The sequence below is a fragment of the Apium graveolens genome, chromosome 5 (assembly GCF_009905375.1).
Source record: "Apium graveolens cultivar Ventura chromosome 5, ASM990537v1, whole genome shotgun sequence".
In the NCBI taxonomy this organism is placed as follows: domain Eukaryota; kingdom Viridiplantae; phylum Streptophyta; class Magnoliopsida; order Apiales; family Apiaceae; genus Apium; species Apium graveolens.
Genome location: NC_133651.1, coordinates 269308705 through 269380793, shown reverse-complemented (window position 1 = coordinate 269380793; position 72089 = coordinate 269308705). Strand labels below are relative to the sequence as shown.

Genomic DNA, 72089 nt, shown 5'->3' with positions numbered 1-72089 from the left:
TTATCAATGTTCTACAGATTAAAATTTTGTGATATTGTGTTCCTGACAGGCCATGTGACTGCTAACCAAAACACAGGCCCCTACTCGAATTCAGTGGAATACAGAAAAATAAGGTTTACACTCGGTATCTCGTCCAATATTCATTTGTCAACGTCTGCTCCACCTTAATCATGTCTTTTGGGAGTAAAAGAACATCATAGATGTTTATGTATGTACAGGTACCAGCAGTGAGGAGTGATTACTAGGAATCTAGGACCATGGGCTTATTGCCAATTTATATATATATATATATATATATATATATATATATATATATTAAAACAGCAATACCAGGCACAACTGGCCTTGATAATTGAAACTACACAGTTTCTGCAATATACCCTCGTCTAAATAAGAGTTGGCTGCAATACTAAATACAAGGAGTATTGCTTATAAATAAGAGTTGGCTGCAACACAAAATATAAGGAGCTCTACATAAAAAGCATAGGAGACCGGGAGACCATAAATTACTGAAACCTCAGTTCAGGTTCAGGAAATTCAGTTAAAAGATTCAAGAACTTGTGAGAGGCCACCCTAAAAGATTCTCAAAAATCAGCAACACAACTTCACCAAAAACAGACTTGATGTAATAACCTCTACAAGCAAAAGTCACTGGATTCTAAAACAAATTCAACATAGTACTAAAGTTCAATTGTTTGAGCTAGGACATTCTCGTGCAAAGTGTCCGTCCTGTCCACATTTATAGCAGCCATTTCCACCACCGCGGCCACCGGACCTTCCGCCGCCGTGGCCGCCCCCACCACCCTGACTACATTCCCTGGCAAAGTGCCCAGTCTCTCCACACTTGTAGCAAGCATTTCCACCGCTACCACGACCACCAAGCCCCTGACTGCCACTAAATCCCCCTTCACTGTTGTTACTAGCACCACTCCATCCCCCGCTTTGTTTATCACCAGATGTGTTCCAACTACCGGCTTCTTTTCCTGCCGATGTGTTCCAAGTAAACACGCTTCCACTACGATTTTCTTTACTGTTCCACTTGTCTGCAGTACCTCCCCATGAATCTGCTGGATTCTTCACTTCTGTAGAGTTCCAGCTGCTTGCAGGCTTCTCGGTTTCAGAACCACTACCCCAGCCACTAGTCACTTTCTCACTACCCGAGCTTTCTTTATTGTTCCATTTGTCTGCAGCAGTTCCCCATGAATTTGAAGCTTCCAATTTTCCTTTTGAATTACCCCAGCCATCAACAACAGTGCTATCATTAGCAACAGTAGTAGGTTGGTTCCTTCCACTATCAGTATTCCCCCAGCTTCCGACATGTTCACTAGCAAGAGCAGAGTCATCAGCTTTTCCTGCACCCCATGATGATTTTGAAGCCACTTCACTCCCCCAACCAGACCCTACACCTTGATTGTATAGATGACTACTTAATGAACATGAGCACTCAAATAAAAAAAAATTAATTCATATTGTACAGAAGTACTTAAACAAATATTGCATATAGATACACCATACCTTTCTCAATGTTAACAGGATTGGTTTCTGGCTGTGTCTGTAATTAAAAAAACAAAAATATGTTAAATAAATAAGTACCTACGTGCTGCTTTATATAAGTGCAGTAGATTTTTAGCTAACCAGTACATTTTTGGCAGACCATGAACTTGTACTATAACCCCCACCACCTCCAGCGCCACCCTGAATACAATCCCTAGCCCGGTGACCACTCTCACCACACTTGAAACAATTACTTCCACCGCCACCAGCACCACCCTTGCTACATTCCCTAGACATGTGACCAATCTCCCCACATTTATAACAAGAGCTCCCACCCCCCTGACTACATTCTCTTGCCATGTGACCCGTCTCCCCACACTTGTAGCAAGCATTTCCTCCTCTACTTCCACCCTGAGGACACTCCCGAGCCATGTGACCCATCTCACCACACTTGTAACAAGCACTGCCTCCTCTGCTGCCACCCTGAGGACACTCCCTAGCCATGTGTCCACTCTCCCCGCACTTGTAGCAGGCATTACCAGGAGCACCACCACCTCGCCCACCAGAATGACCATCATTACCTGCATTATTCCAACTGCCGATTTCTTTATCCGGTGTTGCTGTAGACCTGTTCCAAGTTGCTTTACTAGACCAACCCCCGGTTTCTTTTTCCGAAGCAGCAGCTGTTCCCCAGCTAGACTCAACATCTTTAGAGGTATCAGAAGTTTTATTCCAAGCACTACTCCACCCGCCACCACCAGTTTCTGTAACAGGAGCGTCATTAGATGTATTCTGAACAGCTTTGCTTGACCATCCCCCAATTTCTTTCTCTGGTGCAGATGCACCCCAGCTTCCCGTTGCATCATCAGCTACATTTGCACCCCAAGAGGAATTCTGATTGGTAGCAAATTTCGTCGACCACGAAGTCTCTTCCACGTCTTGCATAAACAAAATAAAAATCGGAACTTGTGTCAATCTTCCACTATTAATTGTTTTTTACAAGAAAAACAGAACAAAAGCTCTTGGATTCTTTTAAGTGTGATCATTGATGTGATAAATGTCGAATGTCCAAAGGATTAAAATACACAATGTCAACTATTTTGTTTACTGGTCATTCTTCAGAAGCAACAAAACTATTGCACTTGCTCAATACTGTAATATAATAAAATCATAAAATAATGCAATCATGTTTTTTAAGGATGGTTATTTACTTGTTACTTGAAATATCATTCTCATCGACTTATATATTATATATATAAGTAAAATGAACCTCTGAAGCACAAAAAAACCCTCAGCAATTTTACATAGCTAACCTGAGGCAGTTGGATGCACTGTCATCTAGAAGCATTTGCTATGGCAATATGAACACATAAACTACAAAAAACATTCCACAAACACTGAAGTGCATGCAGTTGGCATACCTTTGCTAGAATGATTCCAAGAGCTTCTTCCATTGCTACCAGCACCATTGCCACCACCCTGACTACACTCCCTAGCCATGTGTCCAGTCTCTCCACACTTGTAACAAGCATTTCCACCACCTCCGCCACCTTGGCTACATTCCCTAGCCATGTGTCCAGTTTCTCCACACTTGTAACATGCATTTCCACCTTTATTGCCACCCTGAGTGCACTCCCTAGCCATATGACCAGTCTCCCCACACTTGTAACAGGCATTTCCACCTCTGCTTCCGCCACCGCCTCCCTGAGTACACTCTCTAGCCATGTGCCCAGTTTCCCCGCACTTGTAGCAAGCATTACTACCCCCGCCGCCTCCCTGAGTACACTCACGAGCCATGTGCCCAGTTTCCCCACACTTGTAGCAAGCATTACCGCCACCGCCGCCCTGACTACACTCCCTTGCCATATGCCCGGACTCCCCACACTTGTAACAGGAATTTCCACCACCACCCCTTCCACCGTACCCGCAGCGTCCACCGCCACGTCCACCACTTCTTCCATCGCCACTGCCATCAAATCCACCTCCACTACCATTAGACCAACCCCCGTTTTCTTTATCTGCTACAGTGGAAGATGTATTCCAACAAGATTTGCTTTCACTAGAACCGTCTTTACCTTTACCCCAGGAATCCACTCGAGTGTTCACATTTGCACTACCCCATGTGCTAGTTATATTATCATTACCATTAGACTTGCCCCATCCAGCATCCTGGTTACTTGTAGGATCAATATTCTTTCCCCAAGAAGCTGCAGGGGCATCAGAAGAATCAAAAGTAGATTTATTATTTGCTGCACCCCAAGCATCGGTTGAAGAGCCACCCTGATCATCACCTGATACCTTTGCTCTACCCCAGCTATCAGAAGTATTGCTGCCACCAACAGTATCAGAAGCAGCTTTACTCCAGCCACCATCATTTCCTCCCCAACCACCAACTTGCTCAGTACTAGCAAGAGCTGCTTCATTAGTTGACGGCGCTCCCCATGATGAATTCTGAGTTGCCTCCAATTTAGTTTCCCATGTAGAGCCTCCCTCATCTGTATTGCACAGAGTATGTGTAACAAAAAAATCTGATTAAAGACGCAAACATCGTTGAACAAAATATTTACCTTTTTTTGTATCAATATCCATAGAGTTTAAAGGACCCCAAGCTTCAGTTTCAGGATTAGGCTGTAAAAGTTAAAAGATGACATTCAAAACCAATGTTTGCGTGTACAAATACAATAATAAAACCTATTAGAGCAATTCCTAGACTAACCGCGATGCTTGAAGAAGGGAAAGCACCCCAAGAGTCCCTGCAGAAGTAGAACAGATTCAAAACATGTTGAATAGCTATTAGTCATAATAGAGTCCCAAAAAAACAAACGAACTCATTACTACGAGTAATAACGTTTATCACTAAATTCAAAACATACATTATTAGTGAAAGACCAACAAAATTCCATATAAGTACAATTTTATACATTACTAGCTTACTACTCATGCGGTGCACGAGTCTCTATTAATATTTAATAATTTTATACATATATTACAATAAATAAAACTTAATAAAATCCTAGTAAATATGATAAATCATAATTTAAGTCATGTCATTATATCAACCAACAAATTATCTTTTAGTTTAATATTTTTTAGCTCGTTTCAATAGTATAATTGTTTTGACAGCGTTAGTAGTATTTATTATTCTGTTTTAGCCCGAACACCGTCAATATCTACCAAAACACCATCTCCTATTCGCCTAATATGCCCAATTATATATAACTTTTTTTCAGGGGTTTTATAATTTTTAACAATAATATATAAGATAATTATGTCAAAATAATAAATTAATTAAGTGAGGGCAATGAAGTACGACAACCAAATTTTTAATGTTTCTTCTAATATATAGTATAGATAGATAGTATAAATATATAGCTTAAAACACGTGCGATGCACAAGATTTTTTTAAATATTATATTAAAAAAAATATTAATTTGAATTGAATTCTTAAATTTATTCATATAAAACTTTTAAATGATATGGTTTGAGGATAAATATATTAATACACATATATGTTGATGAAATTTTTAATAATAAGAGGTATTTGGAAAAACAATATTAATTATTGAACGATATAGTTTTATTAATGAAGTTTTTATGTATATTTACAAAAAAATAGAATTATGTTTCAATTAAAAGGTAAGTTGTAGTTCCGATCAATAATATACGAAATATGTTTAGTCTGATATTAATAATTTTGTTTTATCCTGAATCAATAGTTTACATTCTTGGGTTTTAACGTGAGACTCGTCACATCTACGAAGTCCAACTAATTATTTTTAGTTTAATTTAAATTTTTTTAATTCCACATAAATAGGATAATTTGGTTTTAGCGCAAATAACACATCTACCGAGTCCAACTAATTATTTTTAGTTTAATTTTAATTTTTTTAATTCCAGATAAATATAAATAAGATCTATGATATTGTTTTCGTTTGTCAAATTATTTTTTTATTTTAATTTTATTTTAGTTTGGATCAATTATATAATATTTTTTAGCATTGATGTATTGCCTATATTATTTTATTTTAGCCTGATTCAGTAATATCATATTTCTAGCCAGATCAATAGTGTTTATTATTTTATATTAGTCTGAGACACATTACACGATCCAAATCCAACTTATTATAATTAGTTTACTTTAAATTTTATTTTAGCCCAGATCAATAGTATAATTTTGGTTTAGTCCGAAGTTGTTGAATGGTGGCTATGTTGAGTACTTGAGTGAAATATATAGAGAAGATCTCAAGAAGATGGATCCAAACGAAAGAATGTAAGTAATAAAAGTTCGAATATATAGTTCAAATTTATGAAATGAGTTGTCTACTTTGGGCGCCCGTCGACATATTTCTCGGAGAGGCAATATGTGTCTAGGTGCTAGAAGTCTATGACTTTAATTAATTGATAAATCTTAATAAAATGTTAAGGTTAATTCTATTAAATCATCGTGTATTAAAAAAATAGGCACCTTACCAAAATTTTCAACGTTTCCTCTATTACTTTACTATAATATATAATAGAGATAGAATAGTACAGATTGATAGATTGTTTTATAATTTAATTAAATAAAAATTAATTACAATATAATTTAATTAGTAGAATAAGTTGCCTGTAGTATTAATCAATTAAAATAATAATACTATAGACCTCAATATGAATTAGAATTTGAATTGGTATAAGAAGTTGACTTTAATATCAGTTAGAATAATATTAAATTTGTTATGAATTAAAATTCAATTGATAGACGAAACTTACTTCAATACCAATTGAAATTAGAATTGGTATTGACCAACCAAACATAAAAAGTCATTGAAAGGTAGTTGTGTTGTACTTGAGTTTGAGTTGTGGAGAAGAGGGTCAAATCCGTGGAGAAGATGGATTCCAAATGATTGAACGATAAGTAATTATAAAAGTTTGAACATATTGTTGAAATTTATGTAATTATGTTAAGAGAAAGAGTTGCATCCATATATCTCGGAGAGGCAATCCGTGTCCACATGCTATAAGTGTATTATTATAATTGTAAGGTAGTTATCAAAGAACCAACCTACAAACAACTATAATACTACAAACAATTATACTCATTTTTGCTTATTATAGTTTAGCATAGATAAGTATAGATAACATAACAATCCATAGTGATTAAAATCACTATTTAAAAATAAATAGATAGAAGGCAGCAATTATTTAACCAATAAATAAAGTATTGTAACTAAAACAACCAAATAATTTGGCTGTTTCTAGTTTCATAATTCTACATATATACAACTAGCTTAAAACCCATGCATCGCATGAATTGTTTTTCATATTATATAATTTGACCAATAAATAAAGTATTGTAACTAAAACAACCAAATAATTTGGCTGTTTCTAGTTTCATAATTCTACCTATATACAAGTAACTAGCTTAAAACCCGTGCAACGCATGAATTGTTTTTCATATTATATAATTTTTTGAATTTAATTTGAATTGAAAATTTTAAGCTATGAAATTTATTTATTTTAACTTTTAATAATATGATATGATAATAATTATAAACATACACATATAAGTTAGTGATATTTCAGTTTTAAAAAGATAAGATAACGTAATGATTGAAATGTATAGTTTTATTGATATTTATACGTGTGTTTAAAATGATAATTATGTTTTAATTAAAAGGTAATTTTTAGCTCAGATCAATAGTTTACGAATTATCTTTAGTATACGAATTATCACCAAATCCAACTACCTATATTCAAATTTATGGCAGTTTAATTTGTTTAAAACTAGATCAATAATAAAATTTTATGTATCGATGGTACACATTATTTTATTTTAGTTGCTCTAATTATTTTCTTATTTTAATACCGAAACACTGTACACACAAATCAACTATCAAACTTTAATATTTCGGCCACTCTTCTGAGCCTACATTATACCTATTAACGAATTAGGTAGACTTGAATTTTATTTTTACCCGGATCAATAATATAATAATTATCTTTAGTATGATTTTAATTTTGGTTTTGGAGTAGATCAATAATATACATTTTTACATTTACTTTTTTTTTTTAATTTTATGTTAGCTTTAGATGAATATCATTATCTTTTAAACCGAATAAATAATATATATGATTTTGTTCTATCATAATTGCATTTTTTAGTCGGATCGGTATTTATTATTTTACTTTAGCATGATGCATCACTGTATTTTTAGCTTCACGCCCATTATATCACCCATTATATCACCCATTATATCACCCATTATATCACCCATTATATCACCCATTATATCACCCAAACGAATTTTCTTTCAAATTTTTATTTTGTTATAGCCCAATCAAATAAAATAATATTTTTAGAGGGATCAATAGTCTTTTGTTTTAGTCTTTATTATTTTTTTTAGCCTGAGCCTGCAAATCCAACTAACTATATGTACTTTATTTTTATTTTTTATTTAAGTTTGGATCAATAAAATAATCTTGTTTAGCCCGACGGGTTGAATATTATATATTATTTTGTTTAAACCAAAATCATTAGACATATTTGTGAATATTCATCTTTATATGAGAGTGTTTCATTCTAAATATTACTATAATTGCGGTGACGAAACCGACTACAACCAAACTTTCTTTATTTCGTGTTTAATATAATAATATATATGAATTTAATTTTAGTTTTGGAGTAGAACAATAATATACAATTTTTAGCCCCAGTGCCCGTTATATCTAACACGTGCCCATTATATGTTATATCTAACAGATTCACAAATTCAGCTAATAACATTTAGTTTTTTTTAGCTCTAGATGAATATTATTATGTTTTAAACCGAATAAATGATATATATTATTTTTTTCTATCATCATTGCATTTTTTAGTCAGATCAGTTGTATCTATTATTTTGTTTTATCATGATCAGTTGTATTTATTATTTTGTTTTAGCAAACCGAATAAATGATATATATTGTTTTTTTCTATCATAATTGCATTTTTTAGTCAGATCAGTTGTATCTATTATTTTGTTTTAGCATGATGCATCAATGTATTTTTAGCTTCAGGCCCATTATATCAACCAAAAGAATTTCTTTTCAAATTTTTATTTTATTATGGCCCGATCAAATAATATAATATTTTTAGGGGGATCAATAGTCTTTATTATTTTGTTTTATGCCGACCCTGCAAATCCAACTAACTATATGTACTTTATTTTTATTTTTTATTTAAGTTTGTATCAATAAAATAATCTTGTTTAGCCCGACGAGATGAATATTATATATTATTTTGTTTAAACCAAAATCATTAGACATATTATAATTCTATTATGAATATATTTATCTATTTATGAGAGTGTTCCATTTTAAATATTATTCTAATTGCTTGTGACCAAACTGACTATCAACCAAACTTTCATTATTTCGTCTTTAATATAATAGTATAGATTTGTAGAAAAGGAATAGATGTGATACCAGGTTTTCATGTTAATATTTTACATCCAGCCTTACCATTACAAAACTACATCCACAAAATGCTTAAATGTGAACAGGTAATTATGGCGACTAAAATTTGCAGAACAGTTTATAAGAATATCAACCAGGGGAGTCCAGAAGTCTAACCTCTCGGTAGTCTGGCCTCCAGTGCCCCAAGCCTGAGCTTCTGTAGATGTCCCTGCTCCATCCATCCAACCTTTAAAATAAATACATACCAAACAACACAAGTCAGCACAGATAGGTAAAACCAGAAGCTACATTAAAGGAGTTCATAAAATTATGAAATAAAAATAAAAAATTGCCATATTTAATTTTGCAACTGCAACATTTAAGCGACAATTTTTAATGCCCGGCCAACATGAAGACTGACATGGTTATTTACAGAGATTAAACTGAATAATTTTTCTTAAATGTATTTAATCTGATGCTTCTAAAATATATTTTACTTGCAATCACAGCTTCCAATTGCAGTAAGGATAGACTAACAGAGAGACATTACCGCACTGTCTCTCTGTCTGTCGAAGTTACAATTAACAACTTATACCTCCAGAGCCATCTTCGTGAGTTCCAAGCAAATCAAAAGGCTTAGACTCCAAACCATCACTATAGAAAGAAGTAAACAGCACATCAGAAACTATAGAAATTATAAAAGACAACACAAAATAGCTCATGAATGTTAGTAGCTGTAATTTAGTATATAATATTACCCAGTCGGAACACTCTTTCCACGAACTGCAACAAGGTGCTCAGCTTTAACTGGCAAATGTAACACATTACAACTTTGTACAAAACATATATCCATAACTAAAAAAACAGGCATCGGATGTGTCACTAAACCTGTTAGTATCTTGTGCTGAGAATCAAGCTTCACCGTAACATCTGACCGCCGTAGCGCCAAAACACGACAGAGATATCCCTTCAGAGGACCTATCCGGATTCTTAATGACTGACCAACAGAGAATAATTCATCTTTGTCCCCCTGGTTTACTGCATTAGTATAACTATCTTATTAGGAAAGATGCGCCATAAGTTTAGAGTTAGAATTTGAGGTTTGACTGGTTAAGGGTCAGAACATACAGGAAGAATCCCTTTCTTGCCATGGCTTTTTAGGGGAGAGAGGTGACTTTGGGGATGATGGAAAATCATCAAAGCCAGCAGATGCCTGTTCACTACCCTGTACATAGGCGAATGAAAATGTTTTAGCAAAGGCTTCCAATTTCTTAAAATATTTCTCTTGTTTATATAAATTTTGTGCGTTGAAAGTGGGGATAAATTAAATAATCATATGATACAAACCTTCTCTTTGCCTGCATCACCAAGAAGTTTAAATTTCTCACAGTTTTGAGATTTACAACAGAAATAGCCACTATTTTCCTGTTCAGCTTCATTATATATAAAGACAGTTCCCCTGTAAATTTGCTTAACTACGCCTTCCCTGCCCTGAAAATGTGGCAGACCAGCGTTAGATAACATTTAATTCGGCAACATAGATCATACTACAATAAAGAAGGGAGGGGAGAACGATGTCAAACCTCTAGTTGACCTTCCAAAATTCGGACGGAGTCATTAACTGATATAATCTTCTTGTGACGATCCCATGTGGTAAATTTATTGTCAAAAGATGCCTTCTTCAGTTCCCGACGTTTAACATTCACTATTACTTGCCCTTCTGAACCCTCCTTCAGAACCTGGGAAGATTAAAAATAAACATACAGCTAGGTTATACTACAAGGATAGTGATTTAAGATATTAACCCCAGAAAATATAAGATTGTATACCTTAAAACTGTCATCCTTCTCCATGCCTACAATAACACCGAAACCTGTCCGGCTATGATGACAAAAAATAACAACATTTTCAGTACTGATGAACCATGCAATGCACCGGAAATGCATAGGAAGAAGCAAAAGGAAGAATAAGACAAACTACAAAATCGGCATCAATAGGTACTAATTACCTGAAAAACACCATATCGTGTACTTCAAAATCATTTTCCAAGTTGGAGGACGATGAACCCTCTCCTTTTCCACCACCTTTGTCATTCTTTTTGGTGATATTCTTCTTTTGTTCACCATAAAGCTCAGAGAGCCACTCCACATCATTAGATTCCTCATTCCTAGAAGACTCAAATTTTAGAAGCTCATCCTCGGACGGCAATACACCATACAGGCTCAAAGAATCAATACGGACTTTTTTGTATAAATAGCCATCTTTTAGCAACATCCCATCCAGAACCTCATAGAATGTATTGCTATCTCGGTCACGCCTAGACTGCATTAGAGGCCGAAACTCCCTACAAAAATTGTTTAAATTGTTTTGCGCACCATAAGTATACATGTACTGGAGCCAATATATATATATGATAGATTGGGCGGTTCATATTACTCAAGTTCACTAGAGCTTATCAATCTTGGAGCTGGAGCTGGGCCAGCAGTTTTCTTGGAGGCGACCCCTCCACCCTGTAATGTGTATATTAAAGGACGGCATCTTAGAATGATAAAATTACTTGCACATATTAAAGTAAATTAAAATTCAACAGAGGAAATCAGATAATAAATTCCACAGCCAAACTTATCTAGACAGAAGAAAACATTATTTCACAAAGACTGGTAACTATGAATTAAAGTGTGATGTATAGAAAGCATAAACATGCAGATTTTCATTACAGTATACCCTTGTCAATGATAACTTACATGCAAATACTCAATAGTACAAATCATGCATACATATTTATAAAAGTCTTTTCTAACAATACAAACATTTTATGAAATATAAAGTATGCATTTTATTTAAAACACTATTAATGCAGTTTCTAGATAGTTAGAGCTATTACAAATTTTGCCGCCAAAGCTTGTAGATCTATCCTTGGGATCAGCTTCACTGTAGCTTTTTTCTTCAATTCATTCACAGCCACGACCTACAGATTAAATACGATATTGTACTGATGAAAGGTGCAAAACTACAGTACATTCATGTGTATAACATCTACATATAAAGGAAATGAAATGAGAATATATCAGCAAGTAACTATTATGACATGACAGGCACAAAGTACCTGCGCAAGGTCCCCCTTGTATGTCCCACTCTTCACACGAGCAAATGTGCCCACAACAATGGTGCAGGACTTGCTTCTGACAGAAAGCAAATTAGAAATTTCACTTGGTTTGACAGCTGCAACTCGACTTGGGTAGATGCTACAAAGTCCATTACAGGCCTATACAAGAAAAAAACCACATTAGTTTGTATTACTTCTGTAAGGAAACTTAAAGCGATGGCAAGTCAGTAACAAAAACTCATACCTCATATATATCATTTTTCTTGTAAGCTTCAATAAATATAGCACCCTTAACATGCTCAGCTGCAAATGCAGAAACTACCTGCGGTTTCTTTCCCATTGACAAAAGATCAACATGCTTCTGCATAATGCAGAAGGTGGAATGCCTCTCTCGCCCAACCTGCGGCAAAGGAAATAATTAAAGAAAATACACAACAGGTATTTGTAAGGCTCCAAATTGTTTAAAACATAAATTCGAGTTCCAATGAACACACCATGCATTTAACTTTCCACATTATAGGATCCCCGGTAGTAACTGTACTCCGTTCAGTAGGTCTTTGGGAGTTAACTCTATCTTCTGCATATGTAACATAACTGGAACCTGGTTTGTAACGCTCTTGGACCATTTTTTCCAACATCTTTTCATGTTCTTCCTCAGTCATCTCTTCTTCCTTGGGTACGCGAAATGAAACACTTTTTTGTGATTCAGCATTGACATTAGCATCTCCATCAAAGATATCTTCCAGAAAATCTGTTTTCAGTAAACATATATAAAAATGCTCAAATTAAAAAATAATAATAACATAAACCAAAAGCAAATGTACGGCTGTAGTATCCCAGTAAGCAAATGGACATATTAGAGTATTGCTTGAAAAAATCTTATTCCATAACTGATTACCAATCAAAATGTAGAAAAAACATCCTGTCTGTACTAAGTTTTAGAAAGGTACACAGGTAGAAGGAAAATCTCTACACATATATTGGTAAAGAGAATTAGAAAAACTTCAAGCAATATCAAGATGAACAAAAAAATGAAAAATCAAATAATTTCGAGAACACGATTTACCCTGGTGAAGATAACAACAATGAGATTACATATGTCATATTACGAAATCAATTAAACCAAAACTAGCATATTTCAACATAAGGCAAAACCTCCAACCAAACGCAAAATAAACACACAAACTTATTTACAAAAACATAAAATTTATAAATAAAAAAAATCACGCAAAAGATACGAAAGAACATCCCCAGATACATTCCCTTTAAAAGCAACCACAGTAACCTTGCTAATCATCAAATAAAAAAAATCATAAACAAACCGAACCACAAGAAACCCCAACACAACCTACACATTTCCGAAACTAAAAAAAGCTCAAAACTCCGATTCCAGCACAAATTTCACACTACCTTTCTCCGAAACCCTAACTTCAAAACACACCTAAATTCAAACCACACAAACACGTGATTTCAAATCTCATATAAACAGATCCATTCAAACTCAACATCCACAAAACCCTAATTTACCAAAATAAGAATTCACAAAAAACAACATGCAAATGACAAAATGAACACTACAAATAAACACATAAACATATATAAATAGATGGAAACACAGTATTTACCACCATCGTCGTCACCGAAGAGGCTATCCATGCTATCGTCATCGCTATAGTCAGCTTCGCGAGCAGAGTCATCGAAGAACTGAAGCACGCCGGAGGGTTTCTTATTCCGGCGACCGGTTTTGTCGTCGTCGGCGATCTTTCGCTTGCCTTTGTGGTCGGCGATTGCTTTGCCTTTGGATGACATTTTAGTGTTTGTTCAGAGAGAGAGTGAGGAGCATGTGAAGAGTGTTTGGTTGTGTGTGTGACTGTGTGCGTTTATATTAGCATCATCACTCTAGGACCTTCTCTATAAGGAATTATTTGCATTTAGGTCCCTTCACTTTCTTCTCATTATTGCTTTTCCCCCTCTCTCTCTTTTTTATTTTTTTCGACAAAAAGAAAAGTCTCTTTCGTATAGTTAAAATAAGGATGAAAGCCAAAAGTACCATTTTTTATGACCAAAATACCAAATTTGAGAAATGCGGTCAAAAATATCGACAGAATACCCTTTCTCAGATTGGGTATTTGAAATACGTTTTCTTAGATTGGGTATATGCCCGATTACTCATTCTCAGATTGGGTAATATGCCCGATTACCCATTCTCAGACTGAGTATTTCAACCAATTTTTTTTTTAAAGTTGAAATACGTTTTCTGAGATTGGATATATGAAATACGTTTTCTGAGATTGGGTATATGAAATACGTTTTCTTAAATTGGGTATATACCCGAATACCCATTCTCATATTGGGTATTTCAACTATTTTTTTTGTTTTTTTTTGAAAAATATTTTTTTACGAAAATAAAAATAAATTTTTTTTTGAGATACCCAGTCTGAGAATGGGTATTTGATTGGTAAAAATGGTCAGGATATTGAAAATAGGTATTCTTGTCATTTAGTTCCAAAAAAATGTTATTTTTATCATTATTTCAATAAAATTCAGAATAATGAAATAAATAAATAGATTTAAAGAACATAAAATCATATCATAGCTATGATTGTAGTATAAAAGCTAGGTTTGACGAGTGTTGTAAAATCGGGAATCGGACCTGGTTGAACTACCAATTTAGCATTAACCTTAAATTGTGGATTATTTGGAGTGAAAATGGTATGTATTTACAGACCGTGATCATCATTATGACTAATATTTAAGTTTAAATGTTTAATCATTCAATGTGTATACATAAACTCTGGTGATCTCTGCAGGCAGTTAAGCGTGAGCAAAATTCAAAGGTAAAGCATTGTTTACATTTCAGTAAAAAATAGTGAAGTATTTTCTTGCATATAAGATGTTCGATAAATTGTCTCAGCTAGTTGTGAACATCAATCCTATTTTGTGCACTTAGTTCTTTATGTAGCTTAAAAGTTGTTAACTTAGTCACGTCAGCTCATTTATAAACAAACAAATGTATCTGTCATGTTGATAATTTGATATATATGATTGCAGGACTGAACTTTCCGAAATCATACACTTACTTGGAAACCTTACATTATGTTCTATAAAAACATCTCGAAAGCAAACGTTAACTTTCTTGCCTCTACCAAATCGTCTCGTTGGAATCTTATCTTTTATAGGCTGTCGTTGTTAGGATATTCTTGCTTGGCAGAGTCTAGGATTGTTGGTAAAGAAAAACGATGTGAAGATTTAAACGGTGAGTGTGATGTTGACATTCTTATAGCCAAGGTTAGAGCTGGAAACAGTGTGGGCGAAAGATTGCAGTCTCTTTTGCATGACCGAGCATGTAGTGCTATAGTGGTCTCTGATAATCTTGTTGCTCAGCTGCTTTATCGATTTAAGGATGATTGGAAGTCTGCGTTGGCGGTGTTTAGATGGGCAGAATCAAATCCAAAATATAAGCCATTAGCGCAAATTTATGATATGATGGTTGATATACTAGGAAAAATGAAGCAAATGGAAGAGATGAAAGCCTTGGTCGAGGAAATGCGTGTAACTCAGATGGTCAGTCTCAGTACCATAGCTAAGGTCATGAGAAGATTTTCTGGTGCAGGTCAGTGGAAAGAAGCTGTACGGACTTTTGATGAGTTAGAAAGTTTTGGTTTGGAGAAGGATACTGAGTCGATGAATCTGCTTCTCGATACACTTTGCAAAGCAAACAAGGTTGAGCAGGCTCGTGATATCTTCTTGAAGCTTAAATCACATATCATCCCTAATGCTCACACCTTTAACATCTTCATTCATGGTTGGTGCAAAGTTAAGAGGGTCGATGAAGCTCACTGGACAGTTCAGGAGATGAAGGGGCATGGTTGTCGCCCTTGTGCCATTAGCTATTCAACAATAATTCAGTCGTACTGCCATCAGCACATCTTCCACAAGGTCAATGAGATTCTTGATGAAATGCAAGATCAAAGTTGCCCACCAAATGTTGTTACCTACACCACTATAATGTGTTCACTTACAAATGCTGAGAAATTTGATGAAGCCTTCAAAATAGTTGATAGAATGAAATCTGCTGGATGCCAAGCTGATACACTTTTTTACAATGCCTATATTCATACACTAGGAAGGGCTGGCCGGGTGAGAGAGGCCATTCACATTTTCAGAGCTGAAATGCCTAACATTGGTATTACCCCGAACACGTCTACATACAACTCCGTGATTGCAATGCTGTGTCATCATGCTCAAGAACAAGATGCTTTGAATGTCCTGAAGGATTTGGAGAGTTCCCTTTGTACTAAGCCTGATGTTCAAACATATTATCCTTTGCTTAAGCTCTGCTTCAAGATTGGAAAGACTGAAAACTTAAAAATGTTATTAGATGACATGATTAATACACATCATCTAAGCCTTGATCTATCAACTTACACACTTTTGATACATGGACTTTGTCGAACAAGAAAATGTGAATGGGCATACCTCCTCTTTGAAGAGATGATAGGAAATGAAATTACACCAAGATATGTGACATGCCGTTTGCTGTTAGATGAGATAAAACAAAAGAATATGTATGATGCTGCTGAAAAGGTGGAAGAGTACATGAGGAATATGAAATCTAAATCAATAGCAAGGTGATCTTATACATGACTGTCATTTGTAGCGACACAATTAACTTGGTATGTAACAATTCTGGGCAAGCATTGGCTATAAGTAGTATCTGTTGTATATTACTATAGTCTTCATGCTCAAATATTCAATTTTTTTAAATATTTTATTTGCTTTGGTTGAATAGCTAGATTACTCATGGCCGCATAGTCCATAAGACCTATGACTACTTTGTTTGGTGGTTTCATATCTGTTGTGTACCACAGCTTCCGTACCAGGCTCAATCGTATTTTCTAATGGTTGGCCTGCTGTCAAATGTCATTTTTGCATTTGGTCCTGGAAGTCCTCAAGTCACGTGATCCCAGTAATAATTTCCTTGAGTAGACAGCAGTATCCATTTCGAAGTGAATCTAGATGTCCTCCATTTTTTCCCAGAGGCTCCTACAGTAATGGCAGCTGAACAATAAACATTCTCCAAGGTGAAGTGAATAGAGCAGCATAAAGTTGGTAAGTTGAAGATTATAGTAGCAAAGTTTACACTGATATCTTAGTTACTAGCAACTTGTGAAGCACTCTGTGGATTTTGACACACACACACAAATTTGAGCACCCCCTTTATGAACATTAATGTTAGTGTCTACTTATCTGATTCCCGTTGTCCACAAAAAATTGAATTTAAAAAGTGAAAACTGAAAGTTATATGTCTGCAATGCCTTGGAGCTTGACTCAACTGGAATTGTTTTGTCAAGTCAGCTTGTTTGTGTCAAAAAGAATTGAACCTACATATATTGATATATACCTTTCAGCTACAGTATTATTTGCACAACTTTTATGCACCTAATTTTCCTGTTAGAAACATTTTCTGCTGTGTATTTGGTTTCGTTTATAACATTTTTTTGGTGTAACTAACACAACTGAAATCTAGAGAAAACAGTCCTACAACAGAAAATTCAAGTGTATGGCGCATGTGGGTTAAAAATATGATTTTGGCTTTGTGTTTTAGGCAATTGCTATGTTCATTATAAACTAGTCTTCACCACAAGGCCTTGGTATAGGACCAGCAACAAGAAACATACTAGGAATATTGTTCTGAAGCTTAAAAAATATAAATTTATCCATTTAGCCGAAAAGTATTGAGACAGCTGGCAGCCCCCATCAAGCCAAACTAAGCAACCCCAATGTCTCCACAAATGGAAGAAACAAGGCCATTTAGGTAAGTTTGGTAGCTTTTTAATTGCTAGCTCTTAACGCTATATCATTCAAAAAGTTAAGTATTACATGAAAAACCAAACCAATTGTCTTGTTGCCTTTTATATGTGGGTGTTGTATTGACAAAGGATGGCTGCATTTGATTATTACGGGAGGTTTCATCATTCATAGAACGAAAAAACAATCAGCTTAGCAGTACTTTTAGTTTAGTGCAGTCCTTGTTTCAGTTATCCATCTTTGAATATTTTGATTTACCTATAGATGTGTTTATATATTAATCTTGGAAAGAAAGTTTGAAAAAGAAAAAATGGTCAATGACAATATTAAGAATGATGAAATAACAGCGGAAGAGAAGGCTATTGATGACTGGCTTCCAATAACCGCAGAAAGGAGTGCAACGTGGTACCATTCAGCTTTTCACAATGTCACCGCAATGGTCGGAGCTGCTGTTCTTAGCCTCCCCTATGCTTTGTCTGAAGTAGGATGGTGACTTCTTAATCATTTATCCTCCATATACCCTAATTTTAATAAATAGTTCAGAGTTCACAATCTTTCTTAACTATATTTACATTGGTGGTATAATTAATGTGTTTTTTAATTCTTATTTTTTTGCTAAGCGATTAATGTCTTTCTGTATACTATTTACTGATATTTCTTTCTGAATCATCATTTTATTGCATTTGAATTTTGTTGTCACTTCTTTATATTTCGTTTTCAATATTATAGTAAACCAGGATCATTTTAGCATAGAGATGTGGATAGGTTTCCCTTCTACTGGAGTGATAGCAGGTATTTTATATACCATATTTCTGGCATGTTTGTTTTAGGGGACCTGGTATCGCCATACTTGTTCTGTCATGGATAATAACGTTGTACACTCTATGGCAAATGGTAGAGATGCACGAAATCATTCCGGGAAAACGATTAGATAGATACCATGAGCTAGGCCAGGTGGCTTTTGGCGAAAAGCTTGGTCTTTGGATTGTTGTTCCCCAACAGCTTACTGTGGAAGTTAGTACATGTATTGTTTATATGGTCACCGGAGGCAAATCATTGAAGAAGTTCCAAGAATCCGCTGTTCCAAATTCAAAACCTATCAGAACTACATACTTTATTCTAATATTTGGCTCGTGCCACTTTATTCTTAGTTTGCTTCCCAACCTGAATTCCATCTCTGGGGTTTCCTTGGCTGCTGCTTTCATGTCCTTGAGGTAATCATATGCTCTTGATAAGATATATGCTCAGTTCAACAATTGTAAAACGGTTACTGTATGTCGCTAACCTCAGAAGTAGTTGTATGCACAACTATCTATCACTTTGTGAGAAGAGAATCGTTGGTTTAACTAATGGCTTACTCGGGAAATCGAAGCCAGAAATTACTAAGTAGTATTAAATCTTACTTGTATTAAATGGTTGGGTCAGGAAGTTTTGATAAAGTTTAATATCAAAAGAAGAGTATAAATATTGTAATATTAATAAGATTTAATGTAAATAATGAGTTGCAGTTTTGAATGTATTCTGTTATAAATGTAAAAACTAAAATATAGGAGCTTTAGCGGTGATGAAACTCATATTTGTAAGTGCATGGTATTAGATTGAAGTATGTTATGTAATATTAGACTGTCTGTAAGAGTACTATATAATTGTCTGTAAGAGTACTATATAATATTTAGAGTGTAACATAAATTTGATCTAATATTAAGAACAATTGAGTCAATCGAAGAAAATTAGGATAAAAAATATTTGGGTTAAACAACATTGGATAACCAACTACAACTGATTTTATAACTGTACAGGGATAAATTATTGCATGTTATGTTATATAATATTAGAATGTAAGTAGGGTTGCTATATATTATTTAGAATATAATATAGATATCTAACCCTAATATAATATTATACTAATACTACACATAATTGGGTTAACCAAAAGTCCAAAACTAAGTGACGGACTACAAAATTTCAAGTTCATTATGATACTATTATAATAATATAGTATATATTTACCAAAACTCTTAGGTTTCTTCTAATAGTAAACTGATTTGTTTTGATTTTTTTCCTATGTAGTTACTCAATGATTGCTTGGATAGCTTCTCTTAAGAAGGGCATTTATCAGGAAAATGTGGACTATAGCTACAGGGACAAAACTACTAGTGGGAGTGTCTTGAACTTCTTTAGTGCAATGGGTGATGTAGCGTTTGCCTTTGCTGGTCATAATGTAGTACTCGAAATCCAAGCTACAATTCCTTCAACTCCTGAACAACCTTCAAAAAAACCAATGTGGAAAGGCGTTAAAGTCGCATATTTCATTGTTGCTCTTAGCTACTTCCCTGTTGCCCTTGTTGGATACTTCATTTTCGGCAATAGTGTAGATGGCAATATCTTAATTACACTAGAAAAACCAAATTGGCTTATCGCGCTTGCCAATTTGTTAGTTGTTTTTCATGTAATTGGAGGCTATCAGGTACTGTCTCTGAATCTTCTTCTAGCTACTTTAGTATAATTTGTTGCTCAATTTAGTTACTGTATAACTGCTTGCAGATATATGCAATGTCTGTATTTGACATGATAGAGACCTATCTGGTGAAGCAAAAGAAATTTAGACCTTCTACACCTCTTCGCATAGCTGTCAGATTTACATATGTTGGTAAGCATATTGTGGTCGTACAGATTTCTTAAACGTGTCTATCTAAATTTGAAGTTTCAAAGTATATCGTTCTGTTCTGTTTTGCAGTGATCACAATGTTTATTGGTATGGCAATTCCTTTCTTTGGTGGACTGCTTGGATTCTTTGGTGGACTTGCATTGTCCCCTACATCATATTTTGTATGTAATTATTAATCTGTGTCTATGCTTGTGTTTACTGTTAAAAAAATCTTAACACAATGCTAAATGATAGTATTACTTTTGCTACTGTAGCTCCCATGCATCATCTGGCTTGTCCTCGTTAAACCTCGGAGGTTTAGCATATCTTGGTTGATGAATTGGGTATGCAACATATCTGATTTTGTATACAGTATTTAATCACAATACTTTTGTGGTGTCTTTAACTAACCATTTCAAATTCTTCTTTATTCAGACTTTCGTAGTACTGGGAGTTGTGTTGATGATGTTAGCAGCTACTGGTGGTCTCTATACATTGATTGCTTCGTACAAAACCTACAAGTTCTTCAGCTAGATGTTACATACTCCCTTTTTGGAAAATATCATCAACTCCTAAAAGGGTTTAAGGTCAAAACTAGGAGATGAGGATGAAGAAAGAAAAATAAAGATATTTATATTACATTTTGTTTCCTTCAATTATTATACATTTATAAATTATAGCTGCTTACATTGTTTGAAAAAAAATGACGGAATACTGCAATTTTAAAATCATTGTTTTAAATCAAAATTTCAATATACAGTATAATCATGCAATATGAACATGTCTATAATTTTTTTTTAAATAAATGTGTCCTGATATCATACAATTTAAACTAGCTTTATTACCCGTGTAAGGCACGGGCTAGCTTTATTTGTAAAAAATATTATTATTTTTTTGTGTATTTTTACGGTATTTGCGTGTTATTTCATATGTGTGGTTCATGTTAGAAGCACTAATGTAACGACGAACATACTTAAATTTTAAATTTATAGAGTGACCATCGAAAATAATGGTTTTCTATCAAATGCCGTTGATTTTTTCAATTGAAGATACAAAAAATACTATAATACTTAGGTGTCATATTTATCAAAATATGGGGGCAAAAAAATTTTTTTTTTTTGTACAGGGTCAACCTTCAAATTACTCGGCTCATAAGGTTCACGAGTCTTATCGAGCTGATACTATGTTTTTAATATAAATATATTTGTATATAAATATTTAATATTTTATTTATATGTTATATATTTAATAGAATCGATTTACAGCATAACCTATCATATTCCGACTTTTTGTCAATATTTGGTGAAACTGATTCAAGCTTTCGAGCCGAACTTGAGGCTATCGGACTATTTACAGCCCGAGTTTCAAGCTTGATTTAAGATTCGGTTGAAACCGAGCTCGTGCTCGAGCCCGAAATTTTTTATCGAGTTCGAGTCTGAAAGTTTTCGACTCAGCTCAGTTTTATTATACCCTTAGTTATTGTACACAAGTATAAAGTTAGTATTTCGAAATGAGTTAAATACCCAGGTCTCGATAATTAATAAATTATTATTAGATGGTAATATATTATCAATAAGTTAATATGGTAATATAACATCAACAAGTTATTTATTTAATGTTTATAAATTTTTATAAATAAAATAAATAATTATAATCACGTGGTTGTACGTGAGTATAAATTAAGTTAGTATATTGTAGCGAGCTAATTATCCAAGTCTTAGAATAATTTTATTCTATTTCAATATTAAATTACATCGGTTTAGCCTTCCAATATAAAGAAACAAATATATAACTCGGTACTTGATGTTATCAAAATATAATAAAATGGGCCTCTAGTTCAATTGATTGAAGTCACATGTTCGGACATAAGTGTCACGGGTTCAATTCTACAAGCCAATATTTTTTCATATATATTCAAATTCGGGCGCAAAATAGTAATTTTGAATTATATATTTTCCCTAAAAAATTGAGCCTATCAAACTTTTTACGACCCGAGTTTTGAGTTTGAAGTTTAAGGTTCGGTGAGCCTATCGAACTTTTTGCGACCAGAGTTTCGAGTGTGAAGTTTAAGGTTCGATTGAACTCGAGTTCGTGCTCGAACCCGAACATTTTTAATCGAGTTTGAGCCTGACAGTTATCAACTCGACTCAGATTAATTATACCCTTAGTTGTTACACGAGTATAAAGTTAGTATCTCGAAGTGAGTTAATTACCTGAGTCTCGATAATTAATAAATTATTATTATATGGTAAGATATTATCAACAAGTTAATATGATAATATATTATCAACAAAAAGTTATTTATTTAATTTATAAATTAAAAATATAATTATATCCCGTTGCTGCACATGAGTATAAAGTTATTATTTTGTAACCAGCTAATTACCCAAGTCTTAGAATAATTTTATTAGATATAAATATTGAATTATATAGGTTTAGTCACCCAAAATAAAGAATAAAATATGTAACTCAATAGTTGATGTTATCAAGATATAATCAAATGAGACTCTAACTCAATTGGTTGAAGTATATGTTTGTTATAAGTGTGTCATGGTTCAATTCTTCATGCCAATGATATTTTTCCATATTTATTCAAATATGAGGGCAAAATAGTAATTTTGAATTAAAAGTTTCCACACAAAAGAATTGTAATCCCGTTGTTACACATGAGTATGCAATTATTATATTGTAATCAGTTAATTACCCAATTCTTATAATAGTTTTATTCTATATAAACTAGGGATTTTTGCCCGCGCTACGTGCGATCCCTATTTTTTAATTTTTGAAAAATAATCTATTAATATGAATTAACATAATAATATTATAATTTATTTATAAATTAATGTCAGGTATTTCAATTTGTTTGTAATAAAAGCAGTGCACGTTTCACGGTTTTTTATACCCCAACGATTTCTTTGCAATGTCCACACTTTTAATAACTGAAAATTTTAAATAATTATCCTATATGTAACTTGTCGGGTAATATAGCTTTGTAATTATTATATAACCCGAAAAACTGAAATATCAATGATCTTCATTTTCTCTTTAACTTCATGAATATAAATATAAGCAGATGCAAGAACTACAATCTGGAAAAAAAATTGGGCTATTTTCTCACAATACTGTAAGGAGCAATCCTGATTTAAATATTCCTTCTTCCTCGGTCTCCACATTCGCAGAAATAAAGGTAGCAAATGATTTCCGACCATGACCTATAATTAATTTAAGACATCAGCTTCATTATCAATAAATATGCTCACTCTAATTGAAAAGATTAATATTGAATGATGATTACCCATGTCCCATTCTACGCCATATGAAAGGAATTTTTTCATAATTTTCTGCAAGTCAAATTAATATATCTTTAGTAGTAAGTGACAATTGTGCGTAGGTAACATAACACAAAAACCTAATTGGAGTATATATCTAAATAAAATCAAAGATTTGAGATTAATCTACGTGTTTATAAGTTTCCTAATAAGAATTGCGAGAAACATGTAACATTCATTTGTCCAAAATTCTACTTCAAAATTTTATATAACATGTTTTCATCAATAATCTTAAGATGTCCAAACAAATTACTCATGATACATTATATAGATTAAATTCAGTCCGAAAAAATTCATGATGTTTGTGTATAAACTTAAACACAATCAAACATTCTATATACTTAAACAATCATAAAATAAGTTACAATCATACATTCTATATAACTCAACTCAAAGTAATTCCCCATATAAATATGTATTAGCTTGTTGGACATGCATGTTACAAATGACTTAAAAAATCTAAAATTATTTTGAATCACAAGCAAAGATGTGCCTATTGGAAACTTTCCATTATATAAACCCTAAGTAAAAAACAAATTGTAATTGGACACCAGGATATTCAACCTACCTCCATCTGCATCTGATCCATCTTTCAACTTTACCGGGATTGAGAGTTTTATCCTCACATTCAAGACAAATCCTGGATGATTCTATCGAAGTAGTACTTTGTTCCCCCGTTCATAACCTTTAAACCTCAATTAAATAATACTCGATAAATTTTTATCCTCGATTAATTGAAAATATTTAATAGTCCCGTCTCAGACCCTTTACTGTAAACTAATAATTTGGTAAATTTATAAAATAATAATTTTTTATTAAATGTATAAGTTTCATATCATATATAAATTACTAATTTTCCCCAAATTACTAATTCAAAATCTACTCCAAAATTTTCGAAAAGTAAGGACGGACTAAAAATATTTTATTAATAATATGTATATTTTAGTTTTCCAGTCTAATCGTATAAATGCATATGAAAATTTTATATAAAATTTAGTTCAATGTTACTCGGCGTCTGCGTCGCCTCACGGCGCCACCTCACAGTTTAAAAATCATAAAATTGAAATATGTAACTACAAAATATAAGTTATTTTAAATATTATTAAATCATAAACCACATCTTCACAAAAAAATTGAAATTATAATACAAAAATATACAACAAAAATTTCATAACAGTAAGAGAGGAGTTATATCAAATATATAGTTAATAATCTATATGATTTTTGTTTTCTAGTATAATCACGTAAATGATCATAAAATTTTTATATAAAAATTTAATTTAATATTACTCTGCGTCACCTCACGGTGACGCCTCGCCGTTTAAGCATCATAAAATTGAAAATTATAATTATAAAATATAAGTTATTTCAGTCATTGGTAAACTAAAAATCGCATCTCACCAAAAAAATTCGAAACTATTAATGAAAATCTAGTCAAAAAAATACATAAAAGTAATTATGTAAAAAAATATAATTTTTATTAATGTTTTTATTTTTATTAAAGTTAGATTTTTCTATGTATTTACGTATATAATTAGAATATAAACATATTTGATAAAAAAATTATATACGAAAAAGTTCCTTTATACCGTCGACCGGTTATAAATGTAATAATTTGTTTTTTAATATAATGTATATATTTATATGATTATAAATAACTTAAAAAAATTGTTAAATTTTATCCTGTCATAACTTTTTGTAGCACCCAATCTCATTTTTGAATATACAATAATTGAAAGAGTAAATAAATCATATGATATCAAATTATCATATCAAAGATGAATCGAGGGAGCCAACATCTTAAGAAGCCAACATTCAAAGCGGATGCTGGATGCGACGATTACAGGATTTTGGGCTCACATACTTGGCTGGATTCTCCCAATACTTTGTTGATTGAAATGTGAACCTAAGAGTTTGTTCCTTGAAGGAATTTGACAGGCTGAGACTTAAGCATCTATTTTAAATCAACTTCATGTCCTGGTTTGTGCAAATAAAACTTAACCAATTAATGTGGAACTTCAGTATTAGAAGACAACAATTTATTTGTCAAATTGATACATTCAAGATTTACCACTTACAAATACCTCTATGCTAAATAAATTGTAATGTACATATATGCAATGCACTCTTCAGATTAGAAAGCACAAGTATAACAGAATCATACTCAATCATAACTGGACCCAGATAGTCATGTGGCTAGCAAAATTTATGTCAAGGCATATTAAGTCACTTAGGAACATACCGCTTCCAGGAGTTTCCTTCAAAGCCAACAAAGATAATTTCTTATTTCCTGCTTCTACTTCAGATAATTGTATAAAGTGCTCAAACTGTGTTTTCATGTTAAATTTTTTTTCTCAATGCTAAGATCAATGGCATCAGGCAGCAAGTCGGCAATGTCTTCCAAGTCATCTTCATCATATACAAAAAAATCATCGTCCTCATGTTGCTGGCTGAGCCAGTAGTTATAGAACCGTGTAGAGGTTTTCATCAATTGCCACTATCTAGTGAGAAGTCCTCCACTAAACAAAGAGCAGCTAAAATAACGAGGGGGCCATTTGGATTCAAGGCAGACTTTTATTAGAGAACCATTACATTCTTACCTTTCGAAAATTGAAACAAAAAAACACAATGCAGAGTAGTAACTTACGACTTTCAATTTTTAATTGAGAATGGGGTTAACAAAACCATCTGAATCAGTAGACCGAGTAGAAGTAAGATTGTTCTGAACAACTTTTTTTCTATATTTTCAAGTAGTGCAAAATCAGGATTAGCCTCTAAAATCTTGGGCCTTACTTTAAAAGCTTTCATGCTATATAATTTAATTTGCACGGATTGAACAGTTTTTATATAACTTTGCAATTTATGAATTAATTAAAAAAATTGAATGAAGCCATAAAAATGATTAACATATATATTTAAAAACTAAAGGAAAATTAGCCAAAAAATAGAAAAACACTATAATCGATAGGTTATCAAATTGTAGCATGACTTAAGAAAACATAACAAAGTAAAGGAAGATAATGGATACACAAAAGTCTCTGCTTAGAATCTTGAAAATCACAGATAAATAAATTAAAATTCACATCTGCAAATTTAAACTTCACATGTTAAAAATACATACAAAAATGTTTGATTCGTTGTTGATATGCTTTTGTCTGATATATATTTCAGATGTGTGTATCAAAACTTGAAACTTGAACTCGGATGCATGAAAAACAACGGAGAAGGAATGTAGATAAATAAACTTTCTACGGAAGTCGCCAATTTAAAAAATATTTTATTCATTAGTAAGTGATATAGATCTATGGGTTACGCACCTTATGTTTAATGAGTATAATATGAAAGGTTTAATGGAGCCCAATTAAAGTAAAACTTATAATTTGGGGAAGAACAACATTTACAGAAAAGCTAATGAAAGCTTACCATGATAATGTAAGAGATCTTCGTGCTTCTGAAGATAGTTTCGACTGCACACTGAGGCATTAATTATATCTGGTCCCACAGAATCAAGAGATACTATCAACCATTTCATAATTTCGGTAAATAAAAGCTCCATATGAACTGGTTATGAGAATTGTATTGCTAGAAGGTCACGGGCCATCTTCGATAGTATGGGATATTTGGAGCTTTCAGTTCTCCACCAACCCATTAAGTCTAAATCTTTGGTCCATGGGAAGACCGGCTTTTCAATATACCCACTGAGTTTTTCAACACTATTACTGCAAAGTAACAGTACTGTGATACATATTAAACACTGAAATCACTTTCTTTGACAAATATTTAGATACCACAGATTTTAATTATAGAGAGTAATTTTAATTTGTTCAAACAACCAACTTTTAGTCATTATAAAACTCAATATGTTAAGATTTAGTTTTTGACAGAAGAAAGTAATTCTGATAATAGGTAAGAATGAATTTATATCCTACTAACAGTGTTATATACTAGGTTTGAGATTGAAGAACATGATAGAGTTCATATATAACACAACTTGAACTAGATATCTTGTTAACATCAATCAACTGGAGTCCAAACAGTATTAACAGCAAGTCAACACCAAAAAAATAGTAATGATCAGATTGAAGTACATAATACCAATCAATAGTTCTTAAAGCAAAAGAACTGAACTTTAAAGAACATTACAAACCAACAACCAACCTGAAAACATATCTCAAAGAAACAACAAAAGAACTCAGCAGAAAGAAACTACTGATAATGCTTGATCATGAAGCAGCAAAAACAAGTAACACGGAACAAATTACTCCTTGACAGGAGATTTGTTAACATCAATAAAACCCATATTTCCATCTTGTATCCAGATGGCATGTATATTTCCATAGGAGTGGTTGTTCTCTTCCTATCGCTGTTCCGGAATCTCACACAACTCAGGCAGCACAGTAATGTCTGCCAGACCGACAAACTCATCATCCTTTTGACCAGTAACTTTATCCTTCCCCTTACCAACACAAACAATCTCATCAGCCTTCTTACCAACTCTCACAGGCTCAATTGCCTCCTCACTCACATGCCTTCTTGAGGTTTCTTCAGAATCCTTAAGTAAGGCCTCTTTTCCTAAGAATATTTTCTTCTAGATAATTAATCCTATTAACCAACTTAAGATTTATTACTTTGAGACTATTAATTTCCACTTTTAGCACTTTAATCTCATTGTTGGTTTTCTCAAGATTAACTATTTTAGGCAGTTTAATCAGATTCACAGGTTGGGGCTTACACGCACTCAAAGGGACCTTATCTTGGTAAAGGGTTTCAACATTAAAGTATTCAATTTGCTTAGCAAAGGTTTTGACTAGTTTAACTTGACTAATTTCAAACAGAGAGGTCATAAGCAAAACATATGGCATGTATTCTTCAGAAAACCCATTTATCATGTTCAAAATATGACATAGCTTAAGTTAAACTCAACCTTATTAGTTACTAGTTGAAACATTACCTTAAGATCAACAAAATCAAAAACTCTATCTTATTTTGGTTTAGGTAAAATGTTTGCCCTAAGTATGACTACTAGTTTTTGATATGTGTGTGTGAAGTGTTTAAAGTGTATACCCCAGTTAGACTCACAGAGACCCAAAGGCACATCATCATCACAGATAGGGCTATCAAACGGATAATTCGGATACGGATCTGCCTATATCCGGATCCGGATCCGAACATCCGTATCTTTATCCGGAAATATTTAAAGAATAATATCCGAATCCGGATCCGACGGATACTATCCGGATACGGATAATATCCGGATCCGAATCTGATTTTCAATCAGATTGAAAGGCATATGTCATAGCCTATTCGTTTATTCGAGGATTTAACTCAACTCAAATAAGAATGTAATAAGTAAATAGTGGATCTATCATCAGAGAGATCTCACAAAGTAACATCTGTCAAAGGATAAAGAAACATTGTTCATCTGCAGACTTGAAGATTCACTGGAAGAAGTTCAAGAATTTGATCATGCCTCAGTGATATAAATCAAGATCGTGGATTTAATCAAGTGACAGAGATCTCGTCAGGGTATCATTTTATTACAAGGATTTAATCAGAGTATCAAAGTCAAGACATGAAGAAACGTCACAGAAGTTAGTCACTCATGAACCAGACAGTACATCGAGTGTCAGCATTGAAGTGGCGGAATTGATTCATAAGTCTCAGTGATTTTCAGAAGATTGTCAGAAGAATGGATGCTGCTCAGGGTTAGTATTAATTCTCTATTAATTAATTAAGTCATATAATTTAATTAAGAAAATAAATTATATCTGCAAAGATTAATTTATTGATTAATTGAATTAAATTGATTAATTAATTTAGAATTAATATTGAGGATTTACAAGATTTTAATTGGTTTAAAATCTGCTTAAATTCAAAACAAGACAATTCATTTGAACTAGTATGACAATCGGTATGACAATTGATAGTCATACCGAAAGTCATGCCAATACATTTAATTGTCTTATTAGAATTTCTGTTTAGATTAAAATCTGTTATTATTTCAGCAAGACAATTTATTTGAACTAATATGACAATCGGTATGACAATCAATAGTCATACCGAAAGTCTTGCTAGTTCATTTTGATTGTCTTGCTAGTTGTAAATATTGTCATACCGAAAGTCTTGCTGGCCAAAGAGATTGTCATGCCAGTACATTTTTCAGTTCGGTATTTGATAAAAGCAGTAGAAGACCTTTATTGATCAACTTACAGAATCCAATCAAACAGAACACACAAGAGAAAAAGGAGCAGAAAACAAAAGCATAACATTTTATTTTTCATCTGCTTTTCTTCAAGATTAAATTTCTAGATTGTAAAGTTAAATCCAATCAACTAGAAATATTTATCTTGTTCTTGTGTATCAATCTAGCGGATTAAAATCCCTAGAACTTAATCTCAAATCGCATTTAGCATTTGATCTTTTAATTACAAAAATAGAAAAAGTTCATGTCGAATTTATTCTAGATTTGTAATAATTGATTTGAGATTAATCCCTTGTAACCGATACCGTAGTTGTAACACCTTTCAAGTTTAATAAAAGTTTTATTTAACTTGAATTTTGTTTCACAATTTTATTCCGCATTTTATTCGATTAAACGGTATTGTTTGCATTCAACCCCCCTTCTACAAACAAATTGGGACCTGACAATTGGTATCAGAGCCTTCTGATTAACGTACAAATCTAGATCCTAGACTTTTGTGTTTCTTTCACTTCTTGAATTTTTTATTCACTCAAAAAATTCATAATGACTACACAAAAAGTTGGAACCGTTAAAATTCCACTTTTCGATAAAGAAAATTATGTTATGTGGAAGAAGAAGATGCTACTGTTTTTACAGGTTGCTAATCCCAAATATTTGCAAGTGTTGAAGAAGGGTCCAAAAATTCCTATGGTTATTGAACCAGAGATAATAGAAAATGATGTGGTGATCACCAAAGCGAGAACTTATGTGAAGGATCCTGAGGACTTCTCTCCTGCTGAAATAGAAGAAGCTTCCCTGGATGCTAGCCTTCAATTAATCTTAGTAGATTCCCTTAATCCCCTGATGAATAAACATGTGATGAATTGTAAAGATTCCAAACATATCTGGGAAACTATTGAGATTATTAATGAAGGCACAGAGGAAGTTAGGGAGAACAAACTAGAAATCCTAACCTCTGAGTATGAATACTTTAAATCCAATCCAGGGGAAGGAATCACTGAAGTGTTTGAGAGGTACAATGCATTGATCAACAACCTGAACATTAAAGGTAAATACTATTCCATCAGGGAGGTTAACAAAAAGTTCCTTTTAACACTGCCAACTCATCTCGAACATAGAATCACTGCCATAAGAGAAGCAAGAGATCTGAGTGAGATTTCTTTGGAAAGGCTCTATGGTGTGTTAAAGACTTATGAGTTGGAGCAGATTCAGCAGAAGGAAGTTTACGGGAAAGGAAGAGTGGTCAGCACGTCTACTGCTCTAGTAGCTGATGAACAACAACAACAACCACAATATCAACAACAATCTCAACAGTCAGAAAGAATGGTACAGTCTTCCAAGGTTGAAGATAATGTGATAGTAGCAGAATTTGATTCTCCTACTACAAATCAATCAGGAGATGATTATTATTCCTTGGAAGAACTGGAGCAATTGGAGGATGAGTCAATGGCCCTGATTGTCAAGAGATTCTCAAATGTCAGATTCAAAAGGAATCCCAAGTTCAAGTACAAGTCCAACTACAACAGATTCCAGAAAGGTGGATCTTCATCCTCTAACACCAGCAGTGGTGGGTATAAAACAGGGATGGTTGATCGAAGCACCATTCGATGCTTCAACTGTAATGAGTTGGGACACTTTGCCACAGAATGCAGGAAGCCAAAACAAGCTAGGAAGAACTCTTACGATTCTAATCAGAAGAGTAAATCTGAAAGGGCTTACCTGGCAAAGGGAAGAAGCTGGGATGATACTGACAGTGAAGATGAAGAAGTTGAGAATCTTGCTCTCATGGCTAGTGATGCAAGCACCTCATCGTCAAGAAAAGAGGGCATTAAACAGGTACAACCGGTAGTATGGATTCTTGACAGCGGATCGTCAAGACATATGACCGGAGATAGAGCCCTTCTATCAAATGTGGTTGAGAAAGCTGGCCCAGTGGTTACCTTTGGAGATAACAGCAAAGGTTTAACGGAGGGATATGGCTGTTTGCTAGCTGGAAATGTTATCATTGAAAATGTATATGTTGTGCAAGGACTTGAACACAATCTGCTTAGCATTAGTCAGTTCTGTGACAACGGCTACAATGTTTTATTCGACAAGCTGAAGTGTCAGATTCTGCACAAGAAAAGTGAAAAAACCTCCTTAATGGGAATCCGGAAAGGAAATCTGTTCGTAGCTGACATGAACTCTGGAAGCAATCTTGAAGTCAATTGTTTCTATGCAAAGGCATCGTCAGATGAGAGTTGGCTATGGCACAAGAGACTTTCTCATCTCAATTTTAAAACAATGAATTCTCTTGTCAAAAGAGAATTGGTAAGAGGTCTGCCTCAGCTGGAATTCTCTCCAGAAGGACTATGTGAGGCTTGCCATAAAGGAAAGTCAAAGAAAGCAAGTCACAAAGGCACTGACACATCTTCCATAACTGGTGTTCTGCAATTATTGCACATGGATTTATTTGGTCCAGTTAATATCCTTTCAATGTCAAAGAAGTGTTACTGTCTTGTGATAGTTGGTGACTATTCCAAGTATACGTGGGTTTTATTTCTTCACTCTAAGGATGAAACACCACAAGTTGTGATTGATCATATCAAGATGATTGAGTTAGATTCTAACGTCCCTGTTAGAGCAATAAGGTCAGATAATGGGACAGAATTCAAGAATGCACTTCTCAATGGATTCTGTACAGACAAAGGGATTACCAGACAATTTTCAGCTCCTAGAACCCCTCAGCAAAATAGAGTGGTTGAAAGGAAGAATCGTACATTGATTGAAGCTGCAAGAATGATGTTAAGTGAATCAGGTCTTCCAATGTACTTTTGGGCTGAAGCTGTCAATACTGCATGTTATACTCAGAATCGAACTCTAATCAACAAAGACTTTATGAAAACTCCTTATGAGATTTTGAATGAACAGAAACCTTCTATCAAATACTTTCATGTATTTGGTGCCAGATGCTTCGTGCTCAAGGATGGAGATGATCGTCGTGGTAAGTTCGAGGCAAAGGCATATGAGGGTATTTTTGTTGGATATGGAAGGAGATCATATAGAGTGTATATCATTGATCAACACAAAGTAACTGAAAGTGTCAATGTTATATTTGATGACACTAAACTCCCTAGTATCCAAACTGAAGATCCTTCTGAGAAACTGAAGTTTGATGATACGTCAGATTCAGAATCAGAACATGGTCAAGAACCTGAGGTTGTTGCTGGTGAAGAACCTGTTAATCATGATGATACTCAAGGTAATAGTGATGGAAACTTTGGCAACAATGAAGATACCACTGCTACTGACGGAGAATCTTCAAGTCAACATGGCAACAACTCAGGGGGAGATACTGAAGGATCATCTAGTAGGACACAACATCACAATGAATTTCAAGGCGAATCATCAAGATCAAATCTTCCAAGACAGACTGTCTGGAATAAAGCTCACCCTTTTGAGTTGATTATTGGTGATCCAGATGTTGGAGTCAGAACTAGATGTGCTACTCAAAATGAGTGTCTGTTCTCAGGATTTCTTTCTGAGATGGAACCTAAGAAGATTGAAGAAGCACTAACTGATCCAGATTGGGTGATTGCTATGCAAGATGAGCTCAATCAGTTTGAAAGTCAACAAGTCTGGAAACTAGTACCTAGACCTACACACAAGAAAGCTGTTGGTACTAGGTGGGTATTCAGGAATAAACTAGATGAAGATGGTGTGGTTACGAGAAACAAGGCAAGACTGGTAGCAAAAGGGTATTCTCAAGCTGAAGGCATTGATTATGATGAAACCTATGCTCCAGTGGCTAGACTTGAGGCCATCAGGATATTTCTGGCATTCGCAGCATTCTCAAACTTTAAAGTTTATCAAATGGATGTCAAGAGCGCCTTTCTGAATGGAAAGCTGGATAAAGAGGTATATGTAGAGCAACCTCCTGGTTTTGAAGATCCAGATCATTTGCATTTTGTCTACTTTCTTTTCAAGGCAATCTATGGTCTCAAACAGTCTCCAAGAAAATGGTATGACACTCTCTCTGAATTTCTTATTGAAAATAGCTTTGTTAGAGGTGTCATAGACAAAACTATCTTTTCTAAAAAACATAAGAATGATACTATATTAGTCCAAGTCTATGTGGATGATATAATATTTGGGTCTACTAATGATAATCTCTGTAAGAGATTTGCTAAGTTAATGTACAGCAAGTTTGAAATGAGCATGATGGGAGAGCTGAAGTTCTTCCTTGGATTACAAGTAAATCAAAGGTTAGATGGAACATTTATTTGTCAATCCAAGTATCTCAAGGAACTCCTCAAAAAGTACAATCTAGAGGACTCTGCATCAGCAAGGACTCCATCAACTACAGCTGTCAAGCTTGGACCATGTGAAAACTCCATTAAGGTAGATGTCACAAGCTACAGAGGTATGATTGGCTCGTTACTCTATCTTACTGCAAGTAGACCAGATATTATGTATGCTACATGCTTATGTGCAAGGTTCCAAGCGGATCCTAGAGATATTCATCTCATTGCTGTTAAACGAATCTTAAGATATCTTAAGGGAACACCAAATCTAGGTATTTGGTACCCTAAAGAATCTGGTTTTAACCTTGTCGGATATACAGATTCAGATTATGCAGGAAGTGTTGTTGATAGGAAAAGCACCTCAGGGAGTTGTCAATTCCTAGGTAGCAGACTAGTCTCATGGTACAGCAAGAAACAACAAACAGTTTCTAACTCAACGGCCGAGGCTGAATATATTGCTGCTGGAAGCTGCTGTGCTCAGATCTTGTGGATTAGGAATCAACTACGAGAATATGGCTCGGTATTGAACAAAATTCCTATTTTATGTGACAATACAAGTGCAATAGCCATCACCAACAACCCTGTGCAGCACTCGAGGACAAAGCACATTGACATCAGGTATCATTTTATTAGAGAGCACGTCATGAATGGTACTGTTGAACTATTTTTTGTTCCAACAGAAGAACAAATAGCAGATATTTTCACTAAACCACTTGACGAATCCACATTTACCAGATTAGTTGGTAAATTGGGCATGTTGAATAGTTTTAGTGATTAATTTAGTTAATATCTGGGATCTGTTCTTGAATGAATTTACAAATTTATTTTATCATTTTATCATATTTCTTGCTTATTTCTATGTAATTTATATTATCTTATCTGTTTTTATTTTCCCTACTTGTTAATTTAAAATATCTCAGAATATTTTATTTTCTCTAAAAATATTTTTTATGAATTTTATTTGCTAAAATTCAATAGAAATCTATTTTTAGAATAAAAATAATAAATTCTGATATATTGTCTTTGTTTCTGTAAATATTATAAGTCTGTATTTCAGTTTTACTAATTTGTTATATAATTTCAGTACATAGATATATATAGTTATATAAGTCTGTACATATTTGATTGTATTTCTACTGAAATGACAATCGGCAAGACAATTGAAATTGTCTTGCTGAAAGTCATTTCAGTACTTATATATATATATATATACTTATTTTCATGAAATCGGTTTATTTCCAGAATGACAATCGGCATTGTCTTGCTGAAAGTCATTTCGATATATAATTGTCATATTAGTGTTTTTCAGTATAGTTTATACTGGCAAGACAATCGGTATGACTATCAATTGTCTTGCCAGTTATAAACAATATATATATATATTTTCTTTTATTTTATACTGGTATGACAATCGGTATGACTATCAGATTGTCATACCAGTTATATATACTCAGTGTTTATTTTGTTATTTCTTTTATTTCTGTTTTTTTTCTTTTTTCTTTCCTTTCTTTTGCCTGGTATGACAATCGGTATGACAATCCAGGATTGTCATACCAGCTGTAATATAAAGGCGTACAGTTCAGTTTTCCTTCAAATCACAACAGTTTTCTTTTCTTTCAAAAATTCGAACAGTTTTCTCTCCTCTCTCTCTACTCGATCTTAATCAAACCCCAACTGCCATTGTTGATCTTAATTGCTCGAGTTTTTACTCAGCATACAAATTCATCACTTTGTGATATATACATACAAGTATATATATACAGAGGTGCTGTTGGATTTTTGTTAAAAAAAACAAAAACAAATCAAAATCAGTTTCTGTTTTTTTATTTTATTTATTTATTTTGGTTATTTTTAATTTTAATTTCAATTTCTGTTTTGTGTCTTTTGGCTTTTCAAAACTGCGTTTGTGAGTTAAGAATTTTAACGAGATACATTTCTGTCTAAATTTTTCGATTATAATTAATTTAATTCGAATTATTAAATTAATTTAATTAATTCGAATTTTCTTAATATTATTCTTAAAATTCTGAAAGTGTGTGTCTTATTATTATTTTAAATGACTCTCAATTTCCAAATTGTCGCGCATAATCAGGTTGGTTATTTTAATCCAGAAAAATGTGATGTGGAAAAATTTAAGCCATGGATTAGATTTTTAAATGACCATTCGATTGTTAGCTCTGCTATTAAATCAAATGTGATTTTAAACATCGATCTACTTAGACTGATTTGCACAACCTCTACTGTGGCCGATGATTCAAAATCTTTTTCATTCACCGTCGCAAACACACAGTATGTAGTTGATGAAACAGTCGTCAATCGTGCGTTAAATTTTCCACTAGACAATTTCTGTAATTTACCCTCGGAAAATGATATCATAAATTTTTTCCATGTTATTCACTATCAGGGGGTGATCAATTTAACCAAACTTTCTAAATCCAATTTGGTGTCTGAATGGGATATTTTCTTCGATACACTTTCCAAAGTGTTTGCCAACTGCACAAAATCCAATTTTCATAACATCACTTCCACTCTGCAGTATATTGGTCTTGCGGTTGTTTTCAATCAAAGGATCAATTTTGGCAAACTACTTTTTCCCATTCTCTTGAGACGTCTAACTTCTGCGTTACGTGATCATTCTGCAAATCGTAGGGTTTCATGTTACTATGCTCGTTTTCTAATGCTTATAGCAGATCATCTTCTCACACCTGAACACAAAGCCCTTTTTGCTAACTCTGCAGTAACCGAACCCCCTCCAGTTAGCAAAAAGATTTACACTCGCCAAGACACAACCTTCAAATTCATGCAAGTTCCAGTACTTGTATCTGCTTTCATGGCCACTTATATTCCTTTACCTATTTTCAATCTTCCCGGTCATGAACAGCAACCTCAACCTCCAGTGGTTCAAGCCACCCAGGCTCCTCCAACATCAGATGCTCTTCCATTACAGGTAGTAATTCCTCACTCTCACTCCCTTCCTACTTCTGTTGAAAGACCCCCGGTGGTTGATAGGGCTGACCATGAAGTTGTAGAACCACAGCTTCAATCCCAGGTCATAGAGCCAAACACAAAGTCACATTCTATCTCAACCTCTCCCCCACTGTCTAAAATATTACCCAGAAGATTACTAGGAAGTAGTGCATTGTTAAATATGAGTGAACCCTCAGCTCTGCCTCCTCCTAAGAAAAGAAGAACATATACTGAGGCATCTGAAAGCCCATCCTTGTCCTCCCAACAGGACATGGACTTTGAAATGGCCAATGAACAGTTACTAGAGGCATTCTCTCAACAGGATGCATCTATTGAAATTCGCCATAGGGCCATGGCATCTTGTACTGAGTCAAGCACAATTCCATTACTCACAATGGAACCATACACTTCCCCAGATCATACTCAGGACACAGAGCGAGGAGTGCACGTAGAGTCGGTTACAGTGCCTGCCATAGTTACGGCAGAAGAGCAGTCACATGCTTCAGAGGGAAAATCTGACTCTCCGCCATCTTTAATAGAGTCATTTTCTCCCCTCCCAGATCAAACACCTCTGGCTCCCTCACGGGATTCTCCACTCGCAGATTTATCTGGAGAAAGTGGAGGGCAACTCGGTCAATCTATCCCTGAAGCAATTCAGACATCTATTTCACATGAAATGATAGGTTTGACTGAGGATCGGGACTCGCGAATTCCCATTGCACCACCACTGACCTCTCTTGAAGAGGCTAGGGTGATTTTTATTGCAGGTACAGAAGAACAGCAACAGGAAGACTCCTCACGAGCAATTATATTGAGAGAAACACAAGCACGTGAGGTGAGTGAACCAAACACGAGTGAAATTCAGGTGAGAGCACACACAGACACAGATACTCAAAACCTGTTAGCTCAAATTGCTGCTCTAAAAGAAGAACTTGCTAAAAGCCAAGCTGAAGCTCAAGCATTCAAAGCACAAGTGGTTGAACGGTCTTCTTCTTCCACCTCTGTCAACAATCAGCTGGCAATCATAAGGAATGACATCTCAGATCTCAAGACCACTGTAATACCAAAGCTCAATTCCATTCAGGACACTCCAACTTTATCAGCTGATGACATATCCAACTTCTGCTCTCTACATACAAGAATGACTTCTCTTGAAGACCTCGTTGAGATGAATCATTCACTGGACTCCTCAAGATTTCTAAAGATAGAGACGGGCATGGAACATCTCAATGAAGGGATGAAGCACCTATATTTCATGATCAAGAATTCTCATTGCCCTAATGAAGAACAAAGAACTTATTTTGAAGGACCGTCTGGTGGAGGATCAGGCTCTGGAGGTGATGGGGGTTCCAAAGGAAGGTCAGAAGAGGATCCCTCAACTAAGGGGGAGAAGAAAGGGAGTAGTGCCAAAGGGAAGGAAAAAGATACCTCTGCTGGAGACAAAGGAAAGGCTGATGATGTCTACTACAGTGGAGAACAGGATGACTTTGATATTTTTGACATTCCCACTGAACCAATTCAGGAAGATAAAGATGGTTTATTTGAAGCTGAAGAGGAAAGTGATTTTGGAGAATGGGAAGAAGAAGCTCAAGTGGATCCTCTGTTTGAGAAAGAATTTCAGAAGGAGCAGTCAGAGATGAAAAGAAAAGAAGCTGAACTCAAGAAGGTCTCTCAGATCATTGACATGAGGAAAGACATTCAAAGAACAGAAACTCTTCAAAAGCAACGTCTTCATGACATTAAGGCTCAAGAAAGGAGAAGAGATGTCAGACTGAAGATTGGTGAAAAATGGGATGAAGCTAGGAGAGTACTTGATATGCCTCAGGTGAGCACTAACAATGATAGGCAGTTCTTACATCTTCTTGACAAGCTGGAAATCTCAAATCCTAACAATGACATGTACATGAATGCTATCAAGACTGAAGTCTCAAGGATCACAGCTGCTTTTGATAGATCCCTAAATGAGATGAGCATTTTTGTATATTGTCAGAGTGAAGGATCTTTCAAGGTGTCACTTCATCTGTTCGAGAATCGTTCTTTGTCAGAGAATTGGGTTCTTCTCAACAAGGTTAAAAGAAGCTCAGAATTGAATGAAGTTCTTCGAGAAAGGCTTAAAGAGTTTGCCAGCAGGGCTAGTCCTCAAGTGGTCAACAATCCTCATCAGGTGAGATTCTTTAAGTCTGATTGTCTTCAAATCTGTCAGCTAGATGTACAATCTCTTAAAGACTACTCAGCTAAGCATCTGGTCTGGATGGAACATCATTTAAGAACTGCTGGATACTCATCCATGTTGAAGACTCAAGCTGCTGATTTGATTCAAGCTTATTGTGAAAAGAATATTAAAAGGTACAATCAGATCAAGAATAAGCTGAAGTCAATTGGAGTTCAACCAGTCAGACCAGCAAGCTTCACTTCAGAAAAGGATCGTGTCTTTGACAAGGAATTGCTTCAAGATTTAGAAGAAGGTGAAGTCAGAAGAGAAGACAACTGAAGTCAATTAGCTCAAAACTCAATGTAATATGATTAGAGCTTTATGAATCAAGATAATCTAATGTAGTTATATGTTCAGGCTAGAGGAACATCTATCTTGTATTCACTTGTAAATTTCATTTGGAATCTGGAAAATGTTAAATATAATCCAGAACTTTTCTGCTATTTACTTTGCATTACTGTTTATATCTTTTTCTTATTTGTTAGTTGAGTTATCCTCTAGGTATTTGTTGTTATTGTCTAACAAGCAAATAGGGGGAGATTGAAAGGCATATGTCATAGCCTATTCGTTTATTCGAGGATTTAACTCAACTCAAATAAGAATGTAATAAGTAAATAGTGGATCTATCATCAGAGAGATCTCACAAAGTAACATCTGTCAAAGGATAAAGAAACATTGTTCATCTGCAGACTTGAAGATTCACTGGAAGAAGTTCAAGAATTTGATCATGCCTCAGTGATATAAATCAAGATCGTGGATTTAATCAAGTGACAGAGATCTCGTCAGGGTATCATTTTATTACAAGGATTTAATCAGAGTATCAAAGTCAAGACATGAAGAAACGTCACGGAAGTTAGTCACTCATGAACCAGACAGTACATCGAGTGTCAGCATTGAAGTGGCGGAATTGATTCATAAGTCTCAGTGATTTTCAGAAGATTGTCAGAAGAATGGATGCTGCTCAGGGTTAGTATTAATTCTCTATTAATTAATTAAGTCATATAATTTAATTAAGAAAATAAATTATATCTGCAAAGATTAATTTATTGATTAATTGAATTAAATTGATTAATTAATTTAGAATTAATATTGAGGATTTACAAGATTTTAATTGGTTTAAAATCTGCTTAAATTCAAAACAAGACAATTCATTTGAACTAGTATGACAATCGGTATGACAATTGATAGTCATACCGAAAGTCATGCCAATACATTTAATTGTCTTATTAGAATTTCTGTTTAGATTAAAATCTGTTATTATTTCAGCAAGACAATTTATTTGAACTAATATGACAATCGGTATGACAATCAATAGTCATACCGAAAGTCTTGCTAGTTCATTTTGATTGTCTTGCTAGTTGTAAATATTGTCATACCGAAAGTCTTGCTGGCCAAAGAGATTGTCATGCCAGTACATTTTTCAGTTCGGTGTTTGATAAAAGCAGCATAAGACCTTTATTGATCAACTTACAGAATCCAATCAAACAGAACACACAAGAGAAAAAGGAGCAGAAAACAAAAGCATAACATTTTATTTTTCATCTGCTTTTCTTCAAGATTAAATTTCTAGATTGTAAAGTTAAATCCAATCAACTAGAAATATTTATCTTGTTCTTGTGTATCAATCTAGCGGATTAAAATCCCTAGAACTTAATCTCAAATCGCATTTAGCATTTGATCTTTTAATTACAAAAATAGAAAAAGTTCATGTCGAATTTATTCTAGATTTGTAATAATTGATTTGAGATTAATCCCTTGTAACCGATACCGTAGTTGTAACACCTTTCAAGTTTAATAAAAGTTTTATTTAACTTGAATTTTGTTTCACAATTTTATTCCGCATTTTATTCGATTAAACGGTATTGTTTGCATTCAACCCCCCTTCTACAAACAAATTGGGACCTAACACAGATTTTTTTATTTTATATTAAAAATTAAAAAAATTGAAAAATAATAAAAAAAAATATAGTTAAAAATAAAAATTCATTTTTAAAAATTAAAATAAGTGATAAAGTGATTTAATTATATTTTAAATTTTCAAAAATTAATTTTATTTTTCTTTTCAATATAAACGTATTCTTTAAATTTTGAACTCTAATGATTTTTTTCTATATGTCTATAAAATTTGTATAAACATAATATTTAATATATATATGTGTGTGTGTGTATGTGTGTGTATACATAAACACACTATAAATTTAATATAATATATTTTCAAATTATTTAAATATTTAAATATAAAATTTATTTATTCGGATTCAGATATTATCGGATACGAATATGCCTATATCCGTATCCGTATCCGCAATCTTCGGATTCGAATACAGATAATATCCGCTTTGTATCGGATACGGATAATATCCGCTTTATTTCGGATACGAATGCGAATTTTTCAGACAAATATCGGATTTTTCGAATTTTTTTGACAGCCCTAATCACATAACAAACCAACATACAACTCAAACTCCTTTTGATCAAAGACAAACTTATCAAAGATATTGATGCATGGTTTTTGCAAAGTATGGCTTCCTAACCTCATGGCCTTATGGATATAGTTACTATCAACTTTCAAATTTAACCCTTGCACATAAGACTCAACATAGTAAACACCATATTCCCTTTGACAGACTTTCATGTTCACATAGAATTCACTTATGAGATGTACATGATAGTTCCTACCTCTATAGAACATAAAGTTTTCCCATTTAGCAGCCATGATTATCTTAAAGAGTTCACCCATTTGCTAAACTTAAATCATCGTTCCAGTTTGAATATTTTTCAACATTCTGTTGAGTTTACCAGAATTGGTCAGTTTGACCAATGTAGGTTGGGGTGGTGTAAGATGGTGGTGCAAGATTTAAAGGAGTTGTATTTATCACTTGATTTGAGTTAGAGTTCCTAACTCTTTGTGTGTATTCATGAGTGCTATGATATAAAGGTGCTTAGTGTGTGATGTTATTGTGTTTTGCTTTTTATGGTGATGATAGTGATGATTATAGTTTGGGAAGAGTGATTCATGTGGTTGTTGTGGTGAGTTGGTGAATGATTTCCCATCAATGGTATCAATGAGAGGGAGAAGCATAGGTGTTCTCCTAAGGTGAAAGTGAGAGTGTCAAGAGTCCATGAAAGTGGACAGTGAATGCACAAAGAAGAAATGAAGTATGGTTTGTTTTTGTATGTGTATGTGATACAATGTATGCAAGCAGTGGTCTTATAAAGAGTTCAGAGAACTCTTGTTATGACATTAAAATATACAATACACTTAGGTATGTGTATGCATGGCATGCAAATGCATAGTACAGATTTTAAATGCACAGAAGATATAGATGACCTCGTGTCTGTTTGTCAACACAACACTCAAATAATAAGCACAGAAATCACAGGCATTATCTTCTTTTAGATACCTACTTTTAATTTTTATTTGAAGATTAAGTTGACTTCCACTGACTGAATTTTATTTTCAGTTGTTTTTATATGAAAGCATTTATGGAAGGGGATATGAAGTGCTTATGTATGCAAGGTATGTGCAGAGAGTAATAAGAAACTCTCAGTGTTGTGCAAGTGCAATTAATGAAGCATGCATAAAAGATCTTATGAGTGTTCATTAATATATTCCTTTTATAAACAAAAGAGTGCAAAGGAACATATATTACACAAAGGGCCAGAGCTTCATTAAATAGGTGCAGTCACTTTGTAACACTGTTAATTAAATGACCAAGACTCAACTGTTCATGATTGATGTGACTGATTTGGATTCTTTTAGGTTATTTTAATTTCCACTTACATAAATACCAGCAACCAAATAAAACATATGCACATCCATACACACATATAGAGGATACTATCCCCCAAGTAAAGCCATAAATAGCTTCTTACAAATAAAATATGCAAAAAAAATGATCTTAGTTTCTATTTGTGGTTGTTTCACCAGTGATCCAGATACTGAGATTCTCTAAGGGATTCCCAACCAGGTCTTAGTGTCAGGGCATTGTGTGTGTGTGATTTATACTATATGAAGAATGCAACAAGCACTTCTTATAAATCAGCAAGTAATTTTAATAAATATGTTCAGCCAATTAAACAAAGACTTAAGTCACATAGTAAGAACCCTGAGTACTGCACATAATCATTCCACTTATGTTATTACAAACTCACATTTGATTTAATTAAAACAATCAACCACTTTAGTTTATATTAATCTACTTCTCACTGTACTTTATCAAGACAAGGTACAAACTGTTTGTAATTATCATAGTCAAGAAGTAGTATAACACATCACAGAGAACTTTCAAAATTATCTTATTTCAGATGAGAATTTAAGAAGGATTGTCACTGATCTGATTAAAGTTTATACCATAAGTTTTATTATATTGCAAATTTTAAGACTCATGTAATTTAATCATTAAACAATCTTAATATCTTCATTCACATTTTCAATTTAACCTTTTTAAGTGAACTAGTCATATCTCTTTAAATGATTAAGAATTGTTCATGTTAATTCCAACAGTCCACACATTTATAGCAAGGAACTAGATTTGAATTTCTTAGAGAATAACTATATAGACCAGTTAATTCAAACACATAGAAAGTCATGCTGAGATCATACACTAAGCATATAACAGGCTAATTCACATTTCTCAATACCAGTTCATAGCCTTGAAGCAACTCATTCCAATTTTAAGTTAGATTGGTTTAGTGATTTAATCTACCAATGTTCTTATATACCATAAATAACAGCAACTTACTTCTGACTTTTAAAAGAAAAACAACCTGATTCATCACTTAATCAAATTAAGTATAAACAATCATTTAAACTGATATATCAGATAATTCAACGAAGTAGAGTTCAATCAGTTTAGTCAGGATAAACCAAATCAACACACTACTGATAACTCAGCTAATTCAAAACAGATTAAAATAATTGTTGACAATATATCACTGGAACTCTCAAATAATCCACTTAGCAATCAAGTTTAATATTTGAGCTTAAACAATTCTCTCAATGCATTTCTGGAACTCTCAGTTAATCCAACAGCAATCAAGTTTCATAGTTTAAAATAAATTTTGTCAATATATTACTGGAATTCTCAACAGAAATTAAGTTTACCAATTTTTTAAGTCAAAATAACTCTGTCAACACATCATTGGATTTCTCAAATAATCCACCAACAGTTAAGTTTAACATCAAAATGAACTTAATAACTTACTGGAACTCCAAAAGCAATCAAGTTTCTCAATTTAAAGCTAAACAACATTACCACTGATACTTAGTTAATTCATCCATCAGATTAATCGAATGAATGAAGTTAATTTTGTCAAAACACAGTTGATAACTCATGAAGGTTACTCATACGGTTTAATTACAAGGACAAAATCAAAACAGACATTTCATTCAGCTCAGGTAAACCATCAAACCAAATTTCAATTAACTTTATTTATCAAAAACATCGAATCAGAACAAAAAAACTTAAATCACAACTTAAAAACAATCAATCGATACACGGATCAATCATTTACATGTTTAATCCCAGATAATCACATAGCTACTCACTGAATCAATTTTGAGTTTAAAAGAAACATACTTGAGTCCATGGCATTGAAACGTTCCCATTTTAAAATTATTTTCTAACAGGAATTTGCTTAACCGTTCATACCAGGCTTTTAGGGCTTGTTTTAATCCGTATAGAGCTTTGTATAATTTGTATACATATTCTGGATGTGTTGCATCTTCAAATCCGGGAGGTTGTTTAACATATACTTCTTCTTCTAGTATCCCGTTTAAGAATACAGATTTTACATCCATTTGATATACTTTAAAATTCTTATGACATGCAAAAGCTAATAGCATTCGAATTGACTCAATTCGTGCTACCAGTGCATATGTTTCATCAAAGTCTATACCTTCCATTTGAGTATAGCCTTGTGCAACCAGTCTAGCTTTATTTCGCACAACAGTTCCATTTTCATCTAACTTATTTCTAAATACCCATTTAGTTCCAATTATGGAAGTATTTTTGGGTTTTGGAACAAGTTCCCAAACTTTGCTACGAGAGAATTGGGTTAATTCTTCTTGCATTGCAGAGATCCAATCTTCATCTAACAAAGCTTCTTTGGCGGTCTTAGGTTCTATTTGTGATAGAAAAAAACTAAGGTGATTCACAACGTTTTGAACTTGTGACCGCATTTGAACTCCTTTAGTTAAGTCTCCTAGAACATTGTCTAAAGGATGACTTCTAATATTTGGAACATCTTTAGGTAGTTCAACATCTGTTTCCAATAATTTTAGTGGATTTGTTAGGGATGATGAGCCAAAATCCAAATTTTAGAATTGTCGAATAACATTCTCAATATTGTCTTGTGTGACATCTTCTTTGTCTACAAGATCTTTGTATTTAGGTGATGGTTTTGTTTCATCAAATGCTATGGTCATTGATTCTTCCACCACTAGAGAATTTAAATTAAATACTCTATACGCTTTGCTATTTATTGAATATCCAAGAAATATACCTTCATTTGATTTTGGATCAAATTTTGTGAGGTAATATTTGGAGTTTAATATATAGCATTTACTTCCAAATACTATAAAGTAATTAACTTTAGGAGTTTTACCAAAATAAAGCTCATATGGAGTCTTTTGAATTATAGGTCTTCAAAAAGACTCTATTTAGTATATGGCATGCAGTAGACATTGCCTCGGCCCAAAAATATTTAGGACGGCGATATTCATTTATTATTGTATTTGCCATTTCTTGTAATGTTCTGTTCTTCTTTTCAACTACTCCGTTAGATTGTGGAGTATAAGGAGCAGAAAAGTTATGAGTGATACCATTAGTTTCACAAAAACTTGTAAAATTTGAATTTTCAAATTCTTTACCGTGATCAGTTCTTATATAAACTATGGTATTATTTTGTTGATTTTGAATTCTTTTGCATAGAGAAGAAAAAGATTCAAAAGCATCACTTTTGGCTTTGACGAATTATGTCCACGTAAATCGTGAATAGTCATCAACAACTACCAACGTATATGAACATCCTCCGAGGCTTTGTACATGGACTGGACCGATAAAATCCATGTGTAAAAGCTCGAGAGGTCGTGAGGTAGATACCATAAATTTTGCTTTGTGAGAGGCTCGTATTTGTTTTCCAATTTCACAAACTTCACATATGTGATCCTTTTTATAATTTAATTTTGGTATTCCTCGTACATGTTCTTTAGTTGATATATTTTTAATCAACTTCATGTTTGTGTGTCCTAATCTTCGATGCCACAACCAAGGGTCCGCCCCAGATAAACTACCTACCTCGCAGTGTCCCCCCCCTGAATGATCGGTGCGGCAGTTAGGCATCCTTAGACGAAAGAGTGGTCTTTCAGGCTTTTACTGGCTTATTTCCAGCTACATGATGGGATAAAAGAAGAGACCAGTATAGAAATGGGTAAAAATAATAGTGAGATGAAAGATAAGGATGCAGTCAATGGGTGCCAGAGCTGCTACAATTGCTCAGCAGGAGTCTTCTTATCAGTCTCGCCGGACGCCAATGTCAACGCCCTTAATAAAGGATTACGTAACTTCATTGTTCCGTACCATCGTAATTCTTCTAATTGGGGCGACGACATGAACGAGCACTTCTTCTTCGTCTATAGTAGTGATTAGACATATATTAACATGCTTACTCATGTCACATGTATAGACATTCTTGTCTCGAGGACACGTAAGGACTAATTTTCCATCTTTATTAAGAATAGAACAATGAGTGGGATAGAAAATTACCTTATTTCTCTAATCGCAAAGTTGACTTATCGAGAGAAGGTTGTACTCTAATCCCGTGACTAGTTGTACGTCGGATATCTTGAAGTGCTCGTTCCCTATATCACCGATGCCAATAATGATACCTTTACTGCTATCTCCGAATGTGACACTTCCAGCAGTGACCTTTTTAATGTTATTCAGGAGTGACTTATTACCGGTCATATGTCTCGAACACCCACTATCAAGGTACCACAAGTCTTGCTTAGCAGTAAGGCAAACCTACAAAATAGATCAACTAAATACGTAGGTACCCTTTTGTCTTGAGGGTCTTGGGGTTAGTACATCATAAATAACATTTGTTACATGGAAAAATCTCGGCATTGGATAAGCATTTCTATTCACATAGAGATTTCTAGATGCATTATTCCTAATATTATAAAGTGTTCTTCGTGGATATGTGGTATTTAAATTTGATCTTCTTGTACTAACATAATTTTTAGAGTTTCCACTTTGATATATCATGCTTCTTTCATTTGGATAATATACATTATTTCTAGGAAAGATGCCATGATATTTTAATTTATTATCTTCAAACCTAATAGATGGTTGAAATAATTTAGATCTAGGTTGCCTTTGATTGTTATTAGCTACCTTAGGATGGAATACATTCTTTTCAACATTTTTGGATGACTTATATCCTTTTCGAACCCATATATGCTTTCCTTTAAATTCACCATTTTTAAATTTACAATATGAAATGGTATGTCCGTGTCTATTGCAGAAAGAGCATATAAATGTAGGTGATTTAGGAACATCACTTTTAGTTTGTTCATGGTGTTGAACAACTTTCTTTGATTGGACATTCTTATCATATCCTAAACCTTCATGGTTAAAGGAATTTTTAGAATGTACCATTTTATTTAATATCTCATTGCCTTTTGTAAATCTTTGAATAACAATTTCAAGATTTTCTTTTTCTTTGTTTAAGGCATCAATCTTGTTGTTAAGAAATTTTTCTTGATCCTTAACTTGAGATATGAGCTTGAAATTTTCTTGTTTTAACCGTTGAGCTTCTAATTCTAAATATTATTTTTTAAGCTCATTGGTTAGTTGTAGCTCTTTCTCTTTTTCAAGATTGTTTATTTGAGATTTAGTTGTTGAACTTTCTTGAGTGAGTGACTCGTTTTGTATTTTTAAGTTCAACAACTCAACATGAAGTTTACAAATATTTTCATTTATTTGTAACTTCTCATTTTCCATTTCTTCAGATTGGAAAATTAATGATATATTTTCCACTTCTAGTTTGAGAATATTTTCCTTGTGAGTATTATTCTCAATTTTTAGTAAGTGGAGTTGATTATTTAGAGATGAAATTCCATCTTCATATTGGACTTTTGAGTCCATCATCCGAGTAAACTCTTTACTTTGATTATAATGTATTTCCTCGAGTTTCATTTTCTCGGACCATAATAGATGATGTCTTTTGTCAAGATCTTTATACTTGTTGTTAATGTTTAGCACAAGTTCAATTAAATCATGATTATTCATATCTACAAGATTCAAATTAGATTCATGTAATTGAATGAAGTTTGAGGAAAGGGTTACCTCTTAATTTGAAGTGGAGATTTCCTTTGAAGTAGATGCATCCCCGATAGCCATTAAGCATAGATTCACAATTTCTTCACTAGCTTCCGAGCTTCTTCATCTTCACTTAAATCCCACCCGTTCTCGACCACGAGAGATCGTCCTTTTATAAGTTTAGGACATTCTCGTTTAAAGTGACCGGGTTGTTTACATTCGTAACACACCTCTTGTATTTCCTCCGTATTTTGTTCTTTTTGTTTGGGAGGAGTGTAAGTAGGAGTGTTATTATTATAGACATTAGTATTTTGCATACCTTTGCCTTCATTATAGCTCGTTGACGGAAAATTACTTTTATAGTTAGGAGTGTAATTTTGAGAGCAATTTGGCCTTCCATTTGAGTTAATAACTCTTTGTTGATTATTTGATTTAATGAAGCCTTTTCCGTATCTTTGAGCTTTGCTTTGAAGCACACGACGTAGTTGTCTCGTAAGTAAAGCAATTTCGCTTTCATCGAGATTTTAGATTTCTTCGTTTAATTCATCATCGTTTTCTTCTTCATCTATTAGTATAGATTTTAAAGCCATGTTTTTTTTGTCTTCCACTTTTGGAATGACTTTTTCTTGTAGATTATCTTCTTCGTATGCACGAAGATTTCCAAATAGATTATTTATTTTGTAATCATTGAGATTGTGCATCTCTTTGATTGTGGTTACTTTAACCTTCCAACTTGGAGGTAATGATTTAAGAACTCTTCGGTTCTTTTCATTTTGCGTATAACTCTTTCCGAGTTGAGATAGTTCATCGACAATGCGAGTGAATCTAGTTTCCATGTCGATGATATTTTCTCCTTCTTGGAGTTTAAAGTTCTCATATTCTTGGATCAAAGTGTCCATTCGAGAATCTTTTATATCCGTGGTTCCTTCGTAGGTAACCACTAATTTATTCCACATTTCTTGTGCTGACTTTCAATTATTTACTCTTTTATATTCTTTTTTCGCAAGTGCACTTGTGAGTACCATTTCTTCCTTAGAAGCTATATCCATTCTTTCTTCCTCTATTGTGTTATATTCAAACTAACCTTCTTTTCGATGATGATGTCATCAACCGTTTTGGTGGGAATAATGACTCCATCTTCTATGGCCATCCAAACTCTGACTCCTTGAGATCTAGCATAGATGTGAAACCTCGTTTTCCATGTTGCAAAGTTGGTGCCGTCAAATAGAGGAGGGCGAGAGCTAGATAGACCTTCACCACAGCCGATGATATTTAGATACGTCATTTCGGATCACTTTTTGTTGTGCCTGTAAATCTGCAAATCACTTAACAAACACGTTAAAAAGCACAACTCTGATACCAATTGTTAGGTCCCGTAAAAGGGCTATCTTAAGCTAGAAGGGGGGTTGAATAACTTAATTACCAATTTAAAAATTATTATGGCGTTTTAAAAATATTTATCTCGTTTTAAATATTTTACCGATGCAGATTATGTATGCGGAAATTAAAGACAAACGAAGAAAATACCACACGAGAGATTTATCCTGGTTCGCGATGGCGCAACCTCTAATAGATTCGCTCACCCCTACGTCCAGTCCCCGAGCTCCTCTTCAGGACCCGAGTTTTCTCTTAAAATAACTTTGCTCCTTAAATAGGCGGAGAAGCTTTTACAACCCCACTAATACTTTTCTTGGTGCGTAACTCCGGGTTACCACCTCAAAATAAATGTGCAACCTACACAACCTATCTTAGACAATAACTCCCCGTTATTTCTTCAAAGTTGATGTAGAACCCTTGGTGTAGTCTTTGTCCTTCTAAGCTTTTGCCGGTCTTAGATCTCAGTAGTTAGTCTTGGGTCTTTCCTCTTCCTCACGGTGCGAAGACTCCTAACTCCCCGTTAGTACGTCTAGGACTTGGGTCTTAAAACGAGAATCACCTCACTATACTTCACCTCACTGCAAAAGAAAGAAGACAATATCTACGAAACAATACCCGTTATAGATAGAAAAAGTTTGGACTAGTAATACACTTAACTAGACCAGATGACAAACAAATATTCTTAAAAGAATATTAGTGTATACTTTTCTTTAGATTAAGTGAATGTTAAAGTATACTTGGTATTACTTCATTTCGAATAATATATCTTGTTTCCGAAGTAATAAATATATCAAGTCCTTGGTGAAGCGTTATAGCTTTCAGATCTTTGATAAAATAATGTCTCGTTTAATATAGTCGTGTGTAGACTTTTATAAATCGAGATCTTTACACTTATTCTTTAACTATTTGCACTTATAAAATATTTGGCCGAGAAAATAAAAGGTGCGTAATTTAAACACAATATATCAAAACAATATAAGAGCAGAGTTTAAATTATATTAGCATAGTTTATATGTGTATATATATAATACAATATAAGCTTTAAGTTTTTCCCACGAAACATTAAAGGTGCTAATAAGGGAAATCGTTTAATTCTTATACGATTATATATATACTTATATTTACTTAAAAGCTTTAAGATTTTCCCACGAAATACTAGAGGTGCTGGTAAGGGAATTCACTTAAATCTTTTAACTAAATATAATAAATATGTATATATAGATATATATAATATAAGCCTTAAGTTTTTCCCACGGAACACTAAAGATGTTAGTAAGGGAAGTCGCTTAAGTCTTGTTTAAACAATTATAATAAATATATCAATATATGGCCAAAATAAGTGCGTTTAAGTTCAAAGAATAAAATGCTAGCTTTGTAATTTAATTCCCACGAAACACTAAAGGTGCTAGTTAGGAATATAAACCAAGCGTTGTTGAAATTATCACTTCGTGCTAGAAGTGTATAATTTGTAGAAAACAATCCTTGTACGGATTTGTTTTTCTTTAAATTATTCTTTATAAGAGCTTGTAGAGATGAAGACAAGGTGTTACTAAGCTTCTTATATGAATATTAAGAGTGGTCGGTTAAGACTCGGATGGAAGCTAAGAGGTTTACCACTTTTAAGAGATGAACAAAAAAGTTCGCCGGAGGTTCGACCGGATTTTGGCTTGTTGGTCGAACTTGGGCAGCCCTTCGGGAGGTAAGAAAGTGGTATGGATGAGCTTTGCTTGAGACGATAGAGCTTGGTTGGTGGAACTAAGCTTGAAGATCAAAAACCTTGATATATGATATATCTTTGTAAGAGAGAAGATTTTTGAGATGAAGTATTTGGGTTTGGATATTAGAGAGTGTGTAGAGAGAATACTTCTTGAAAATGCCCAGCAATTAATTAGCTCTTAGCTTGTGTATAAAATGGTGGGGGGGGGGTGGGTGTTTATTTATAGAAGGAGTTAGTTGAAGGGAGTGGTTGAGATTGAGTTAAAATGAATGGTGGATGGAGAAAGTGGTGTGGATTGATGACATGGAGGATAAGGTGTGTTAGTTTGCAACTTGCATATAGGGCAAACAAGAAAAATCCCAGCAACTATTAATTATATAATAATGGATTTTAGCTTTTTCAATTAATCATTAATTACTTAGTTAATTAAGTAATTAGCACCATTAAATATAACGACTTTGTAAAACCTTTAATAAATATAACCAAAAATATGATAATTACCTAAATATCATAAAATGATGATTTGCAAGTTTTGGTCAATTTTGGTCAAAGGTAGCTTGGTCAAACACTCGGTCAAAGTCTTGGTCAACACCTATAAAAATCACACCCGGACAAAATTTCTTAAAAATTACGAAACTTTAACCATGCATAGAAAATAAAATTTAAGTGACAAATCTTAAGTTTAAAGATTTTCTAGCAAGTGGAAGTATTTTATTTGGATTTAAAATGATTAAATTAGGATTCGGTTCCAAATAAAATATGAATGATGTTTTATGAAAACATATAGACATTGTTGGATCATTTTGGGCTAAGATAAATACTTAGAATATATTTCCTTTAATAAAAAATATTTTGAGAGTGTGGGAAATATTTTTAAGTATTTAAAAGTATTTTCTCCGATAAATAATATATTTGAGATACGAGAGAAAATTACTTGGAAAAATATGAAGAGGGGGATAAAATGAGATATTAATATTCCTTTATCAAATATTAATTTCTAAGAGTGCAAAAATATATCTTTGGATTTTATAAATATTTTATGAAGTGAAAGATATATATTTTATCCCTTTAAAAACATCTATGTTTGAAATAAATTTAGCACGAACCTTCTAAAAAATATCCAAGTTCTGATATTCCTTTTTCAAACTTGTTGCCTTATTAATATTGCAAGAGAGCCTAAGAAAAATCATATTTCCGATAGTTCTTTTACGATCTCATTGCTTTGGAGTATATTCCTTTGAAAATATATGTATTTTGATTTTCAGCAAATTGGAATATCTCTTGTATTTATATTTAAAATATAACTACATTTTGAAAAACATTTTTGAAAATATTTTGCTAGATATGGTTTTTCACTTGATTATGTCAATTAAATTCATGCCTATTTGGAGAGGATATACGTGTTTTAAATTTTATGTTAAATTATGCAAATACCAAAATAAATAATTAATCGAAGATGTCCTTTCATATTTGTTCATTGTGTTGCATTAAAAATGAAACACAATTAAAATCCGCATATAATATGCAAAAAGATAGAAGAAAATGAGATTCTGAGATTTAAAATTTGTGTTAAAAAGAGTAATTAATGTGTATATATCAATCTAATTTAACCGAATTTACAAATCAAGCAAGATATGAATTAGTTATAGTTTCTATAAATTCAAAAATATAACAAATAAAGGAGTATGATAATGAGTGATACGAGAACATTATGGCAAGATCTTGAATAATAGATTCAAATTTGAATTTTAAAAAATATCTAGCTTGATTAGTAAATTAGTCAAAATTAACTTAATTGGATAATCCATGAATCTAGTAAAATATATTAATTGATTATATTTGATGTATACAATTTTCAAAACATAAACATTAGTACATTAAAATTAATTTTCTAACGGAAAATGTTTATTAAAAAATTCATTTTAATATTACTGATAGCCATCTTACAGTGACACCTCATAATTTAAACATTATAAAATAAATTCTTCAAAAAAAAATTATAAATTTAAAATATTTCTTTTTCTTGACATATTTTGCTCTAAAATATTTTAAAATTAATTAAAATATTTGAGTTATGGCGTACTATTGAAAATATCTCTTATTTTTCAAGGTGATATAACCTGTCATTGATAATTGTCAAAATAAAAAGAAAAAAAAGTAATAAAAGTTTCATAATGTAGGATTCATATTATTGATATCATGTATTTTAAACCTTAAATACCAAAATATTTAGAAATATAAATATACATTTTTTAACGCAAAAGATTATGAAATTTTTAGAAAATATGAGTGTGCTTTTATAAAATTCAAAAAGCATAATTTATCATTAACGTTTTTCTTCTAAAAAAATATATTCGAAAGGTGATTACATAATGAAAGTTTAAAAGCTGACAACTATCATTTGTCTATACTAAAAATTAGAGAACAATAGTCATTTTGTTTGTTGAATATATAAAAGTCAATCGGATAAAAAAAATTATACATGCAATTACACATAATATAATTTATTTTAACTCAAGTCTAATTAAATATTGGCATTGAAATAATTTTTCTATATAAAATATATAAATTGTTTTCTTCAAATAATTGGAAAATAGGTTACTGTAATTGATGTGCATAAAAAAATGTTTTAGAACTATAAAGATTTAAATATTTTAAAAATTGTTAAACTGGAAAATGTAATGATAAAATATAAGTAATTTGAAATATTATAGAATTAGAAGATTCAATACAAACTTTTCGGCCCCATGACGACGCCTCACATTTTAAATATTATTAAATTAAAAAATGTAATTATAAAATATATATTAAATCGTTAGTTACATTTATACCTAAACTTTTTTCATCCTTTTTTTGACAGTGCCAAGATACACATTAATAAAATAAATTTATAAATTTTATATAGGGAAATATATACTTTAAACTAAATAAAATCTAAATTTGTATATTTGTAAAGAAAATATAAAAGATGATAAGTAAACATAAAATTAAAAATTTATAATTGAAACTACAACTTATAGGGTAGGGTAATATTATTATACATATGTAATGTAACAATCTCTACTCTTTATACAAACTAGGGACTTTTTGCCCGCGCTACGCGCCCTCCATATTTCTTCAATTTTGAATTTTTTTCTCGAAGTTTGTAATTTTTATAACATAAACGGTTATCTTTTACTTTTATTTAATTTATTTATTACAGTTATTTAGGTTCCGTTTATTTTGAAATATGAAATTGATATTATAGTTTAACGTTAAAACACATAAATGGCGTGCTCGATATGATTCAAAAATCTGAAAAATATGTGATCTTGCTCGCTTTATGGAGTTTTATGGAATTACGATATATAATCTTGTTTTATTTGATTATCATGGAGATGGGGTCTTTAATGTCAAGATATATAAGGAAGAGGCAATTGAGATAAACTACCCGACGATAGAACCAAATGAGTTGATGTTAAATAAACCGGAATGGAAAGACGAAGAATTCATGGTTGTCTATGGAAACATTCAGTTTCAGAAATTTGTTGCTATGTTAGTTTATGATGGCTTCCTGAACAAAACTGAAGCTTACCGTATTAGCGTAAATAGTGTAGACTTGCAAGGTGATGGGATTGATCTGGTAAGATTTATTTACAATTGTTTTTCATATCAGGTCGCATTCATACTTTAATACCAGTGTGTATATGTTGGATACATGAACAAATTTATTATTTTCTTAATGTTTTACGATATTTTCAAATGAATTATAGAAACAGACAGAGTTATGAACAAAAATATACAAGTTGCCAGAAGAAATTCTATAACTTATGAGAAGGCTTACAATTTTAAAGGTTTTCAATATAAAAAATAAGACATTAACCTCGATACGTAAAGACTCTAACAGATGCCAGAATCACAATTTTGGGTTCAATTTCAGTAACTTGGTACAATGATTCAAAATTTGTTGGCAAAGAACCGCTAAAACACACTTGGATGGCCATCCTAAAACGAATATAATAAAACGTCAAACACTTATGGATGTTCAATAGTGTTAATACGTAAAATATGAAAATTGGAGGATGGCGTAGTATTTTATAATTGTCAAAATTTTTATTGAAGAGTCTTACACGCCATCTAAAATTCTGAAGCGTAACACTTCCTTTTCACCAAATCTTGTCATAATAGATTGTACTGGTTGCAGGAGTTCATCAATTCCAATAACATCTACAACAATAAACTTAAAGTTAAAAACAACAAATTGTAAGCGATTTGTTCTAAAATTTAATACGCAATACCAGTGAAATAAATAGGAAGCTCATCGAGAGGAGAACAATGAAGAGAATTATATAGGAGCGTCACAGGAACCAAATAAAATTTATGGCATGGTATACTCAAAATTTCCTCAGGTTCCAACACCACCACAGTGATGGAAAGAAACATGATGTAATTTGCAGGACGTACATGCCTAAAAAACCCAGCAGCTAAAAGAACCTAAACATTTCTGATATGTAATAATATGCCAGGATGAATGATAAAGGCAAACAAATTCCAAAGAGCTAGTGGAACAATTGCAAGTATGTGATTATTCTGTTAAAAAAATCTTAGGATAGAGGCTGGAAAACACAATCATAGATGTGGTATAAGTCATTTAGTTATTCAATCAAACCTCACCGTCCAATAGAAGAAGATTGTGCCTGACTAAAACACCTTGTCGATTAGTTGATACCCACATTCTTGTCACACGGACCTTCAAAGTTCAAGCAGTATGATTACCATCCAGATTGGATAAATGATGATGGTCCTTCATATCTGAGTAATGAAAAAGTTAATATCTAGTATGTTAAATGTTCATATCAACAAAGAGGTAATGAATTGTAATTATACTTGGATGTTATGCCATATGAACTCTAAAATTAGTTTGTGAGTTGGATATATAGCAAAAAAAATTCGAATGTGTGGAGCGTTTAAGACAATCAGCTGTATTTTTAATAAAGATATACACTATCTTTATAGTTAAGGTGATAGGCTGATAATTAGTCCATGAAAATCTCAATAAATAGATATCTATTAGAGTTGTATGATGATCCTTAACAGCTTACACTAATATTAGCATGGAAAAAAAGATTGTGTTAAAATAGAAGATCAATTAGTAACATAAATGTGATATTAAACAAATATTTAAATATGAGTTAGTTGTCTGATAGATATTGTTGTTATCCCATAATCTTCTCTGATTATCATAATGTCTCCTTATCAATATAAAACATATCACATCTAATTATATTGAGAATTTGATATGCATAAAAAACTATTCGAGAATCTACCTTTTAATTCGCATATGAGCATCAATAACCAATATGACCTGATGTAATTCTAATTTAATAACAAATATTTCTCAAACTACCAATTATAATAAAATGATGAGTAACTTAGTCAGGATTGTAAATGTGCAATACAAATAACTAATCTGATACATTCTCATCATTTATGCTCGGTAGGTTGTAAAATACTTCTTCATAGGCTACATTTGATGTAATATTTGTGGTGGTACCATCATCATTGTCGATGAGAGTGTGGAGACCTTCCGGTCTTGTAACTCTTGAGATGGCAACGTAGACATGGCCATGAGAAAACACTGCTCTGGGAAGGTATAGACCAACCGTGTCAAGTGATTGGCCTTGGCTCTTATTAATTGTCATTGCATAACAAATATGGAGTGGGAACTGAATTCTTTTAAACTCAAAAGGCCAGCTGGTATCTGTTGGAATCATCTCTATCCTCGGGATCAAATGTTTTGACCCAACATGGGATCCGCATAATATTTCACACTCAATACTATTCTTCTTGCATGATGTCACACTCATTCGCATGCCGTTACACAATCCCATAATTTGGTTTAAATTTCTCATAAGCATGACAACGACGCCAACCTTGATGTTTAACTTGTGCTTAGGAATGCAAGGCATATTTAATGAGTTCAGGTACTCTACTGGAAATGCTGATCTGAAATCATTATCTTCATCACCAGCATCGTCAATTGAATCCTGACTAAGATATGTGTGTAGATTTCCAGGAATTTTCTCAAGAATGCTTTTATTGATGTCGTCCACCACAAAATTAGTTGGTGTTAGGATAGCTCTTGATCTTAGATAAGAATGTGAAGACATGTTTCTTAGAAAATCCGGGTAAGTAATTTCAAAAAGACTTTCTATAGGATTTTACGTGGTATGAACAACATATTGATCTGGAATCTTTATTAGCATTTCACCAGTGTCTGCATCAGGATTAAAGTTCTCAACTTTACCATCGCCAACTAACTTTACCATTCTCTATTTTTATATTTCCTGCATGAAGCCGCATATTTTGCTTAAGTAAAAATACTTGGCAAAATTCCCAAATCTTTGATTTATTGAGGGTGGAACCTACTACTTTAGCTCTGGATGCCTTTGGAATCACGGGTAAAATCTTCATATAATCTCCGCCAAAATCTACTGTGATACCACAAAATGGCTTCTTTACTCTCCTTTGGTCAATAGCAGACATTATATCCCTCAAAGAATGGTCAACAGATTCAAAGGCATGACGATGTTGCATTGGCGCTTCATCCCAACTGATCAAATCAGTTGTTGGATTAATTCTGCAATATCGGTTGCATGTCTGATTCCAGCTGTACTATCCTGATCAAGTTTCAAAGGAATATGGAATCTTGAATTTGCAGTTCTACCACCAGGCAACAATAGGGCTGTTATTCTACATGAGGCAACAAGAAGCACAATCTTTCCTTCTGAACGAAGGCGACAATATAATGTCTGCCACAGAAATGTCTTGCCGCATCCTCCACTTCGATATACAAAAAAAACACCACCTACCTTATTATAAACATTTTGTATGATAAAATCGTAAACGTTCTTCTGTTCAGCGTTGAGAATTCCATGATTCTTTTCATGTAAAATTTTCAGTTCTTCTTTATCATATGAAGTTTCTTCTTGGAGTAGTCTGTTAACAGCATTTCTAAAATAAACTTCACTTGGAAATGGCATTGTCGCGTAGTCCTTCAAACTCTTCCCGATGTCATTAAACAATTTTTCAATTTCTGCGGGCAAAAATATATATGAAGTGTTATGTTAGTTTAAAAGTATACTACATACAATATCTAAAACAGAATTATGTTAATTATTCAGGTATTATGATAATGAGATATAAACCTACAAGTGCATAATTCTTCAAATCTTCGTCTGATAAGTATAGATGAGGATCATTAAGCATATGTCGCTTGATGATGAGAATATCATCTAACATACATTGCCAATTAGCTTCCTAAAGTCTAAGTGGATCTGAAATAGGACTATTTGCCAAAATATTGACAAACATTGCACGTAAGTGTGGAGGCAATGATGTATGGGAGTTCTCGGCAATTACTTCATGCCATTGGTTATCATTTTGTAGAAGACCAAGGGCCGCACATGCTTCCTTGAATGTTTCGTGGATGTGTTCATTAACAGTTTTAAGATCTTCAAAAGACCTGGAACCTTTCTTCCTAAGTAACAGCATGCGGAGATATAATAGTTCACCACTTAATGAATGCACTTCAGAGAGTCTCCCAATAACATCTCCTATTTTCCTTTCTTTCCAGTACCAGGTCGAGGATGCCAAGTAAATTTATTTAGAAATTCAGAATAACTATAATTCCTCACATTTGGGAAAGTCTTATTTGCATCAAACCATACCTCTAACTTGTTTTTTTTATATTGCCTTGTCGCAAACATCCTCCAAGACATCTCCAGCCTTAAACGAAATATGCTTCTTGCCTGGTAAATGTATCGGTAACCTCTCTACCGATGGCCAACGGGAATGAATGTTAAAAGCAAATATCCTCCAAGATACTTTTGACGCGCAAACATATCTCCCATCCAAATAATGTTTTACCTCATCAATCGGACCTTTTGGTGCTTTTTTTGGGATTGTTGCAGAAGTACGTGTACGTGTTTTCCTCAAACACATTGTTGCTGTGTCATGACCCTTTAGACAGTATTTGAAAAGGTATTTAATGATCTTGAATTATTGCAAATCTCCAGATTTATGTGACATTGAAAATGCACCAAAAGATCGTGATTGAATGGGACAACAAAGCGATTATCAAGATTGACCCCCTTCTTGTTAATGGTAATTCCAGTCCTCCTTCTTTTATATATGGGGAATCCACACTCATCAAAAAATGTATGAGAATTATACCTGTAACAAAACATATTTAAAATTGTAAAAAATCTGGTAATAAAACTTGAGGTATTAACAAACTAAAGTATTTATAATTTAAGGATCTTAATGAAAATACCGCTTAGGAAAATGCTTTATACAGTTGCCTTTGACCATGCATGGAGATTTAGTATAATCAAAACCATATGGTCCGTGGATCATATAATTGTTCACGACATTATATCCAATTGGATCAATTTCTGGATCAGGAATTTCAGCTGATACCATTTTATCAATTTGCTCAGTTGTTTTAGGTCTATCATCGGGGTGCAACCAAATTAATATATGAGCGTGAGGAAATCCACGCTTCTGGGATTAAATTACATGCATCACTATGGAAATATTGTAGAAAAACGGTTAGTACCAGGCAAAATATATAGTAAAAGTGCATTTTGATAGAACAATTTAGGAATAATTGTGTGAGTATAAAAAAACTTAATGAAAATTATACCTCTTATACATCTGCCAAACAATTTTTCTTTTTAATCATATCCATAAGTTGATCAACCTTCATTTTAAAGACTCTGGCTACAACATCAGGTGCATCAGCAACATCAGCACCAGGCACATGTTTTAACATGAGCTGAATTTTGGGCCATTTTGTATTAGTGATCATAGTACGGAACAATGAAGGATGTCCTAAAGTTTGACATATTGCTAATGAGTCTTTAAAATACTGAGTCATATAGCGCTTACTTCCGGTGAATGAAGCGGGAAGAATGATTGCTTTACCTATATTGGATGGATTTCTATCTCCCTTTTGCATTGCATCTCTCATATTATAGTAGAGATCAAATCTTATAGTAGTTTGATGGTCTCTAATCCAGTCCAATCTGTACTGCTCAATTGCGATGAAAGCATCCACAACATATCGCTGCCATAAACGACCTCCAAGATGTGGTGTCAAACCTGTTATAGTAAAAGGTATAAATGAATTAAATATAAACTAATTATCATAAAGTTGAACAGCTGAATGAGAAATTATACTTCTGTTAAATAGCAAATTTATACCTTCTGAAAGACGTATCATTAGTTTATAATTATAAAACTCTCTCATTGTAATATACTCTCTAGCACCTTTTTCGTTAGGATCTTCAGATTCGGTAACTTCTATGTCTCGCTTAGAATGCTTCACAGGTCTATTTAATGGGATCTCACGGTAATATCCAATATCTCCGTGAGGGAAAAGTAATGGATATTGAAGTTGCATGAAATGTGGATCAGTCTCAAAAATCCTCTGTAATCCGTCAATTCTAGAATCAATGACAGTATCTCGACAGCCTTTTACATAAGGAGAAGTAACAATCAATCATACTACCTCATTTGATGGAGCAATATGATTTGGTCGGCCACTTGCTGAACTCGATGAAATCAGAACCAATTTAAACTCATCTACTGCATTTTGCCTAACCCTTTCGCGAGCTATACGAAAATCTTTAACCAACCTGTTATGCTCATCCAACATATGCATCAAAGATCGTACAATTTCTTCATTAACAACATCCCTGCCACCATTAACTGCATTGATCCTGTTGTTGATTTCATCCTCTGTGTCATAGATATAAAGCTGATAAAACTTTGGAGTGTTATCGTCAGTTGGGACCAGACTTCCTATATTATGGTAATTAACACCTTGGACCTTGAAGCAATATGGCGCACCACCTCTGTTTATTGAATGGTCAATCTTTCCTCCAGTAGAACTCATGCAGTTGTAAAACCTTATATTTTGTTTGAAATGCTTAAAATGAACACCACCAGTAAGGAGAGTAGCCAGAGGTTTAGGAGGCTGTTTCTCCTTATCCAGTACGACTTGACCATTTTTACAACAAAGAGAAAATGTTGGTGGCTTATTAGGAGAACTCTTATTGTTTTTTTCGTGATTCCATATGACAACATCACATTTCGAACATATTTTATCAGGAGCTCCAAGATCCAAGTATCCATCCCACATAGATTGATTATTGCTCAAATATTCTTCATCAATATCCTCAATATCACTTGCCATGTCTATCGCAAAAAATGCAAATTTTTTAAAATCATCATTGAGAAAAAGTATGTGATGCTTCAAACAGTAAAATAATTATTAATGTCCTGCAGAATTAAACAAATTATTCAAAAACAAAAAATTAATATCTCAACATGTTGTATCACTGTCGATGGTAACATTATCATCAACATCGTTGAACTAATTCATTAAATTTTTTTGCCTAGAACTTTCACTTTTTTCAAATGTACTCTTTACATTTACTGTATTGAAGGACGAAGGACCTGGTGATAGTTTTCCACAAAACTTTTTTGAATGATTTTTTTTTTCTTCACTGTCAGCAACAATTTTCTTTTTGACACCTTTTTGTTTGTGAACGGTTGTCACACAGGATTCAGGAATTGAGAATAGTCCTGAACTGTTTCCACTGCTGTTAATATTCTGAATTTCTGCATTTTTACTATTATGTTTTGCATGATATACATTAGTAGATGCAGAGTATTAAACATGACACATTGTTTAAATAATCCTTCAGAGTTTTGTAATTTAGGAATAAGACGCAAAATTTGATACCTTTGACAGGAACGTTTGGCGATATTATGCGTTGAAATTGATTTTTACTTTGTTGAACTATCTGAGAAGAGGAATACATTCCTGAAAAAATATTTCAGAATACTGAAATTTTTAGAATTTGACATAATTTCGTAATCAACTGATACATCCGGAATTGCATTTTACTGTTTAAAAAATTACATGATGACTGTGTGTTAGTTGCAGAAGAAAACTGAATATTAGGCGATGGCGTTATTGCCCGAATATTTTTCTCAAATCTGGCAAGGTGCTACGAAATACACCGAGATCTTCTTTGTAGAAATTCTTTGGACGAATCCTAACTTTATGCACTACATAGAAGATGGGTAACATATTTTAGCATCTGCGCTGATAAACACTCATACATAGACTGAAATAAGAAGTTCATGAAAGTAATGAAAATTAACCTGATTTTAAATTTGATGGAATATTAGGAGATATATTTTGATCAAATCTTGATAGAGGACTCGGCAGACACGATTGTGATTTTTTTACCGCAACAGGCTGCATCATAGATCTATTGTTCATTGCTGCAACTATTCCCAAAAAATCCATAATTTCAAAAGCAATTGTTTAACAGATGTATCAGAAAAATGAGATATATCAAGAATTATACCATTAGGTTCTTCTGAACAAATTATGTGGCTCTCAAGATTTTCTGCAAGAGAGGTCTGTAGAACACTTTGCGTCTGCTGTGTTAACCGTGAATTCTGAGATGAAATACTACCTGAAGCATGTCTCCGCTATAAATTCTGGCAATTAGATGTTAAAAATATTAATCATGAAATAAATCCAACTAAATTTTACCTCTTGACGATATTAACAATATATTAGGTGTCACACGTTCATCAGTTCTTGATAGAGGAGTTCTCATTGGATGACCTATATTATTAACTAAAACACAACAGATATAGGCAAATTGATGGCATAATTATAAAAATGTATGATACATCTCAGAATGGAGTAAGAATGATACCATTATTGTGCTTTGGTGTCATTCTATTGCTTTCTATATCGAGATCTTGTTTGTTCATATTCTTTGAACGAATTCTTACTTTTCGCACTACATAGAAGATGGAAAATAAACGGAAGCATGAAACATGACCAACATCTCCTAATAGGCTGGAATAAGATGTTGATCAAACTATTTTAAAATTAACCTGATTTTGAGGCTGCTGAAGTATTAGGATATATATTTTCATCAAATATTGAAAGAGGACTCTTTAGAACACTTTGCGGTTGCTGTTTTAAACGTGTAAACTGAGATGAAACAATACCTGCATGAAGTTGTTAATTAGTAGTAATGGGTAAAATCCATCCTTATTTTACCTATTGATGATCTTAACAATATATTAGGCCTAAACTATTAACAGCAACACAACAGATATAATAAATGATTAAAGACAAAATTACAAAAAATGTATAATACCATTGATTGCAAAGAATGGATAAAGAATGATACCATTATTGTACTCTGATGTCATTCTATTGCTTTCCAGATTTGCTGCAACTCGGCTATGCAAAACACCTTTCGAAAACTGTCTTATTCCTGAGTTAATAGAAACTTCAAGTCACAATTATAAATGCACGTATAAAAGGAATTAGACGGATAAACAATGATACAAATACCTTGTCTGGTGTCATGCTTTGATCAATCATTGATTGCGGAGTTGTTACAGAATGACCTATTTTATTATTAACAGCAACACGACACATATATGCAAACTGAAGACATCATTACAAAAACTGTATAATAACAATCAGAATGGATGAAGAATGATACCATTTATGTACTCTGATGTCATTCTTTTGCTTTCCAGATTTGCCGCAACTCTGCTATAAAACACACCTTTCGAAAGCTGTCTTATTCCTGAATGTTAATTGAAACTTCAGGACACATTTATCAATCCATGTATAAAAACAATCAGGCGGATAAACAATGAGACCAATACCCTGTTCTGGTGTCACGCTTTGATCAATAATTGATAACGGAGTTCTTACAGACTGACCTGTTTTATTAACATAAGCACATCAAATATATGTATAACAATGTACATTATCATTACTCATATGCTTAGTCGGAGAAGATATATGGTATGTTACATAACATGGTCTGTCAAATGTATATACACATCAACCAATCTGTAATTATTTAGAGAAAGCTTACGTGTATCATATCTGTTCGCTGAATTTGTGAGATTCTTGTCCATATTCTTCCCACGCGTATGACGTTTGACAACTTAATTAATACATGAACATCATTATCACTTTCAATAAATGAATCAGAAATGGAATTAAAGTGTACACTACCTTGATTCTCTGGTTCTGATGGATTTTTAAACACATTTTCAACATTGCGTCCACGAACACGTCGTTTTGAACCTATAAGAAAATCATGATCAAATCAGATATCTGCAAAATGATGTTATTATAAGTAAACTGACAAAGGAGATGAATACATGATGTACTTGTTCCTTGAGAATCCATCCGGATATATTCAGTAAATCATGAACTTGGTTTTAACAGATGAACAACATATTCTGTAAACTTGTATGACGAACATGATACACATCAAATCTTCATCAAGAATTTTATGAAAAAATTAGATCATGCTTGCAAAGAATGAGAGAGAATAAGGAAATCAAGAATTATCATTGAATTAGTGTTATAACAAATGTGAGAAAATCATGCAAATCTTTCATTAGATAAGATGTTTAAATTCTAAAATTCAAAAAATTTCCATGTTTAGTGTTGTGATGGGTAAAAAAATGGGTAAACTTATCTGGATATATCCATGGATATATAAATTTTATACTTAATATGGGTTATGGGTAAATTTATTTACCCATTGGGTAAATTTTATGGATATATTCATGGATCTAGTAATTTTATACTTAATATGGGTTATGGGTAACAAAATTTACCCATTTGGAAATGGGTAAATTAAGGAGTACACTTTAAGAATATATAGATTTTTGGATCCCTTCATTAATTCATTCACGTTAGAGATTTCAATATCAAAATACAATAAATTTCATGATCTTTCATAAAATTATGTAAGTTAATTTTGTCCACACTTTATAATGACATTACTCGTAGCATAGCCGACTACTATAATTTAACTACTATAATTTAACTGAATTCTATAATATTTAATCTTTTTTATCATTTATTTGCTCACTCACGCTTCATATTCACTAACAGTATTCACATCCATATGCTTAACCTTGTTAATCTTTCTATTATTTCATAGTTTTCCAGAATTTCAAATTTCAAAATTTTTTCCTAATTCCTTAGAAACCTTTGTAACCCTTTTAATCTTGAACTTCACATTTGATATAACCACCATATATTTTAAATTATAGCAAATGTGCATCTTCTTATTGCTTTTCATACAATGAAATATATAACCTTAAAATTTTAGAAACACCTCAGATATTGTAAATTATTTTAAGCATTGTCAAATTAAAATCCACAATACTGTACGTTAATAAAGAATTTTTCTAAAAATATAGGCTTAAAAAAATTAAAGTCATATGCTCCCAATACAAAATTTTATATAGAAATTCAGTTCAATATTTACTGGTGTCGCTTTAAGGTGATGCCAACTTTTTAAGCACAAAATTTAAGTTATGTTAAACGCAGTTACTAATTTAGTTCAATGCATAAATATGCATAAATTGGCTAAAAATATATAGCAAACTATTCCAAAACAATTCATAATATTTTCCACATTTTATTTGAGGTAAAACTTAATTTTAGTATTCTCTAAATTTATAAAATAGTCAATATTTTAAATTATTATCGAACTTACTGTGATTTTATAATAACAATTGTAAGTAAAATTTTTCTACACTTCAAGTTTAGAATTGGTAAAAACATAAAGATATAAGAAATTAATGTTAATTTTATGTATGTAGTAAACGAATTTCAAAATGAAATAAATGCGATTATTTGAAAAAAATATATCATAATATTCAAAATAAGATAATGTGATAATCAACTTTTTAAATTTTAATTATTCAGTTAGTCTCGTGTAACTTCTATTATCCTTATATACCTTACATATATTAAAATGAAAAAATAATAGGAGAAAATAAGAAATATATTTAGCATTATAGTTAAAATATATTTAGTATATGTTAATATTTAACATAATTTCTAAAAATAAGTGTGTACATGTGTAAGATTTTTGTGAATTTGGTCAACCAAATCAATCTTTGAATATAATATTTATCACATCAACTGCAGGTGTGCATCATGGAATTGTGCATCCTATAAATGATCAGTTCATGTGAGTATATAATTCATTTAAAATAATGATTACATATTCAGCTAAATAACCTACAGTCAACAAATACAAATTCTACCTTAAAGTCTTCATAAGTGTTCATCCAAGTGTTAGACCAGTAGACCTATCACTCATCACATCAGCTGGTCACCATGTTAACATTATACAATCTTACTAATTTAACAATCCATATTTTATATTATTTACATGTATCTTACATTTCTACTTCTTATAGCATAATCACCATAAAGCTCGTCTTTCAAACCAACAGAATCAGACGTCATTAGGACAATCACTACACTACCATCTTTTTCCGTATGTAGGATCATAACTTGAGTATTGCATTAGTGTTATATGCGAGCGACCGGTATGTTGATCGACTCTACTTTTGAAGTTTAAGTTACCATGTAAAGGCCAACCCCTATCCGAGCTGGTCTCTTCATCCAAATATCCACCACCAAACCGTTTGGTTGAAGCATGCCTCTCAAAGTTCATTCTCTGTCTTGGTGCACTCTGAGACCTAAATTTAGCCTGATATGATTCTGTATTGGCCATGTAGTTTGGGTGACCTGTGTAATTGCTAAGTAGTTTTGTGAAAATTCACTACTAACAGGGATTGCATGTCCTCTTCTACTATCCTCTTCTACTACTACTACTACTCCCCGATCTAGATGATGTTGAGTGTGCTCCAGGTCTGTTTTCAGCAGCCCATGCCGCTGTTTGATCAATTTCATGACGCATTTGCAGTGATTTCAGATGTAAGATCTCCTGACGAATTGAACCTGGGTTTGAACTCTGTGATTGTGTTGAAAGCCTTGAGAGAGAGTCCAAAGGCATGAACATGTTTTCATTCTTATTCCAAGCTGGTATATGCTATGAATTTTGGAAGACTTTGCCACCTTGCCTGATATTCATGCGTGGCTTCCAAATATCAACTTCAAGAATTTTGTCACTCTTCTCATCATCAGTGTGGCTGATTTTAGATAAGGTTTCCTTGTGTCTGTTTCACGAATTTTGGTCCATTCATTGGTCTAGCAAACTTGAGCCAACATGAATCCCCTCTGGTCTAACACTGTCCTTGATACCAGATTTTGAACTATTTCTCTACATGATTTTATAATATAAATTACAGGCAGGCAAAATTTAAGAGTCATATATACAACTTTAAGATCAAAGCTGCATTAAGTTATCATATCAGAAGATAAATTGCATACCTTGAGAGGTGACTCGTTTCTTTTACCATATGTACGGATCTGATGATAATGTTTCATGAGGTGTGACTCCCTATTGGCAATCCATAGTTTGAAGCAAAGTCCATTAAAAATATAATAAAAGAAAGAGAAGATACTCAAGGAAACGAAAGCTTCTCAGATAATTATATCTTTCATTTAAGTTTATATGAGAAACTTGACATACAGTTTGGTTCGAGTGGGATGACTTGCTGCTAGAATATGGTGATTCTAAAGTGTAAGCCCGATGTGTACAAGCACGAGCCTGGATTCTGGCCATCGCTTGCATCCGATGGAGCATATGTGTAATCTGATTTCTCATAATGTGGCCTCTTGCCAGTGCTTGGAGTTTCACCAATGCTTTTAGTGCCTTCAATGTCCTTCTTGCCTAGAGTATAGCAATGGACAAACTCATAATCAGCATACATGACTCAGCACTAACAAACACAAGAACACCAGCAATACGAAAAGTAAAAATTATCAAATTAATTATGTTATTTTTTAGGCATTGGTAGATTATAGGAAACATTTCAAGAGGGATTAAGTTTTTTGTACATCATGTTCAAACATCAAAAAGCTTGCATACAATTATATAGATACATTAAGCTATATGTTTTTCATCACAGCTAGTGGATGCATGAGATCATTACATAATCTTTGATCAAGAAGTGCAAATTACTGTAAAAGTAAGATACAGTTTCAAGACCAAACTATTAAGGCGTCAACAAAATGTAAAGGAAAAAAAAGAAGTGAAGTGATAAAATAACAGAAAGCATACGCATAAATTATTATGCAGCCAGTCACCATGTCCGTATTATACAATCTTATTAATTTAACAATCCATATTTACATTATTTACATGCATCTTACATACTTCGAGTGGAATATCTAGATACTTTTGTTATTTGCTAGGAAACTAATTTATTAACAACTATTATCGTAAAACAGTATAAGTACATAGTAGAAATTTCCTAGCTGATGATATTGAATCTTTAATAAATAGAGTTGAAAATATCTTAGCTGATGAAAACTCTTCTAAGAGCGTTGTAGCATGGCCTCAAAGGAAGTGAAGCATCAGAAGTAGTGGTTTCTTTCACATTAAAAAATTCAAAGTTAGACAGAATCATCTTATATTAATATATAACATTGGTACACACCACTAATGTACAAACTGTATATTAAAACATATTAATGTGCAGATTATAAAGCTCAACAGATACACTGATTCATTGTAACCATTGTTGCATGATTAATCAACATATCATCCTAAGCTGCACAAATCAAAAAATAAACATATAAAATCAATGTGTTCATAAGTATAACTTTGAATTTTGTTGTAAGACTAAAAGTACAAAGCAGGTTATTTTGAAATCAAAACATATTGTAAGATCGAAAATTATAGATCATGTGATGATATAATCACCGGTTAAATTTGTTAAGAATCTTACAGGATTGTGGTCGAACCTGTAATAAAATTTTTAAATGTACCAAAGCATCTAACCTGCAATAAATTTCAACAAAATTAAAAACCTCAAATTCATTTCATCAAACCTGATTTGAGCATTTAGTCAAACATGTTACATGTGAAATCTCAAGACACAAATAAAAAGCCTCAAAATAAAAGATTCAAAAACTCTTACATACCTGCAATACAACATTACATAAAGATTTAATATTTATATTTATGTTCTCAATTATAATAATATCATACATAGCATGTGTAAATGCATTTATCAATTACACAGTAGATGACAAACACAAACATATTTGTATTTAGTAAAAATGAAATTTAAGAATCAAATCTACAAAGTTAAAATATGCAGAGAATCAACATAAGGAAAAATATAATAAAAACAAAATCATATTATCCAAGGATCATACAGAAGATAGTAATCAATATTCTTACAAATTAAATCGTCACAGATAACTTTAGTTTTCACTGGAAACCTCTTTTTATATCCTTTCTCATTTGTTTTGTAGAGTGAAATACAAAAAAAAGTCAAATATTTTTCTTAAAACATAATAAAATACATACTGGATATGCAGATAAATATGTACAAACATGTATTAATAAATTGCAGGAAGAGAAAGAAAAATAAAAATAAATAAATAAATAAAGAAGAATCACATGTTTGAGATTTGAAATCAAACAGTTGGCGTACAAACCGTTAGTCTACAAACCCGTACGTAAAATTAAAACTTAGTAATTCTTGTAATAACCCCAATTTTTGAGAAATTTTTGAAACCCTTATGAATAGTGTTTTTGCCGAATGAGAAAACTTTTCATGCCACACTATGTAGGGGTTCTGATATGGATATTCTGAGATTTTATTAGTACTTTATATGGGATATAAGTGTATGTAAAGATCGTCAAAATCCAAATCCGAACACTTTAGTTTTTCCCGGAAATCCACAAGATACGGAGAGATTTGAGTATAAGGTAACAGGATAAAAAGGATTTAAATTAAAGGATTATAATAGAGGATCATAAAAAGGAATATAATGTATTGAGAAAGGTTAAGGGAACCTAAGTAATAAGATCCCGGGTATGATCCTTCAAACGAGAAATGAGAACGAAAGTTAAGCGAACCGTATAACAGATCAGCGGTCATTAGGCAAACAATTAGAAGCTAATCAAAGGGATTAGTGGGGGATGATGTCATCCAACCAATAGAAAGAGGACAAAGGAGGGGTGATGGCATCACAAAGTGATGCAAGCATGACATAAGAGGGAAGGAAATGTGGTGGAATATTAGCCACACAAAATCAAGGGTAAATGGGTAATTGACCTAAAACAAAACAAAAATAACCAACCAAAAATCAAATCAAAGCAAAACCACAAAAATCTCTCTTTCTTCTTCATCTTGCTCTCGGCCTTTTCAAGAAAAATAAGGAGGAGTTTTTAAAAACTCAAGCTACACACCTTCAAAAATTATAAGGTTTGTTTCTTTAGCTTCCATAATTCATAACTTAGTTATGCTATAAGTTTGGATCCAAGAATCCAAGGTTTACCTAGTTAATCAATTCCTAAAAGTTTAGGGTGAATAGTAACTTTCAAGAACAAATTTTTGATTCTTGATTTTATTTGTAAGGACAAGGTAGCTTAAGCATAGATCAAGGCTTCCATGGGCTTTCCAAGGATCTTTCATTGATTAAAAGCTTCAAGAAGGTATAAAACTTCAAACCCTAGCTTTAGTTTTGAGTATTTAGGAATGGTTATGAGTAGTATAGTATATGTGAAGCATGAAACTTGTTTGTTTAAGAGTTTGGGTTGGAATGGTGGTGATTGATTTGTTGAAATCTTAAGATTTGGTTAAAGAATGTAGTATAGTTTAAATTCAAGTTTTAGGAGTAAGTAAATGGATTATAATGAGTTGGTTTGGGGCTGTTGTAATGTATTTTGGATGGAGTTTGGATTGGGTTATGAATTGGGGTTGGATTGTGGTTGTTTTGAGTTGGTTTAAATTTGGGAAATCGCGTAAATATAGCCGTCGTAATGTCCGATTTACCGTAGACTGTTTTTGTTCTTAACATCAGAACCATTGAACTCACTGCTAGGTTTTGACCATTGTCATGTTTAGATAGTTCATGTTACGAGCTTCGTTTTGATATGTAGTTCGTTCGATTCCGATTTACGGTTTAGGAGAAACGACCGTTTCAAGTAACGGCGTTTCGCGAACGAAACTTTTTCCCTCGCCTTACTTTGGATTGTAGGTTAAAGACCAAAAAGGGTTAATTAATGTGTGAAACATTTATGGTAAGTGTGTTAGGCAGTTGGTAAGACATTCGCGAAAGAATCGTTTTAAAACTCGTAAAGGTTAAATTATTAAAAATGGTGGAGCCGAGGGTACCCGAGTGACTTAAGCAAATCG

At 32.9% G+C, this 72089-nt stretch overlaps 6 protein-coding genes across 16 annotated transcripts; 2 read left to right on the top strand and 4 right to left on the bottom strand.

Moving 5' to 3' along the window:
* Positions 1–447: 447 nt before the first annotated feature.
* Positions 448–13900, bottom strand: LOC141659037 (uncharacterized). 4 transcript variants are annotated; one of them, XM_074465764.1, is made up of 21 exons: positions 13642–13900; positions 12511–12767; positions 12261–12416; positions 12017–12175; positions 11795–11878; positions 11347–11420; positions 10919–11254; positions 10740–10791; positions 10494–10649; positions 10258–10401; positions 10039–10135; positions 9799–9948; positions 9669–9717; positions 9506–9564; positions 9088–9157; positions 4211–4247; positions 4062–4122; positions 2916–3989; positions 1636–2432; positions 1516–1552; positions 448–1406 (listed from the first exon to the last, which is right to left on the bottom strand). In XM_074465764.1, the coding sequence occupies exons 1-21, from the start codon at positions 13823–13825 to the stop codon at positions 688–690; spliced, it is 4752 nt and encodes a 1583-aa protein (XP_074321865.1). In that variant the 5' UTR covers positions 13826–13900; the 3' UTR covers positions 448–687. The 4 variants fall into 4 exon arrangements, with proteins under 4 accessions (XP_074321865.1, XP_074321867.1, XP_074321866.1 ...); XM_074465766.1 differs by having other exon boundaries at positions 448–1400; XM_074465765.1 differs by having other exon boundaries at positions 1642–2432.
* Positions 13901–14552: 652 nt separating this feature from the next.
* LOC141659033 (uncharacterized) lies at positions 14553–17024 on the top strand. 3 transcript variants are annotated; one of them, XM_074465756.1, is made up of 3 exons: positions 14553–14728; positions 14827–14853; positions 15068–16651. In XM_074465756.1, exon 3 carries the CDS (start codon positions 15113–15115, stop codon positions 16649–16651), a length of 1539 nt encoding a protein of 512 aa, XP_074321857.1. In that variant the 5' UTR covers positions 14553–14728; positions 14827–14853; positions 15068–15112. The 3 variants fall into 3 exon arrangements, with proteins under 3 accessions (XP_074321857.1, XP_074321855.1, XP_074321856.1); XM_074465754.1 differs by adding an exon at positions 16888–17024 and having other exon boundaries at positions 14554–14853; positions 15068–16692; XM_074465755.1 differs by adding an exon at positions 16809–16944 and having other exon boundaries at positions 14554–14853; positions 15068–16692.
* Positions 16987–21113, top strand: LOC141659034 (lysine histidine transporter 1-like). 6 transcript variants are annotated; one of them, XM_074465757.1, is made up of 8 exons: positions 16987–17128; positions 18175–18308; positions 18658–19041; positions 19898–20294; positions 20372–20477; positions 20565–20656; positions 20750–20818; positions 20910–21113. In XM_074465757.1, the coding sequence occupies exons 2-8, from the start codon at positions 18253–18255 to the stop codon at positions 21006–21008; spliced, it is 1203 nt and encodes a 400-aa protein (XP_074321858.1). In that variant the 5' UTR covers positions 16987–17128; positions 18175–18252; the 3' UTR covers positions 21009–21113. The 6 variants fall into 6 exon arrangements, with proteins under 6 accessions (XP_074321858.1, XP_074321859.1, XP_074321863.1 ...); XM_074465758.1 differs by lacking the exon at positions 16987–17128 and adding an exon at positions 17701–17834; XM_074465759.1 differs by lacking the exon at positions 16987–17128 and adding an exon at positions 18557–18619 and having other exon boundaries at positions 18189–18316; positions 18726–19041.
* Positions 21114–57331: 36218 nt separating this feature from the next.
* Positions 57332–58036, bottom strand: LOC141660957 (uncharacterized). The gene has a single exon (XM_074467934.1). The coding sequence runs from the start codon at positions 58034–58036 to the stop codon at positions 57332–57334; it is 705 nt and encodes a 234-aa protein (XP_074324035.1).
* Positions 58037–58483: 447 nt separating this feature from the next.
* On the bottom strand, positions 58484–58909 carry LOC141660956 (uncharacterized). The gene has a single exon (XM_074467933.1). The coding sequence runs from the start codon at positions 58907–58909 to the stop codon at positions 58484–58486; it is 426 nt and encodes a 141-aa protein (XP_074324034.1).
* A 1667-nt stretch (positions 58910–60576) lies between these two features.
* Positions 60577–62127, bottom strand: LOC141660955 (uncharacterized). Its single transcript, XM_074467932.1, has 3 exons — positions 61441–62127; positions 61134–61359; positions 60577–61031 (listed from the first exon to the last, which is right to left on the bottom strand). The coding sequence occupies exons 1-3, from the start codon at positions 62125–62127 to the stop codon at positions 60577–60579; spliced, it is 1368 nt and encodes a 455-aa protein (XP_074324033.1).
* Positions 62128–72089: the final 9962 nt, after the last annotated feature.

What these genes read in the sequence shown, in the direction of transcription:
- LOC141659037 (XM_074465764.1), bottom strand. Translation starts at nt 13,825, where the DNA reads ATGTCATCCAAAGGCAAAGCAATCGCCGACCACAAAGGCAAGCGAAAG. An exon ending in AAGCTTTGGCGGCAAAATTT is followed by an intron (nt 11,421 to 11,794) that starts GTAATAGCTCTA and finishes TACACATTACAG; the next exon opens with GGTGGAGGGGTCGCCTCCAA. An exon ending in ATAAGCTCTAGTGAACTTGA is followed by an intron (nt 11,255 to 11,346) that starts GTAATATGAACC and finishes CAATTTTTGTAG; the next exon opens with GGAGTTTCGGCCTCTAATGC.
- LOC141659033 (XM_074465754.1), top strand. Translation starts at nt 15,113, where the DNA reads ATGTTCTATAAAAACATCTCGAAAGCAAACGTTAACTTTCTTGCCTCT.
- LOC141659034 (XM_074465762.1), top strand. Translation starts at nt 18,138, where the DNA reads ATGGTCAATGACAATATTAAGAATGATGAAATAACAGCGGAAGAGAAG. An exon ending in TGTCAGATTTACATATGTTG is followed by an intron (nt 20,478 to 20,564) that starts GTAAGCATATTG and finishes TCTGTTTTGCAG; the next exon opens with TGATCACAATGTTTATTGGT. An exon ending in TGTCCCCTACATCATATTTT is followed by an intron (nt 20,657 to 20,749) that starts GTATGTAATTAT and finishes TTGCTACTGTAG; the next exon opens with CTCCCATGCATCATCTGGCT.
- LOC141660957 (XM_074467934.1), bottom strand. Translation starts at nt 58,036, where the DNA reads ATGTCTTCACATTCTTATCTAAGATCAAGAGCTATCCTAACACCAACT.
- LOC141660956 (XM_074467933.1), bottom strand. Translation starts at nt 58,909, where the DNA reads ATGCCATTTCCAAGTGAAGTTTATTTTAGAAATGCTGTTAACAGACTA.
- LOC141660955 (XM_074467932.1), bottom strand. Translation starts at nt 62,127, where the DNA reads ATGGCAAGTGATATTGAGGATATTGATGAAGAATATTTGAGCAATAAT. An exon ending in ATATTGCTCCATCAAATGAG is followed by an intron (nt 61,360 to 61,440) that starts GTAGTATGATTG and finishes GACGGATTACAG; the next exon opens with AGGATTTTTGAGACTGATCC. An exon ending in AATGATACGTCTTTCAGAAG is followed by an intron (nt 61,032 to 61,133) that starts GTATAAATTTGC and finishes TTACTATAACAG; the next exon opens with GTTTGACACCACATCTTGGA.